This window comes from Mercurialis annua, linkage group LG1-X (genome assembly GCF_937616625.2).
Source record: "Mercurialis annua linkage group LG1-X, ddMerAnnu1.2, whole genome shotgun sequence".
Lineage (NCBI taxonomy): Eukaryota > Viridiplantae > Streptophyta > Magnoliopsida > Malpighiales > Euphorbiaceae > Mercurialis > Mercurialis annua.
Genome location: NC_065570.1, coordinates 68,414,662 through 68,484,178, shown reverse-complemented (window position 1 = coordinate 68,484,178; position 69,517 = coordinate 68,414,662). Strand labels below are relative to the sequence as shown.

Sequence of the window (69,517 nt, the reverse complement as noted above, 5' to 3'; positions counted from 1 at the left end):
CATATCCGTTACTGGTCTCAATCTTCGAAGGCACAACCAGCCATTGCAAAGGATCATATTGTATTTTTTCTTTTTGAATAAATCATATGGTATATTTATATATGTCTTTATAAATTAATTTTATTTTTGAAAAAGAAGAAGTAAACGCACATGTCAAGTGCAGACATTTTGTCAAGAACAATTGACGAAAAGGTTTAAATAAAAAACCTTTATACTTTATCTTGAGTTCAACCAATCAAAACTATAAAATGAAAAAATAAAGGTTTTAAATCTCCTCCGACTCACATAGCCCATCTTTAATTTACGAAATGAAATACTAGTATAAAATGGTATATATCTATTTCATAAAATATAAAACAGCTATATCTTATTTTTTTTAAAGTGTTCACCAAATCATAGATATCAGTTTTATAAAATAACTATTATATAAATTAAAATAAAAAAAACAGTGATTTTAAATGGAATAACTATTTCATTCCGCACATATTTTATAAACCAAACATAGTAGTAGTATTTTAAAACATAGATCGACCAATCAGATCAATAAAATTGACTGTGAAAAAAAATCAAATATGATCGGTACTATTGCCTACAAATTAAAAATATAGTTCAACCGCTTAAAACAAGAAAAGATTGCAGAAATTGATGGACCATTAAACTGATGATTGAATCATAACATCGTCCATTTTTCATAAATTTCAGAATTATTTATTTGTTTTTAACTAAAAAAGTCCACATATAATTTTTACTCATATATTGTATAGCCATTTGTATATATTTAATTCTCTTTAATTATTTTAATTTTTCCTAAAATTGGAAAGAAAATAAAATCGTATAGACGGACCCTACTGAAATTAAGTTTGAATAGATATTCTTAATTTGGATATAAGTGCTGGCTCCACCCTTGCCTGCAAACTACTACCTGCATTTCCCTTTAATCGTCTCAGTAACCTGCCACCACATGTACATAAAATAAAAGTCAAATATGTTATCTTCATTTAACCCATTGAATTAAAGCTCACTGTATTACTATCAAGTATGAATAGGTCCATTGGAAAAATTACATAAAACCATCATTTGTAAAGATTAAATGATACTACCAAAAATAAACATATTTTTTCTATAGCAACTAAGCACACACGTAAGGGTGGACCTAAAAAGAAATTATGGTGGACAATTATCCATTTTAATTATTTTATTATTTTTTAAAAATATATAAATAATCCGTTTTAAAATTTATAGCATTACCAACCTTAAATCTATGTTTTGTCAATTTTGCATATTTTATAAACTTTAAGTATAATTTTATCTATTTTATAAAAAAAAATTATAGGTCCGCCACTGCACATACGATCCCGTCTTAAAGATGACATATAAATTAAATTTGTGAGATAAAAGAATCTAATGAATACAAAATTTTAAAAAACAGCCACATAGAAAGAAAAAAAAAGTACAGAAGCTTCAAGATTGGATTGTCCTAAAAAAAATATAACCCCTCCGTTCCTAAACAATTGTAAATTTTACCAATTTCACACAGTTAGAAAAACACAATGAATATTCTAAATTTTGCAAATGTGTCTTCATTTTTTATAAAATGCTCTAATTAAAGACAATTATTTATTATAACACCCCATAATTTCAAATAATTAAAATGTGTCACGAGGTCAAATTGGAGTAATTAAAATATTAAAAATAATATTTTGAGAGTTCGAATATTAAAAAAAACTATTCAAAAAACTAAGTTTAATACTCAAAGGTTAGTACTCAGATTTGACTATTTAAGGTTATTAAATTAAATTACGGGAAATGATTCAATAAACCGGGAGTACGTACAATAAATTTCAACGTAAATTTAATCTATACATATCTTTAAAAGTAAATTACAATAATAGGAGTTTAAAATTTAAATTGGAAATTTAAATTTCAATAAACGAGTGTGAACGTGACTAATAAATTTAAGAATATACTCTTTAGCGGCGTTTAAATAAATATATTAATAATTAATATATCAATATATGTCTCTAAATAGAGAGTTTATTGTTTGAAAAACTTTAAAATTAAAATGTCGAAACTCGAAAGTTTCGATGTTAAATTAAAGAATATAAGTTAATATATATATATTAAAAGGAAAAAGAAAAAATAAACAAATAAGGCGGTGGAGGAGTGGAGAGAAAGAAAGAAAAAGAGTATTTTTTTAATTAGTTTCAATTTTTAACAAATAAATATTATTAGTTAGTTTAAATTAAACAAAAATAATTTATAAGTCCCGCGTAAATAATTTTAGTGTCAATATTTGCGAAAAAATTTGATGAAGCTACCATCAAATTCTTATGAAATTTGGACATAATAATTTTAGTCAAGTGAGACTGATTTGAACTTAATAAATCTTCCAAAATTTATTAAAAATAAAATATAAGTCGAATTCGAATAATTTATTTGTTTATATTTTATTGGATTTTTGGATAAAGTTTCATAAAATTTGGAATTAGTCTTTGTTTGCATTACAGACGACTAATTAAAATCAGAGTTAAAGTGCATGATTGAGCTGGGAAAAAAGATCAGTTATACCCCCAAAATTTGGCGCGAGGATCAAATAAGTCCTCAACGTATGAAAAGATTCAAATATGCCTCTAACATCTTAAAACGTGAACAACGAGGCCCCAATGTCTCGTTTATGAGTGAAAATCGGGGTATGTTTATTCACTTTTTAAGACGTTAGAGGTATATTTGAATTGTTAATTTGATTCAAGTTATAAATTGGATTTTATTCTTTGGATATTATTTCGATGGAACCGACCCAGCTATATAAAAACACGACGCTGGTTTTGCCCATAAATTGATTCTGATATACTAATGAGGCCCATGCATATTTGGTTGACAACTTGTGGCCATTGACTTGTTTTACATGACAGTAGTATCCATACTGCTCTTGGAATTATTTATAAAACTAGTCGTAAACCCACACATTTGCGCGGAATTAAATTGATATTTATTTTACATATTAGCCGTATTAAAAAATAATTTTAACAACAAAAAATAATATTTTTTTAAATTTTATAATTTATATAATTTTTATTTCTGATTTGAAATTTTATACTCGACATTTTTTTAATTTTCTTGCAAATTTGTATTTAATTGTTTCTTATAAAGACTTGTGGATTGAGAACCATAATTTTTAATTTAAATATAATGATCAATCAATCAATGAGAGCATTCATTTCACGGATCAACCATATGATGCTCAACCTTTCCGACCACTCTGATATGTCATCTTTCATTTACATTCCCAAAAAAACATGAACTGATCAATATTCGATTAATGCAAATGTCAACCTAACTTGGATTTCTAAAAGCATTGAAAGATTTTCGGTTTAAACTTTGTATCTGTAATTAACAATTAATAGTTAAAACTACAAAAATATATATTCAATTATTCGGCCATCACTCTAAAATTTGATTTTCATTATTGATTGTTAATTAGGTTCCATCTTATTTGTAATTTGTTTACTTACATTACTCTAAAAATTTGGTTCCATCATTGATTATTAATAAGGTTCCATTTTATCTGTAATTTTCTTATTTTTTTTATTCATTATGTTACTGTTTTCATCTCCTGTTCTTTTTTCAATATTTTTGTCCACTTCCATTTTATAATTTTTAAAATTAATTTTTTTTTATATATCCTTATTTAAAAATCCATTATTTATTGTGATTACTCTAAAAAGTGAATAAGTCTAAGTATTTAATAAGCATATAATGAAAAAATAAATAAAAGTAAATTATAAAGATTTAAAATATTAATTATGTAACTTTCTATTGGATCTAAAACTAGCCTTCTCTCTTTTTTTTTAAATAAAAAAATCTTGGCCGTCAAGATTCTTTTTTTCTTTTCGACCGCTCTCAATTGTTTATTTTTACCGTTTACATTAATCATTTTTCTTTATATTGTTTTATTTACATAGAATAAAATAAATAGCTGAAACACATCAATTTCAATATATATGTGAATCAAGAGTCAGAGATAGATCAAAATATTTCAAAAACTGAAGATAAAACTGGTTAGAGGTTATATTAATTTTGTTTTTTAAAATTTTAATATGGTGGTTGTTTTTTTTTTATGAAAATTTTATCTGTCTTTTTTCTATTAAAAATTTATTTGTCACTTTATTGTAAAAATTTACGGGGACAAGCAAATTTACTTAATAATCCTTTTAAATTTATATTAGTAATTGGTTTTATGATCATTATTTATTTCTAATTAAATTAGTAATTAATAAAAAATAAAATACTGTTAAGATAGGGAAATTGTGAATTTGATCTATTTATTACCTACAAATGCTCCTCCAAAAAAGAAGGCTTCGTATCCTCCTTTCTTCAAGATATCAAAAATATGTTCCTCAGCATTAACCAAATACTGTTAGGATACGTTCACTAAATTGCACGTGCAGCAATAAGGCCCTCTTCGGCACAAATAAAATACTAATTGCACCCCATTAAATAGTTATATATAATTATTATTTATAATCATATAAAAAAATTAATTTGCCACTTTCCTTAAAAGATACAGTAGAGTCTTATATGATAGAATTGAATTATTAAAAAAAAAAATTTAAAAACTGTTATTTGCTTATGAAACATTCAAAAAAAAAGTAGTATATTTTATTTGACGTTTAATATTTACATGAATATATAAAGTGGTGTTTTTTTTTTGAATTCGTCAAATTTCATTAAATCGAATATGAAACAGTTACATTTGTAAAAAATTCGAGATAATTTGAAAACGAAATCCGATGACCTGACATGGAACAAACAACATACTGTCTGATTCGCAGATCTTACTTACGAAAACAAAAATAAATTATTAAATGTTTCGCTAATTAAGTACAGTCTTTAATCAATCTTCCATCAAACTTCATCCATCACCCATCACCTGCAAACTCACATCATCCGGTTCAACCACCACTTGATAACTCCTTCATAAAAAAGAGACAACAAACCTTCCACAGAGGAAGGACAACAAACATTTCACAAAGAAAGAATAAAATAAAACATCCAAAAAAACACAATAAAAAATAAATAAACCTAATATAACTCATAAACGATTTCATTTTATTATTGATGATCTTCGATTTATCTTCGCTTTTTGGTAATTGAATTACACTTCGTTGATAATGTAAAAAGAAGAAAGAATAAGGCTGAATTGATGATTTTATTAATACAAGAATGCCTCCTATATATACAGGAGTGATTACAAAAGAATATCAAGATTTGCTACAAATTAGGAACTAATTACTCTCTAAATAAAGTTACAACCAATTTACATATCAATCAACATTAATGATTGATTTATTTCCTAACACTCCCCCTCAAGTTGGAGAGTGGATGTCTTGCACTCCTAACTTGCAAATAATTGGAACAAAAATGTCTTTCCCCAATGGCTTAGTAAACACATCAGCTAGTTGACGAGCTGAGTTAACATGTCTTGTAACGACAGACCCATTTAGAATTTTGTCTCTAATATAGTGGCAATCCATTTCGATGTGTCTAGTTCTCTCATGAAACACGGGATTGGCCGCAATGTGTATAGCTGCCTTATTATCACAAAACAGTAAGGCAGGCTCATGAAAGAACAAATTCAGATCTTTAAACAAATAGGATAACCATGTCAATTCGCAACATGTCCCTGTCATAGCACGATACTCCGCTTCTGCTGAAGACAAAGAAACTGTTTTCTGACGCTTCGACTTCCAGGAAATCAATGAGGGTCCAAGAAAAATACAATAACCAGTGGTGGATCTTCTAGTTATTGGACACCCCGCCCAATCAGAATCACAATACGCTCTTAATTTCAAATCATTATCTGAGGAGAAGAATAAACCTTTTCCGGGAGCACCCTTGAGGTAACGTACAATTCTCAGTGCTGCATCCCAATGAAGCTTCCTTGGTTGATTCATAAATCTGCTCAAAACATGCACTGCATAGGTAATGTCAGGGCGAGAAACGGTTAAATAAATGAGCCTACCAATCAATCTTCTATACTTTCCTGGATCTTTGAGTAAATCACTCTCGTCAGATAGCTTTAAACCTTTTTCCATAGGAGTATCAACGGGGGCAGCTCCTAATAAACCTGTATCTTCAATAATTTCTAGAGCATACTTACGTTGACAAACATATATCCCATGTTTAGAAGAAGATACCTCAATGCCAAGAAAGTATTTCAGATTTCCAAGATCCTTAAGACGAAATTGACTATGTAAGAACTGTTTAATAGAGTCAATAGCCTTAAGATCATTCCCGGTAATCAAAATATCATCAACATAGATTAAAAGTGCAGTAAATGAATTCCCATGCTTTCTAGTGAACAATGAATAATCAGCTTTAGATTGTACATACCCGGCTGATTGAATAGCATCAGAAAATTTCTCAAACCACTGCCTTGAGGCTTGCTTCAAACCGTATAAAGACTTATGTAGTCGACAAAATAGATGCTCCTCCCCCTGTCGCCGAAGACCCGGTGGAGGGGACATATAAATTTCCTCTGATAAATTCCCATGAAGAAAGGCATTGTTCACATCCAATTGGTGCAATACCCATCGTCGAGCTGCTGCCAAAGCTAATAAACACCGTACCGTAGTGATTTTTGCAGTGGGAGAAAATGTCTCTTGATAATCTACCCCTTCCAATTGAGTGAAGCCCTTTGCAACTAACCGTGCTTTATATCTCTCAACAGAACCATCGGCTTTATGTTTCACCTTATAGACCCAACGACAACCAATCGGAATTTTGCCAGCCGGAAGAGATTGTAATGTCCAAGTGCCATTTTCTTGAAGTGCTTGTAATTCAGAATCCATTGCCGCTTTCCATTCAGGATGCGCTGCGGCTTCAGAGTACGAGCGAGGTTCTGAAACTTGTTGAAGCTGAGTCAAAAAGGCTTGATGACGTGGTGTGTACCGATTGTAGGAGAGATAATGAGCCAGAGGATACCGGGTGCCCTTAACTGGACCAGGCAACAAAGAAGACGACCAATTAGAGTTAACATGATTACATTTATAGTCGTTATAACGGATGGGAGGAACGGACTGACGACTGGAGCGACGAATAGGAGGAATTGCGGGGTCTGCGCGTTCAGGTGCGGAATCAGGTATGGTTATAACGGCACGATTAAGTTCAGGTTGGGTATCATGTTGTAGGTTGGGCTGTGATGAAGGTAGTGGATTGGGTCGAGAAGAGGTAAATGAGGGACGGCGAGAGTATGTACGGAAGGAAGGCGGTGGAGGTCTTGATGGTAAGGGAAGTAGAGATGACGTATTTGTATCTGGATGTGAAGAGGAAGTAGAAGGTGTGCTGGAAGTGGGAAACTCTAAAGATAAGTCATTAGGAGTTAGGTACGGAATTGGGCCTGATTGTTGGTCCAATACTTGGCTGGGCTGTTTCGAAGCATAAGGAAAAATATTTTCATGAAATTTGACATCTCGACTAGTAAAAATTTTCCGTGTTGATAAATTGTATAATTTGTAAGCTTTTTGTCCGGTTGGATAACCAATGAAAATGGATTGAATTGCTCGAGTATCAAATTTATGAGTAGGATTTATGTTGGTGGCATAAGCAAGGCACCCAAACACGCGAAGATGAGAAAAAGAAGGTATTTTTAAATGGAGAAGTTCAAATGGCGATTTATAAGAAAGAATTGGGGTAGGTAGGCGATTAATTAGATGAACAGCGGTAAGAACACATTCTCCCCAAAATTGAGTAGGGAGGTGGGCTTGGAATTTTAGAGCACGAGCAACTTGAAGAATATGGCGATGCTTGCGTTCCACAACCCCATTTTGTTGGGGCGTGTAAACACAAGAATGCTGAAAAATAACACCATTGTCGGAAAAAAAAGAGCGGAGTGATATGAATTCGCTTCCATTGTCGCTACGAAAAATTTTAATCCGAGATTCAAATTGGGTGAGAGCATAACTAAAAAAATGTTTTAAAATTGGTTGTGCTTCATTTTTGTGCCGCATTAAAAAAATCCATGTAAAACGGGTATAATCATCGACAATAGTAAGGAAATAGTGTGCTCCCGAAAGGGATGAGTAACGATATCGACCCCATATGTCACAATGAATAAGTTCAAAAGCTCGAGTAGAAGAAATTTTACTAGTATTGAAAGGTAATCTACTCTGTTTTGCCAAAGGACATATATGACAAGCATTATTAGGCTGAATGGAAAAGTTTAAGAAATGTTTTGCTATGAAATGTAAACAAGAAGATGATATATGACCAAGACGATTGTGCCAGAGGTCAGTGGAGCAGCTAATGGTGTGATTGCAAGCAGGTTGTGTGGTGGGTGTAGAAGAGTTGGTGACAGGTCTTTTTGTTGCTAATGTCGTCAAGTAGTACAGTCCGTTCCGTTGTTTACCCAAACCAATCGTCTTCCTCGTTGCAAGATCCTGCAAGATACACCAATAAGGGAAAAAAGTCATTGAACAATTCAAACTTTTTGTCAAACGGCTCACTGATATAAGATCTACTTTAAATTTTGGTACAGACAACACATCATGTAAATAAAAATTGGAATTCAAAGGAAAAGATCCTTTAGCAACAATATCCACTTTATCTCCACTAGGCAATAATACTGGTGACAATGAATAATTTTTAGTGGAATTTAATAAAGATGATGATGATATAATATGATCTGTTGCCCCGCTATCAATGATCCAATTGCGGGAAACGATCTCGGCCAAACCTGGTTTTGTTACTGCATTTGCACTTGGACCTGCATTTTGCCCAGAGTTCTGAATTTTATCACTAAAAAGAGCCATGAACTGGTTAAACTGAGCATCAGAGAGAATGACATTAGACCCACAAGCTTCTTTCAACATCTCAGAGACTTGATTGGCAGAATGAAGATTTGCTTTGTTATGTTGGCTGCCAAAATTCATACCAGAACTTTGTTTTGCTTTGGGATGACCAGATGGGTAACCAACAATTTCATAGCAAGACTGAACCCAGTGTCCTGGTTGTCCACAGTGTGTGCACTCTGGTCTCCCCCGACCTGTACCATTACGACGTTCACCATGACGACGTTCCGGCTCAAAACGTCGAATTTCTTGTGAGCGAAAGTTACGATCAGATCTTGCGGTTCTTTCTCCTCTTCCTGCGTTTGAATTAGACCTGGTGTTATGGCGCACGGCCATGGCTGCACTTGAACTTGATTCAATTGGAGAATGAGAAACACTGAGAAGCCGTTGTTTTTCTTCTTGAGAGACTGCAGAATAGGCTTGACGAATCGTTGGCAAAGGATTCATAAGAAGTATTTGCCCACGAACAGCACTGTAGGTCTCATTCAATCCCATCAAGAATTGCATGAGCTTTTGCTGTTCTAATTGTGGAGTTTCTGAATATGAAGCCAACTCATCCCAGAAACTCTTCAGTTTGGTATAGTAGGCTGAGATTGATAGTTGCTCCTGTCGAAGACAAGCGATTTCTCGTTGGATCTCAAAAATACGTGGGGCATTGCCTTGAGAGAAACGTTCATGAAGATCTTCCCATACCTCATGAGCCGTAGAATAATAGATAATGCTATCTGCAATTTCTGGACTGACAGTGTTGACAATCCAAGAGTGCACCATATCATTACACCGCGACCAAGTCGCATAGCCTTCTGGATCTGTTTCCATCGATGGAGATTTAACTGAACCGTTGACAAAGCATAGCTTATTTTTGGAGTTTAGGGCCAAAGTCATTGCCCTCTTCCAACCAGAATAATTGTCTCCATTCAAAGGTTTGGAAACAAGAACTAGACCTGGGTGGTCTGAGTGATGAACAAAATATGGATTTGAAGAATCGGCATCTGATTTGCCGGATGATTTTTGAAATGAAGAAACACCATCTCCATCCATGGTGATGACTAAAAAGAAGTGCCAAAGAATTCAGCTCAGAGAGTCAGATATAAAACCTGCTCCGATACCATGTAAAAAGAAGAAAGAATAAGGCTGAATTGATGATTTTATTAATACAAGAATGCCTCCTATATATACAGGAGTGATTACAAAAGAATATCAAGATTTGCTACAAATTAGGAACTAATTACTCTCTAAATAAAGTTACAACCAATTTACATATCAATCAACATTAATGATTGATTTATTTCCTAACAGATAAATCTTAATCCTTCAAGAAAAAATGGAAAAGAAACTCAAATTCAAACCATACCACAGAAACAATGCATTATAAAAGACAGAAACAATACATTATAAAAGACCATCACCCTAAAATCCTAGCCGTCTAGAGTTTTTTTCTGTTTTTTCTCTGGCAGCCGTCAATGGTTTGATTTTACTGTTGACGGTACCCATCCCTTTATATATGTTAATTTAATTTCATAAATATAATATAAAGTGGTGTTTAATTTTGAGTTTAATACCTACAAGAAATATAAATGTCCTTTTATGAATAAAAAGTTTAATTTGAAGTCAATTGAAATTTAATTTGAAATTAACCGGGAGTTTAAAGATTTTATAACAAACTTCTGCAATTGTTTTTATGTAAAATTATCTATAAGTATAAAATAATTGGGACTAAATTGGTTTACGGAATTAAAAATTATAATCACTTTTTCTAATTATTCTTTTAAATTTATTATTAATTAATAATCTAATTTAAAATTTAACAGCTATTACTCCGAAGTACTAATTAAGGATAAAATTGAAATTTACTTATTTTATTATCAAAAATAGAATTCTATGTAAATAAGGAATTGAGTTCCAATTGAAAATAAAAGATATCAAAGTTTTATAATTATAATTATTAATTAAGAATAAAATTGAATTATACTTATTTCGTTATTTAAAACATAGTTCTATTTAAGTAAGAAACTGTGTTCTATATGGAAAAAGAAAGTAGAATATTTTGGGAAACTATAAATATCGCTATAATCATAAAGATAATTTATAATTCAAAAAAATTAATAGCTAATTTAATATTAGGTATATGTAAAATATATTGGTACCGTAAATTATAAATAAATATTATTAAAATCAATTAATTTAATAAATTTATTATTAATAAGTATTATTTATTTTTAACAATTATAACTAATGTTGGTTATAAATAAAATAAATTGATATAATTATATTAATTTAATTAATATATAATTAACGAGCCACGTGCGTAGCACGTAATGCAAAACTAGTATTATTAAAGAGTATAATTTTATGGGTGTATTTGATTTAAATAAAATTTACAAAAATATGTTAATTTTTTTAATTTTATTTTAAAAAGCTATGCATATACTCTTTCTTTTAAACTAGAAAAGTTCTACTTTTTTAAATTGATTAAAACTAATAAATTGATAGAATTAATCATATTAATGTATGAAATTTGTTTTAGAATAAACTGGATCACTTAAAATAATAATTCAATTTACAATTTGATAAATGCTATCAAATATTTCGATTTCTCTAGATATAATGGTTGAGATCCATTTCAAATGGAGGAAGTTAGCAAAAAAAAGTAAAATCACAAGCAATGAGATAATTATTATTCATCCAATGAATTTAGATCTGAAATGCTATTGCAATCTGATTCATAATGTTTCTAATTTGTCCTTAATTTTTTTTATTCTGTCGTTTGAAAAAAAATTTAGATCTGAAATGCTACTACTTATAAGACGCTTTAAAAGTCTACTATTTTCTTGAAAAAATTACACCATATCACCCAATTTTTATAGTGTTTATGTTAGTGACTCATGAAAAAAAATTAAGCAAAAATCTCTCATTTTTTAAAATTCATTTATAGAGTGTACCTCATTTTAATTTGTTTCCCTTTTTAACCTTCACTTCCAGAATTACAATTTTGGGAAAGAGATTAGGTTTGATCGGTTTGTAGCGGGACCGCGGTGGTTAGTCGGACCTCCGACGACGATCTTTTCAACATACATCATGTGCGTTTTTTGTATCATCTTTTCCATTTCAGTTTCCTGTTGTTCTATTTCTAAAACCATTGTTACTTTCATTGGTACTGCGATGACTCCTCCGTCAGATACTAATGTGTTAATGCAAAAGAGCTAAACAGTCATTGGTTGTCTTTAAAGGAGAACTTGCTATACGTAGAAAATTTTCAAATTCAGGGATAAGACGCATTCTTTTGTTTTCAGTTTATCATTCTAACTTAATCAATGATGGCAATGTGCATTTTTATACTTTAGAGTTTACTACATTGATACAAGGGTTTATACTGAGTAATAAGTAGGGGTGAGCAAAGTCTTGAAAAAACCGACCAAACCGATCGAACCGGTGAATTTCGGTCGGTTTGGTTCGGTGATAAATTTTCATTCGGTCGGTTCCGTTAAAAAAATATAAATTTTCGGTTATCGGTTAACGGTTCGGTTAAGAATTTAAAATTTACACTTTAACCGAACCGACCGAATACTTAAAAATTTTGAATGCTTATTATGAAAAGTAGGTTGATATCTTTTTTGAATTTAATTTTTGTTATGGTATATTATTTGGATTTGTGAGAAAATGCTTGATTTCTTTCTAATTTTCATAGAATTCAATTATTTGAATTTGTGAAAAAAAATTAATTGATCTTTAAAGCATATGTAATTGAAAAAGCCTATAAAAACCCATAAATAGCCCATTTAACCGAACCGACTGAAAATAAATTCGGTCGAAACAGATTCTTCTTTGTTCGGTCGGTTCGGTCAAAAATATTACAACATTCGGTTTGGTCGATTTGGCCATTTTCTGATCGGTTTTGACCGAATCGACCGAATGCTCACCCCTAGTAATAAGTTACAATTCAATGAGTGAGAGGCGTAAAATTTATATGTGTTTGAAGATGGTAAATACATCATGCTTTAAAAGTTTGTTTAATTAAATGATTAGAAAGACTTGCTGTACTACTAGCACTAGAATCCAAATGAAGAATAAATGAAAATTTTTACTTTGTCTACATTCTAATGGACCTTAAACAACTAGATTTACTATAATATATAAATTAAATATTTTATTTAAGAGAAATGTATTTGACAGTTTATAAAATTGAAAATCAACCAAATATGAATCGAATGTGAACTTATATCAACTAAATTATCTTAATTGAATTTTTAATACAATTTGTCCTCCTGCTCTTTACAATCTTAAATATAATCACAAATTGAATATCTCTTTTAAGTGAAATATATTTGACAGTCTATAAAATCGAAAATCAACCTAATGTGAACCGGATGTGAACCTATATCAACTGAACTATTTTAATTCGATTTTTAATAAAATTTATCTTGCTGATCTTAAATGACATTTTGTCTAGAGAGAATTTTAAAATTTAATATAAATACAAATTGATTATATTTTTTAAATATAATGTATTTGATAGTCTATAAAACCAAAAATTAAACTGACGTTAACCTGATGTGAACCTATATCAACTGAATTATTTTAATTCATTTTTTTTATAAAATTTGTTTTACTGCTATTTATAATCTTAACTCATATTTTATATAGATAAAATTTTGAGATTCAGTGTATTATACAAATTGAATATCTCTTTTAAGTGAAATGTATTTGATAGTTTATAAAAGCAAAAATCGACTTGATGTGAACCTATATCAACCGAACTACCTTAATTTATTCTATTTATAAAATTTGTCTTACTGCTCTTTACAATCTTATCTAATATTTTATATAAAGAGAATTTTAAAATATAATCTATTATAAGAATTGAATAATTGTTTTCAAGTAAAATATAATTGACAGTCTATAAAACTGAAAAACAACCTGATGTGAACGGTATGTGAACCTGAAATAATATACATACTGGATTTTTTGGTACAGTTCTTATGAACATATTGAACCAAATTTAATTTATAATAAATTTAAGTAAACTGAATTTAAATTTTATTTGTCCAACTGGACTCGAGAAAAACAAATAACTCAACTTAAAATAAGAGTACCCATTTGAGTTTACACTTTAAAAGGCTGTGCTAATGGGTGCAATAACAATGGCACATATGATGCTAATTTTTGTGGTGGTCGATGTGAACTTAATGTAAATTTAATATAAAATTAATATCAACTTAATATAAAATTTAAATCAACATAATATAAATTTAATGCAAATTTAAAATAAATTAATCTAAAATATTTTTGTAGTAAACTGATTATAAATGTAAAATTATTTTATGGAATTATATTCATATATTCAAAAATTAATTAAAAAGAAAAACAATGAACCAAAAATTATATTCATATATTTAGAAATTAATTGCTAACAAAAATAATGAACCTAAAAATTATATTTTTATATTCAGAAATTAATTAAAAATAAAAACAATAAATCTAAAGTATTTTTTGTAAACCATTACCATGTAAAGCAAACAACATAACTTTTCAAAGAGGACACATGATAATAACAATGCTCATTCTCACAGTTCATGAAAAGCATTGAGCTCCCCCTTGTTGCCAACTTCTTCCATGTTGTTGTTTATGCTAATTTTTTTGTATTGTCTTTTCTCTTTTTTTTGATCTCACAGCTTGTTGATCCCTAACATTTTTACTACTAAAGAGGGTTCGCTCCTCTTCTTTAATTGAGATTTTAGAAATTTGCTTCTCTAACTCTTCTTAATTAGCCAACAAATTTTCTAATTCATCAAAAATTGGTTCTTTTGATGTAGCCCATGGGTGATGATTCTCTTGATTCGTGTTTCCGTAATTTTATTTTCATGACCCAACTCTGAAGTATCGGCTCACTGTTAAATCTTGTTGTGATACTGATAATAACCCGTTCTCGAGTTGTTGGACATTACCATCCTTTTTCCAAGCGTATATTCCGAAAAGAGTGTCCCACGCCTCTTTGGGTGTTTTTGCGTCCTTGATGTGCTCCAGCAAGTTAAGGTCATCTTTACTTGTCGGAAGTGTTGTTTTGCTCCCTCCAACGATCTCCCATATATCTTGACGGACTAAATAAAATTGCATACGATCGAGTACTCCATATACTATAATTACTAGCATTGAGTTTTTCAAGGGTACTCACCAAAGTTGAAATATCCGCAATTTATTTGGTTATTTCTCCAATTAACCAAAAGTGCCTAGTCCTAGACCAATACTCCGGACAATCCCTGACAGCATTGCTGGCGGCGTTTCAACGTAACACGATCCTGGATATATATATATATGGCTTAATTACTTAAAAAACCTCCGCCTTGTAATATTTTTTCGTTTATACCATGACTTAGGAAAAAGTTCATTTGTACCCTTTTTTTGATTTTTTGTTTTCAACTCTACCCTAAAGCACTAAATTGAACTTTTTTTATCTAGAAAAAGCTTAAAATAATCCTTCATTTTTTAACTTATTTGTATTTTTTCAAATAGAAAAAAGATGATATAACCCTTCTATTTAATTATTTTTAATATTTTCATCCTTTAATTAATTAAATTTTTAAAAAAATAAAATTTTGGGGTACAATTGAAAACGAAAAATTAAAAAGAGGGTACAAATGAACTTTTTACTAGGTCAGGGTATAAACGAAAAATTGTTTTAAGGTGGGGTTTTTTAAGTAATTAGGCCTATATATATATGCATATATATATTTTTTCACGTTTATTCTATCTATTTATTATCTTTTTTAATCACTCATACTAATTTGACATCGGAATGTTGAGGCTCGTTCATCTTTTTAGCTCTAGACCTCGAGAGCTACCTCATGTTTTCTCGTTGATATACCAGTAAATAAAGAAAATAGTAAGGCAATCAATACCTTATATATATATATCATATATACCGTGTTAAACTTACACTCCTCTCTTGCATAGCCCAATCATTCAGCAACTAGGTATTCTTTAAAATCCCAAAATTCATTTCCATTTCCTAAATCAATGGCTTCTTCAAAAGACTCAAAAACAATAACCAAGCCTAGGTCAGCTTCTCAGCCTAGGTTTATCCAGCACAAGAAAGAGGCGTTTTGGTTCTATAGACTCATATCAATAGCCTATGACCATATCTTAAACCCTTGTCACTTTACTGAGAAAATGAGAGAAGAAGCATTAGAGCCGGCTGACCTCAGTGACCGGAATATGATTGTGGTAGACGTCGGAGGTGGTACCGGTTTCACTACTTCAGAAATTGTGAAGCATGTGGATGCTAAGAATGTCACAATTCTTGATCAGTCGCCTGATCAGCTTGCGAAGGCGAAGAAGAAAGCGGCTTTGAAGGAATGCATGATTATTGAAGGTGATGCAGAAGATCTTCCGTTTCCTACTGATTATGCTGATCGATATGTTTCTGCTGGAAGGTAACCTGTTTTTCTTTGGATTATTAATTGTTTATGATTGGTCATTTTTTTATAATTTTAGTAGATTATTTCTGCTAAATTTATTATGGAAAGTCCTGCTATCATGAACGTGATCTTCATATGTTATTGCAAGTTCTACTTTAGTTATTTGGAATATATTATTTATTTCACCTTTTTTTAAAAAAGTATATAATTAACACTTTAGTGAAAAATTATATTAGTAAAACATAACTCATATTTAATAATAAAAGTTATTCTTATAACAATCACATCAAAGAAACTTATATAATTATAAATACTCATACCGTCATCAAATAAATCATATATAAAATACATACATTTATGTTATAATAAATAAAGGTTAGTAATATTTTAAACTCACTTAACTAATTTAATAATATTTTTAATTTTACTTAATTGATCTATTCATCATGTATGAGCTAAATTTCTTTAGTTTAATTATTTATCCAAAATAAAGTTAACAGATTTATTAATTAGACCAAGTAATAAAATAAAATGCAAAATTCAGACTAATAACATTAGATGATATTGTTTAAATAATTAAAATATAGGAATGAACCAGCAGAAGTTGGCTAAAAATATCCTAAAAGTATACAAGTGTGCAATAGTAATGACTAAAGTGGTTATTTAACCAGTATTAAACATATTAATTAACCACTTAATTGGAAAAGAAATGGAACATGTGTGGCAGCCCACGTAGCATATTTTAGGCAGCATGAAAATTTTGTTCTGTTTTGCCTATATGTTTTTGTAAAGACATGTATGTCTCATATATTTCTATCAAGGAAAGTTCTACTATTACAGGAAGAAATCATAACAAAAGACAATTAATGATCTTGACACATTATTGAGTTAATTTGGTTTGTTTTTGTCAGTATTGAGTACTGGCCAGATCCACAACGAGGAATAAAGGAAGCATATAGAGTGTTGAAAGTAGGAGGAAAAGCGTGCATAATCGGTCCAGTTTACCCTTCCAATTGGCTTTCTCGCTTCTTTGCAGATGTTTGGATGCTCTTCCCTAAGGAGGAAGAGTACATTGCTTGGTTCCAAAAGGCCGGCTTTACCGATATTCAACTTAAGCCGATTGGCCCTAAATGGTATCGTGGTGCTCGACATCATGGATTGATCATCGGCTGTTCCGTAACTGGTGTTAAACCCGAATCTGGCGATTCTCATCTACAGGTAATTAATTATCTTTGTCTTGTTCATTCCTCGTTAATCGTTATATCTACAATGTGTAGACGGGAGAGAAAAGAATTGACTAGTAAATAGAAAAGGATGGCGGAATAGGATAATTGAAAAAGGGATTCGGATTCCCTCATATTCGAATGAACATGACTCAGGAAATCTCTATCCTTGAAAAAGATATCAAAAAGAATAGAGAAATAACGGGATACATAATTATTAGCGAACACCTCCCACATGCACCTTCCTCTAGGGTTTTACTAAAACTGAAAATTAAAACTAAATAATTAAATTAGATTCAACTTTATTTGATTCGAACTTGTATAAAAAAAAAATTGGTATTTTAATTCGGTTTGACCTTAAACGTACAAAAGTTTCAGTTAGCTGTCGATGCAACCCAAACTAAACTGAAAAATATCAAATTGAATTAATATTGTCCGGTTTAGCTTGATTTAATTTAATATTTTAAAAGATTTAATTTTATTTTATTTTGAAGAAAAATTAAAATTAGAATTGTTTTCGGTTCATTTGAACATACACATTCGTTTTGGTGGGAACTGATCGACAATATAATTTCGATTCTGAACTTCGCTCTAGTTTGTACATATCAAGAAATCGCCGATTATAATTTCCTCATTTTCTGATAAAAAAATTTAGCTACGGCACTGACACTTGCACACTCACAAACGTATTGACTAGTCTATTCATCAATTAATTGTGACTGTGAGATAACATCTGGAAAGTTATCGGAGACTGAATCAATTATTTATGTTTGGTCTTTATTACAGCTTGGTTCAAAGGATGAGGACGTATCAAAGCAAGTGAACCCATTAGGGTTTGTGGTGCGTTTTATTTTGGGTGTGATGGCATCAATATATTATCTCTTCCTCCCAATCTACATGTGGCTCAAAGATAAAATCGTACCAGAAGGTCGACCTATTTAAAAACACATCACAATCTGAGATTAGGGTTTCCTGTCTGCCTTTAAATAAATTCAGCCTTTAATTATTTTCCTCTAAACTAAGAAAATAAACCATCGTATCGTATGAAATTCAGTTGTTTTATTTTGCAGTTATTGCTTAAGAGGCTTTGTCTAAATAAAAGAAATATTGTTATAAAATTGTTTTAGAATTGCTTGTGAATTTTCTTGGACAATTTTAAAATAAATAAGCATTCACATTCACTACAACAAATCTGACCTCTAAAGGCGGTTTAAATCAGGTGTATGTAGGGAATATTTTAACCACTCCTACAAAGTTCAAAGGCGGTTTTGCCAACCACCTCAAATACGATGTCGTTGATATGCGGATTGTGTGTGTGTGCATGGCTGGGTTATGGGCAATTGGGGATGGTAGGGTATTGTTTTCTTGCTCTCCGTATCTTATCTATGCCGTTTCTACATTTTGAGTGCGGACAAAATTCGCATTTATTAATCGATCAACCATCATACTATTATATTATTCTATTTGACTGGGTACATTGAATACATTTTTATCATCTATAAAGTTGGGGCTGCAAACAAGTCAAGCAGCTCATAAGTGGCTCGTCATTCAGCTTTATTCGTGTTCGTTTGTATTAAAATTTTATGTTCAATTGACGAGTATATAATAGTGTGTTATATTTACAAACAACTCATATATAAGTTCGTATAATAGTTCATGAACGGGCTCGTATATGAGCTTGTTTAAAAGTTCGTAAACTGGTTCGTAGATGATAAAGAATATGTAAACTAGCTCAATTTTCGGGCTAGCTATGTTCGTGTTGATTCGTTTAAATGCTAAATGACATTTGATTCGATCTAATTTAGAAAAGTTAAAATTTTAATGTTATTTGGTTTCGTTTAAACTGAATGAACACCCCTTTATAATTCCATGAACAAAGAGTCAACGCGCTCCCTGAACTTGTGACAGAGGATCAGTTTATATTTTTTCAAACAATTAGCCTAAATTTTTTTTATTTGGGGGCAGATTACCCAATAATTTATCAAGGTGTATAATGAACAAAAATTATCAAGAATTTTTTTTTGTTCGACTTTTTTCAAACTAAACCAAACAGAAAAATTAATCGATATGGTTATGAATTTTAGGTGAATATTCATATCGAGTACCATACAAAACCAAAGAGTTGAAGGGTGGTACGGCTCTGAATCTGATGCTAATTAAAATTTATTTTATTACCAACCTTGAAAAAGCAGGGCTAAACAGTAGTAACATACTTCAAGAGCATAGCTACAACATCTGACTGGACTTTGGAGGCTGATTCCTTCAAATTCTTAATCTTTACTTCAGTTTCTTCATCAAGTCTTTTCACAGTATTCCCAGAATTCCCACTTGTCTATATATGAAAACAAATTAAAAATCAAAGCCAGATCATAATTTTGCATAGCAAGCTACAAGTAATCATATTTTAATGGTGGGTTAAAAGGCCGAGTGGTATCAAATATTTACCCTAGAATTTAATTAGATACCAAAACTTTAATTTGTATCAAAACACTACAACAAAAATCTAATTTTTGGTACAACTCGAAGTATTTTAAATTGCTGATATGAAAATCAATCTATTTGATAATCATTGGTAGCATATTCCAAGAACAATATGCTAAGGTGTCACGTCAAATCACGACTAAAATGTCGACCGGTATGACAACTATTATCGCCTGAAATAAAATTTAAATTTTTGGTATCACTTTAATACGAATCTAATTTTTAGTAGTAATATATTAAAATAGTGCAAAGGTTTAATACGAATCGATACCTCGGAGAGTTTGTTTTGATATTCAGACTCTAAATGGGTTCGATAGTTAGCCATTTCTTTCTCAGCTTCATCTTTAGCTTGCTTTAACCTTGTCATCTTCACTGACACAAATGAAAAATAGAAATTAATGAAACATTTTGAAGTATGAGAATAAATATAAATGTTTTTCTTATTATATTTTCATATACATACAGTTTCTAGCTGCAGAAACTATATGTTGTGCTTCCTGTTCTGCAGTTAGCAGCATCTGAATGCCTCCTTGACCTCTCATTGACTCCATACCAATTATGCAACCTCACCTACAAAGAATGAAAAAAATAATACGTGTAATAAATTTTCATGCATTTAATAATAACTATAAAATTCATACAATTACAGTTCACGAGATATTATGTTCAGATCTTAGAATTTCAGATACAAATTTCTATTTGTCTCATAAGTATTCTCACTTTGTAAGAATTTATGGAGATCGTTTTTGAGTTCGAGTCTCCATACGACCATATTCTTCTATTTAAATGAGAATTTCATCACCCTTATGAATATAAGAGAGCGGGCTATTCTCTATTGTGTAGCTTATACAGATTCCAATGAATTAATAATGATTGCAAGCCTTCATTAGAAGATGGAAATTTATAAGGTGCATTTTAATGCCACAAATAATATCAACGTAAACTTTATGAAAAAATCTATTTGTACCCGATGACATACAATAATTCAAGTTTCATACAAGAACAAGGGCACATTTTGATTCATTTCGTAAATGAATGAGAATGTCAATTTCAGGATCTCGAAAGTTAATAAGAAACTATTTAAATGTAATAAGTGAAATTATTGTGATTTGGATTAAGTAAAAACATAATTAAACAAATACAGTAATTAAATAATAAGTACCTGAAGAAAGGAGAAATTAAACGGAAGGATTGTTTTCCAGGAAATTATTCACCAGAAGAGGAATTAAATTAAGTAAAAGATAAGAATGAAAGAAAGGGAGATGTTAATATTCAGAATTCCACAAATGAAGGGGTCAGTTTAAGGTTAATGTTAATCTCATAGTCATATCAAAGTGGTTTTAATCAATACGTGTAAATGCTAAGCAATTTTCAAGCCGAATTGAAAGGGAAATTTACAAGTATGTAGATTTAGTTTTTCAATATTTGCACAATGCTTTGATTAAGTGGTTGATGCAATTAATAGAGATGGAGAGCGACAATCATTGCAGAGGCTGAGCAACCTGGCTTGCCTGCTATACCTTCCGAGAGAAAAACAAAACAATCGACTACTATTATAAGAAATATCATAATTAAAAAGAAAAATAACAAAGAAGTAAAAAAAAAATATTAACTAGTTGGTAATCGAATGAGGAGGTAAGAGCGGGACATCTTATCTCACCTTTCACCTAGTGAAATACCAAAATTTATCGAACGGGACAAACTACATGGGAAAAATTCTAATCTACGATTTTTTCATACCAATCAGGACGGAACTTATAATTTAATATTTTTTTCTAAAAGAATTGACATCTCCAATCAATTCTGAGTTTCTGACCATAATAGATGTATGGGCCTGCATGTGAGTGGCCCAGCTATTGCTTTCTCCTGCGGTCTGGTAATTCTGACAGGAATTGATGATCAATTTTGAAGTGCAAACTAATCTTAAATTCGACTTTTTAAAAAAGAAAATTATATATACATGAGAAAATTGAGTGAAAAGTGATAAATAATCATTCCACTTCTTCTTCTTTTTTGGCAAATGAGATTAAATTACCACGCATTGCATGATCTGATTGCATATTCCAAACTTCTTGTTAAAAACATTGATTTGCTCTAGAATAGCAAGCTTAACTAACACCACATTAGTTGCTCATATATTATACATTTAAGTTTCATTTTCATTTGCTTGTGCTACGCATGTCATCTGAAGCTCCACATGGAAGTCCAGTTTGGTGCTAATCTAATATTAGACAACAACGAGATGACTCCACGATGAAAAGTACTACTGTCACGGGTAAACATGACTCGAGTCGAACTCTTTTAAATTTCATACTCAGTGAAATAGAAGCTCAAGTTTTTGGCAATGCACTACATTCACAGTTACGCACTACATTCACAGTTATGCACACATTCGTAATTACGCTGAGATTAAAGAATAGAAGGAAGCATAACAAGGAGTTACATGGAGGCTCAAAATTATACAAAGTGACTTGAAAGCTTTTACCCATGAAAGCTAACCTGGCCAGTTTATATGGGGAAAGTAAAAACCAGAATTTACCCCTGTAACTGTAAAATGGAAGTTCAGTTTCTCGAAGGAAAGTCATTGGGGCTAACTTTCTTTTTCTAGTGTGTTAAAGTAGTAGGTTAAGTCCTCTATGTACAAAATTAGAGTACTGTACTGCTTACTTATCGAAGAAAGACCCTCCGTGTAGAAAGGGTTGATTGTGTAACCTTACTTGGGCTGCTGATCTTTCCCTGCTCACAACAAGTTCATCCAAAAATAAGATTGTCAGTAAAGCTATTACAAGACTATCACGACGACAGAAGGCACAGATTATCATCCAGCATTCAATTTGTCAATCTCATGGAAATATCACAAAGAGATGTTTTTCATTTTTATCTTCAATCACTGCAATAAGGGATTACCAGAACCATTTAACATGCCAAAGAAGACCATGTAAATATATCTACCTGCCTTCAAACCAATACTATGATAACAAGGCCAAAAACATAAACCAGATTTCAAAACAAACGAATAAATTATTAAGTTCATATTATGTTACTGTCACATATAAGTTGGACTCCCCAAAATGTAACAATGGCTTTTTAAAAAGCATAAGAGCCACAAAGGGATGATGAAAAAGGAGGAACACATCATTCTAATTTTTCTTATCAGCAACTAGAGGTGTGCATTTGGTTCAAACCACATAGAACTAGTATTATAAGGATCTGAATCTTTTTAAACCGAACCATTCAGCTCAATTGATTTTTCAGTTTGATTTGGTTCGGTTTGTACCAAATTTATCTTAAAGAAAAACTCCATCAAAATTGTACTGAACATAATTTTTCAGTTTTGCACAGCCAATTAGCAGCAATATCATCCCTTTACTTGCTAGTAAATTATCATATGCAGGGATTTAGTCAACGAAACAGAAGTGAAACAACCAACATTCTTCTGAATAAAACCAAGAGTGAGCACATGATATTATTTCAATTTCCTAGGATGCAGTAAGACTAAGGAAACAAACAGAGAATCTAACTCTACAGATGTTACGTCTTAACAAATTTCAATTTGAACCCATCAAACAACCAACATTCTTCTGAATAAAACCAAGAGTGAGCACATGATGTTATTTCAATTTCCTAGGATGCAGTAAGACTAAGGAAACAAACAGAGAATCCAACTCCACAGATGTTACGTCTAAACAAATTTCAATTTGAACCCATCAAACAACCAACATTCTTCTGAATAAAACCAAGAGTGAGCACATGATATTATTTCAATTTCCTAGGATGCAGTAAGACTAAGGAAACAAACAGAGAATCTAACCCTACAGATGTTATGTCTTTAACAAATTTCAATTTGAACCCATCAAGCAACCTAAAACTCGGAAATATTTTCTTATTTGTAGTTGTAAACCAAAGAGTACATTCAACAAAATAGTTTCTAATGTTAAACTGACATCATCATGCACACTACGATTATAAGAAGATTTTCTTAAACCAGGAAATTCCAATTAAATTTTAAAGAATCAAAGACTTGAAGTTCATATTTTATTTTCAGAGTATGCATCATTTTATTCAGAAATAAAAAGACAAACTCGAAATTCAACAGAGACCAGATTCTGTAGTTTGCACTTTTCAGAAAAGAATAAACACAGGAGAATGGAGGCCTCTAAATTGACAGCTAAAATTTGTACCTTTTGATGTCTTGTTCTACCATCCTTCTGTGGCAAATTCAGTTTTGTAGCTCTTTGTCTCCTAGCCATCACTCCATTAGCAATGTCTCGGTTACTCCATTTCTTGTCTATAGGCACTCTTCCAGTTAGATTCTTGTTTATGGGCACTCTTCCAGTTAGATTCTCATTTCCAGCACTAACTATGTAGCTCCGTGCACTCACTATGACCTTCTCTTTAGCTTTAACAGCACCAGTTGATAAGCTTTGTTCATCAACCTTACGTGGCTTTAAAGCTTTGGGATGTAAAGTCTTGCTCTTAACCTGCCAAAACTTTACGCAATTTGAAATCTGTCTTATGATGTTTCATAAATCTTAATAGTTGCTTACTGTTCTAATATTTAGTATATTTCATGAGCAATTTATCTGAAATAGAGATGTCCAAATAATAACTTAAGGGCATAATGCATTTTCCTGAATTCACAGCTTCTCACCTTTGAATTTGCAGCATCTTTTTGTGTTGGCTTTGAGAGAATACTAGTTACTTCTTTTCTAGAATTAATGAATCTGCATTTAACTTGAATATTAGAAGTCGTTGACACATAAGATTCTTTAGTCTTGTTTTTTGTTACTTGAGTCATCCTTTCCTCGATTCTGCTACTTGGAGTCTGGTCTCTTTGCTGCACCAATTCATATGCAGGTCTGCTAACATCATGACCAGGGTTAGAAGATGACCCTACACTAGATTTCCCTGACACAGAGTTGCTGTCTCTCGATAATCTTCCACAGCTGCTGCTATTATTTTTACTACTAACATCAACCCTTGAAGCTGGCCTTGTAGCACGGCTTTTTCTAAGGCTAATTCTCATGGCTGAAACAAGTCTGCTTGAATTTCCAAATGCTGGATTTGATATCTCCATGTTCGTCTGCTGTAGTTTCTGATCATTCTCACTCGTTATATTACTTGTGTTGCTTTCACTTGCCTTGTCCACTCCAGAGCTCATATTGCCTTCAGAAGGTGTTTGATCATTTAGAACTTTAAAATGATCTTTTGTAGTTCTGGGTACCTTCCTATCAACAATCAAACTACTTTTCAACTTTGAGGTTCCTTTGGAATTTATAAAGCTTAGTTTAGGTTTTATGTCCTCACGAAATCCTGAATTCCCCCATGATGTCTTCCCACTTAAGGCCTTAACTGGATGCTTCTTATTCAATGCAAAATCTTGACAGTTCCCACCCGTCTTTCTGCTCGTGTAGTGCTTGCCCCTTGATCTTGAGACTGAGGACGGAAGCTTTGGTGAGGAGGAGGATGCATTGCCTTCACCAGAATGGGCAAATGCAGCTTTTAACTGGAGAGAAGAACACTGGTGGAACCTAAAAATGTCACATTGGTTGAGCATTAACTAGTAAGTATATTATTCAGAAAATACAAAAAGCGATAAGACAAATATAAGACATGGGCAAAAAAGAAAAAAAGAAGCTTACATATGAGTAGTGTGAAACCACCTATCATCACTGCAATATATGGCAAACAATAAACACATATTATATAAAAAATGTAATAAAACAAAATCAATTACATAATAATGAGATACTTACAAATCTTTGTAATTACATTTTACTTCAAGATTAAGATCTGCCCACATTGGTGCTTCAATTTCATCCTATATTTACATATCAAATATCAGGAAACGAACAAGAAATAATTCGTTGTCCAAGGATAAAAAATCACGAAGAACATCGAAAATAGATAACAATCAGATAAAAAAACATAAAAACCAGCATAAATTGAAAAGAAAAACAGCATAACAAACAAAGAATCACAACAGAGAACGATAATCAAGTTTAATTTAGGGTTTTAAGTGGGGCAGGCATTATACATAAACATATAAAAAAGATAAATCAAATGCAGATAAAGAATATATATACATGTAAAAACACATAAATTAACATAAATCAAAGCGATAAAATCTAACAAATAACAAAAAGAATTAAAACCCTAAGGATAATAAACTGATATGAAAAAGAAAATCAGATATTACCAGAAATGCCCAGTGATCTTTGCCAATCTGGAAACACATTTCTTCTGTTTCCATTTTCTCTGCGCTATTCAGTAATCCAAAACCCTAAAAGAATCAAAGAAATTAGTGGCAATCTCTGTGTCTTATTGATTAGTTCTTTGGGATTGGAACTCATAACTATCATCCATTTCCATTTTACTGTTATTGTAATTGTTCATTTGTTTGTTTGTTTGGCTCATCTTCTATGCTGTAGTCAAAACAGGTTGCAGCAGAGGCAAAACAAATATTTACTCAACGGCAGCGTTTCAGTGTCATGTACTGCAGCTACCTATAAATTTGACCGTTGCTACATTTTGAATATATAATACTCCGTTTTATGTTTTTTGTTTGAAATTACTCTTAGGTACCTATATATACCATAATTCACAATTTGATGTCTCTTGTTTGAAATATCTACTTAATGACCTTTGGCTTCAATTCCGTTAACAATTAGCGGCTTTTGTTAATTCCATTAATGACTTAGTACTCACTAAAAAAACGATTGATATTTCACTTTTCAACTCCGTTAACAATTTAGTAAACCTCATTTTCAATTCGGTTAATTATTCGGTATAAAAAATTAACAAAAGCCTTTAATTGTTTGCCTAATTAAAAATAGGAGGCATTAAATAAGATTTTAAAACAAAAATATTAAGATTTGAAATATATATATATATATATATATATATATATATATATATAATTTGCTCTATTATTTATGCAATACATGCTGATATTTTTCAATAATAGTAGTATGTTTTTGTGCTTGTCATATATTCATGGGTCTCTCAATAAAGATAAAAAAATTGTACATAAATTATTTAATATACAAGAAAATCCAGTTAATATATAGTCAATAAATTGTAGTGAAAATTCACCATCATGTGATAGTATTAAATAAATTTAACTAAAATATTTTGATAAATTGTATTTAATTAATAGTAATCGCTAAATAAAAATGAATTCTTTTCTATTTTATACAACATCTAAAATGATTTTTTTATCTTTTTGAATCACAAAATAATATTTAATTATCAAGTTTTATGCCTTTCCTAAATTATTCATGAGAATTTTTATCCATCCAAATATTATACGTATAATGGCTTAATCCATCCTCAAATCCCTGTACTTTTTACTTTTTATTTACTTGATCCCTGATTTACTTTACTTCTTTAATTAGTCCTTATATTTTTTATTTTTTGTGTACTTGGTCGGTCCCTCTACAATCAAATTTCACAATGATTTGATCCTTATAAAGTAGATTAGGGACGTAGTAAACAAAAAATGAAACTTTTAAAAGATCTAAGTAAATAACAAATTTATTAAAAAAAGTTAGACGAAAACAGAAGTGTAGGAACGAAGTAAACAAAAAATGAAACTCTTAAGAGAACTAAGTAAATAGTAAATTTATAAAGAAATTAGACAAAAATAAAAGTATAAGGACGAAGTAAATAAAAAAAGAAAATTACAGGAAACTAAAAAAGTAAGATAGACCAAAGATCATGTAAACAAGTGAAAAATGCGAGGAGCTGATAATTTCTTATGTCATGTATAATACATATATATGAGAATTTTTTTTAAAAAAAATATAAATGTGGAATAAGCAAAAAAATATATGAAAACTTATATTTTACAAATTTACCAAAATAAATTATATTTTACAAAAATACAACAAACACCAATAAATTATATCAACATGTCATATCAGAGTGTTCGTTAGAAATACAATCAGATACATGTCAGGCTGCTATATCTGTAATATATTTCAAAAAAGTTCTGATGTATTTTCCAAAAAAAAAATAGAGTTTCGAGAGTTACTATATTTTTAAAATATACATATATTACATTCATCTCCATCGTCACATCGATGAATAATTTTTTATACATGATATAATATATAAAAAGATGAATCATTAGCAATATCATCTTTTCATTGCCATTATTGATGGAAAAACAAAATATACAGTCTAAGTGAAATTTGTACATATTTGAAAATATATAAAATAAGATAAATATTTATACAATATTTTTCTATATAAATAATCGTATTTTAAAAACAGTTCAGATAAAATTTGAAAATATTTTAGTTACAGCCTAAAAACATGTCAGATACATCTCTCGTAAATCTTAAAAATATCTCTCATACATTTCAAAAATAGCTCACACATTTTCCAAGAAAAAGTTGCATTTGAACTCTAAAATATAACATACATAATACACAAATTGATACATGATAATACATACAAGATACACAAATAACACGTCTCTTAAACTGTATCAATACATATTAGATTTCAGATAGATATATAAAGAATGAATATTATATATAAATTTAAGAGCAAATTAGTGGAGATCTTTAAGATTTACCATAATTGACAATTTGATATTTTTAATTTCAAATGCCTGGTCTTTCAGTTTTAATTCTGTTAATTTAGAGACTCTTATGTTTATTTGGGGACCAAATCATTTAACGGAATTGAAACTGAAATACCAAATTGTTTAAAAGTTAGGTACCAAATTGTTTAATAAAATTAAAAGTGAAGGAGCAAATCGTTCCTGAAATTAAAAGTGGAATACCAAATTGATTGAAAGTAAGTGTCGAAATTAACGAAGGGCCTAATAGCTAACGGAATTGAAACTGAGAGACCATTAAATAGATTTTTAAAATAAGAGGTATCAAACTGTTAATTATGATATATTTAAGGGACTTCCGCTAATTTGCTCCAATTTACAAATAAAAAACACATAAAATTGACATGGAAAATATTAAAATATAAAAATGCATTTAATAAAGGCTTAAATGCACCAAAAATTACCGACTTTCGCGTGTTTTTGATATTTTACATAATCTTTTAATTTTGGCAAAAAAAATATATGAACTTTCAAATTTTTGCAATTAAGAGCACGTGTGTGTTTCCGTTGAAAAATAGTGCAATTTTACATCCAAAACGGCGCCGTTTTAATCTAAAACGATGTCGTTTTACATCCAAAATAGAGTCCGTATCTTTAATTGCAGAATTTTAAAAGTTCATGTACTTTTTTATCGAACTCAAACTAAAATAAAGATAATTAGTATTAATAGTATGATTTTTGGGTGATTGAGAAATAGACTTTTGACGTATGCAAACCATACACTTTCATGCCAGCAAATTTGTGTAACGTGGCATGACTAATGACGAGCTCCCTCAGTTGTAACAAGTTAGAAAAAGTGAAATTGATTTTGTTAGGGATGAATTAATTAAAAAGGGTATAATATAGGCCCCAATATGAATTTAGCCGAGATTCAATAAGCTGGTCCTGTCGTTTAGCAGTCTTTTTACTAACTTTTATGTGTTCCTTTGTGGATGGGTGCATCGGTGGTCGCCTCTCCTTGAATTTGCCACAAAAAGCCAACCATTTGTAAAGGTACAACCCCCCAAATGGAAACCCCCCTCCTTTCACCACTCTCTCTTTACCACGCGCTTCATTATTCTCCATTACCACCCCACTCTTATCCTCTTCCATTGGTCCGTGAGCAACACGCTCCAGACACTACCTTCTGACTTTTGAAGGTTTTAACTGCCAAGTATACAGTAAACAAATCTAGAAAACGGTGACGTTGCGTCTCTATAAGGCTTACACGAGCCACTTCACCTTTACAGCACCCTTGTTTTTATCTCTAATGATGTGGACCTTATCCTCACTCGCTCATCCACCGTTCATTAAAATCAATCATACGGAGCTTCTAGTTTTATCTATATCCAACGGTTTATATTTGGACATGATTAAAACCTTTCATTGCAGTCGTTTTTTGTTAAGTTGCAACACAAAGAACAAACAAAAAAAGGAAAGATTCTGTTTTTGTTTATGTTGGTGTTCTAAATTGCAACAAAAAGCTCCTGAAAGTAGTTGAGACTATTGCAAATGCAACCTACATCGTCCGGAAGCGGCGGCGGCGGTGGTGAAGTGAACCGAGTTGGGTTGGCTAGGTTCAGGTCAGCACCGCCAACATGGTTAGAAACACTACTTGAAGAAGAAGAAGCAGTAATAGAAGAAGAAGAGGACCCATTAAAGCCAAACCAAACGTTAACACAATTATTAGAAGCAAATACTAGAAATTTTCTGCCTTTTGTGGTTTCTGGTTCTGCGGTGGAACCGGGTGGTACTAGCAGTAGTAATGATTTGTATGATTTGGGTGGTGCGGGTGCTGGTTTACAAAGGCAAAATAGTTCACCAGCTGATTTTCTAGGGAGTTCAGGGATTGGAAATGATGGGTATTTTTCTACTAGCTTTGGAATTGCACCAAATTATGAATATAGCTCACCAAATATGGAAATTGCTTCTCCTTCTGGTAAAATGGCTTTAGATGTTCACTTGCAGCACTCTTCTCTCTTGGTAAGCATATATATAGACTGCAATTTTTAATTGTCTGATCACTGAGTAAAATGTTAGGTTTTATTTGTTTGTGATTGATGGTTTCTGTAGAAAGCAGAGCAAATTTGTCAAGTTCCTATTAGCGGCGTAGGGATGTCTAGTTTGATGGAAATGGAAATGGAGAAGCTTTTGCAGGATTCCGTTCCGTGTCGGATTCGCGCCAAGCGAGGTTGTGCCACGCATCCTAGGAGTATTGCAGAGAGGGTAAGTAATTGTGTTGAATCATATTGCTTATATGAAATTATACGGCTAATGTGTTTATTGTTAGTCCTAAATGGATTTTTAACTGTCCTTTCTTTTATTTAGGTTCGAAGAACTCGAATTAGTGACCGAATAAGGAAGCTTCAGGAACTGGTTCCTAACATGGATAAGGTAACAAAACTATTCTTGAAAATTTTATCAGGTCGAGATTAGGTGGTTCTTATAATTAAGTAGTACAGATATGTGTATTATTCAGAGATTGCATACTGCAAGATCAAATTCTTTTAGTTTATATATATATATATATATATATATATATATATATATATATATATATATATATATATATATATATATATATATATATATATATATATATATATCATTTTATGTGAGAATTTATAGCACTAATATAATAAATTAGTGACATTAAACTGTGTTTCTGCTAATTACTCTGTTTGGATTCATGCCTACTTAGGGTAGTAAACCGCATCTGAAGTTATCAAACTTTACACTTATGCTAATTGTCACTAGAAAAGTTATAGCTGTTTTTGTTTTGGGATCAAATTTAATTTGTAGTTTGCTTAATTTCAGTGACAGAGTCACCTCTACTATTTGGCCTTGAAAGGTTTAACCATTTCACCCCTTCCTCAGTTGAAACCATGTCAATTTTTTGTTGGTCATCACCTGAATCAAGTTAATTGAAACAAAATTAAAATTTGAAGATGTCGATGATTGCTTCAATTTATAATCCATGCCTATTATCTGTATTTCTGTAGGGCCTTAAATTGATCTGTGGATGAAATAATGGCATTCTAATGCACGTATGTAGACGTAGTTTAGAAAATGATTTGGAGTTGAATAATGTTTTGGCATACTATTAGGAGATTCTCTCTATGCACCTTATTTTAAGTTGTCAAGTTACTTTTTTGCTAAAATTTCACTTATCTCCCCTTCAATTTGCAGCAGATTTTTTGTGATTAGACCCTAATGTGTGTTGTGTGAAGTCATAGTAGCAAGCCGTACTAACCAAATTACAGCTTGTGGAAAATGTTTCTAAATTTCATGGCAACCAAATCAAGAAGTTCCATTGAAAGTATTCACAGTCTACTAAATTTCTACCGAAGTCTAGTAATGTAATTTTTGAGGTAGTGATTATTACAACCCTATGTTTTCCATCCCTCCCAAATGATTTCTCTTCAGAACTATATATTTTACTTCCTCTACCATTCAAATCGTTATGTTTGCATTGTAGGAAACTTTGGCCCTTTCTGAATAGATTTCTTATTCTTGTCTTCATATATAAAATTGTAGTTCTGCAAGACATTCGGATTTTAGCAATCATTCAAACCAATTTGTTTTATGCTAGGTACAAAGTCTCTCAGTCTCCAATGTGACAATGCCTTTGTGATAGGGGTGATAGCGACAAAATAAATGTCACGCAAGAAACTTCCACATAATCCATAAATTGGGAATAACTGTATGCTCAGTTTTGAACTAAGTCAATGTGAACAAGTTGATGGGGATTCTTACTAAGGTAACATATGAACTGGTAGCTAGTTTTATCAAATTTTAGATTAGCTATTATTAAGTGGAAAGAAGATAATTAAAAAGTTACTCATGTGTCAGTCTTATGAGCCTCTTGTTTGGGGTGCGTGTATCGATGAGAGGGAAAGCGGGAGATGAGAGAATTAGTAGTTATATTTTCTTGAGGGTATGAAGCACATTATGATAATATGTTAGCTTGTAGATGCATGTATTTATGTTGCACTCACTTTGATATATAGATTGCCTATTGATGCTAAGATTTCATTGTTTATACAAAAAATGTTTAAAATTAAACTATTTAAGACATTAAATTTTAGTTACTGTAGGTATGATTCTATGGTCAGTTGAGTATGCATTTGGAATAGCAGGTATAGAGGTTAATATTGCTTCTAGAGCATGACCAATTTGTTAGAGAGGTGGCACCTCATAAGCGACATCTGGTTTTTGCTCAATTGCTGACATTTTAGCCTACCTTCCAACCATTTTAGTTTGCCAATTCATCCGGATCTTATTATGCATATTAGGGGTGTAAATGAACCGAGCCGAGCCGAGCTTTGGAGTGTTCATGTTCGGCTCGTTTAGCGAACAAGGTGTTCATGTTCGGTTCATGTTCAGTCGAGCTTTGAACAGAGTGTTCATGTTCGGTTCGTTTAAATTTTATAGTGTTCATGTTCGGTTCGTGTTCAGCTCGTGTTCGTTCGTTTAGCCGCTAAACGAACAAGTTCGCGAACGAGCTCACGAACGAGCTCGATAAGTACTAAACGAGCTCGTTCACGAATAAACTCACGAACGAACTCGATAAGTACTAAACGAGCTCGTTCGTGACCCCGCTCGTTTAGCGGATAAACGAACGAACACGAACTTTTAAACGAACAAACACTAAAATAAGCTGAATAAATTAAAAACAATCTAATCGAAGTCGTTCGCGAATATGAGTTGAATAAATTAGAAACATATTATACAAATTAATCTAAATATGAATTAGTTCGCGAACACCTAATCGTATTTCTAAACGAACTTGTTCGTGAACTATATACGAGCTCGTTCACGAACTCTTAATCGAGCTCGTAACGAGCTTGTTCATGAACTCTTATTCGAGCTTTTCGCGAACACAAACGAGCCGAACACCACTGTGTTCATGTTCGGCTCGTTTATATTAACGAACATAAAATCAAGTTCGAGCTCGGTTCGTTTAGAATACGAACGAACATGAACCGAGCTCTTATCGAGCCGAACACCGAGCTACTCGTGAACGGCTCGGTTCATTTACACCCCTATGCATATGCCTTCTGACATTTCTTTTCCCTGCTATTGCATACAATTTATATCATTTATGAAGAATAGGATTGATGTGATAACTCATTCTATGAAATTTGGAGTCAATTGCAGTTACGTATAAATTTCCCGTGGGCACTTAGACTTACCTGAATAGAACCGAAGTTTCTCTGAATGGCATTTGTTACATGTGTCTTTATCAATACAACACCATCAACATTTTTTCCTTTCCAACATAGGACAAATCATATCATTCTCAACTTCTTCCATGCTCTTAGATTGAAAAAACTGGTAGCAAAAAAATGATCATAACTTAAGTTCGAGCAAAAATTTCCATGAATATCATTTTACTCGTCTTTAATTCTAATAATACTATTCTTTATGAAACCACAAAATCAATCATTCTTTATGATTACTTTGAAGAACCTTCATATTTTCGTAATTTAAATTTGTCATTTGTGGAGTGAATATCAGTGTGTCACATGCGCGGATAGGAGGTCAAATTTTCATGATAGATTAGCATATGTGGTTATATCATATGCCTCATAAGGCTTCTTTTCTGGCCTATGTTCTTTTATTATGGCACAACCTCACAATTTGGAATGGCTAGCCCACATATTATCAGCCTTAATTATAAACACACCCAATCTTACTATACGTTACTGTATATCAAAGTTGTGCACACTACAGTTGTGATTCAAGATAGATGCTGATTTTTGTTTAGTGATAAATAGATACAACATGTTAATGCCAATGTCCATAATGAATTCATGGAGTTTGATTTAAACCCAGTTTTGTCTTCTAATCACGTGTTACTTGCAAACCCTCTTTATTAAGCTATATTCCTACGAGTTTGATTTGGGATTATCATGTATGTTGCGTGCAGCAAACGAACACTGCAGATATGTTAGATGAGGCAGTGGAGTATGTGAAGTTTCTTCAAAAGAAAATTCAGGTATTTGCTATGCTGAGCTTGTGTAGATTCTTCATTTTATTGTAAGGTGCTGATGGGGCAATCAACTATTAGAATCTCAATTCTTTTTATGAAACGTCGCAAGATTCTTTTTCATTTTCTTTAATGTTAACACGGGAAATGAAGTGTAAGTGAACTAATTACATGCAAAACTTCCAACTGTTGAAACATATTAAATATGACAGGAACTCACGGAACAACAGAGGAAATGCACATGCTTGACCAGACAATAAATGGAAGAAGGTAATGCATACATACTGTTTCCGACAATTATCAAGTTTATTAAATTTTCTACTGTTTTGAATTCTAAAGAACTGTCATGTTAATATTAGATTTCCCGTCTTTCAGATCATAGTTTCTGCGACATGTAGATGAAAGCCTGTCGAAAGAGTTACATATATCTTGAGTTCACGTCGGCATACCTCATCAACTTGGAAAAATTCCTCCCTGAAGTTGACTTGGTATGGCTGTAGCTGTAACATATTGTATACTATAATATATTCTTCAAGGTAGTAGTATTACTATAGATTATGTATTCATTTTGTTTCATCGTTAAGTTATATATATTACAAATCTGTATTCTGTTAAAAAAACTCTATTTATATATCAGGAAAGCAGACGCTATTTTTGTCAATAATAGTTATTTGGTCAATGATTCAAACAAATATTTTCCAGCTTAGAAATGCTCATGATGCTCACTCTTTCATTTATATCGCAATTTTCTCACAACAGAATGAAAATCTCAGGTGCAAAAATCCACAATCTAGTCAATGGTTTATTGCTCAATAGACGGCAAATTTTATTTCCTCTGTTGTCTCGGCATATATGTTCAGTTTAGACTTTATTGTATGGCATGCGTTTGATATATTTATACCGTCAAAGAAACCAGATGGTTCATCATGGCTAGCTAATTTTTTAAAAGGAATTTTTTTTCATTCGCGATTAAGATAGTGCTTTATCTGGTAGATGAATGTAAGTCAATTGGTCCAAGCGACCCGGCCTGAGCACTTGAGCAGTGCTGGGTCAATAATGTCTGGTCTGATGGTTTCTCAAATGACGAAAACTGTCTCTTTGGCTGTCATTCCAACCATCTATGCAACTAACTGATTCAAGAGACTAGCTGCAGCCCCGCGAGAGTCTCTTACATATCTGCCACGCTGAGTTGCGTCGAAGATGAGTACGCAAGGAGCAGATCGTCGTGCTTTGTCAATATTTGGTACACTTTACCTTCGCTTTGTCCAAACGACATAGTAAGTAGCTCAGGAAAGAATTACCGAGTTTGCCCGACAAGGAACATCTGACCACAGCCAGGAGGTCCATAAAACGGAACACCTCTAGAATGCGACATTCCAAATTTCTCCAACTTCTCAGGATGTTCCACGGGAAACTAAACAGTTTCTTCAAGTTCTGCAGTTCTGCTTTAATATCCTCAAGCCCCCAATATCTTTCTGTGAGACATTAGGAACCTCGACGACTGTTAGGCTCATACGTCACAGCCATTGAATTTAATACCGCAGAAGCTGCGACGCTATTTATCTCTCCACTTCACCATTAGTCTTTTTTTTTTCTCGATCAATAGAGTTTATCTGAGCGTTCCTTTCAGCCATGTTCGACATAATGTGAGGGCCATTAATCTTAAAGAAGAATGCACCAGCCATAGCTCTCGCAAGACTCGGGCTGTCCGAGCAAGATACCTTTTTGAGGCTTCACGCCGACCGATCAGAAAGTTGGGGGTCATTTCCTTCCTAATTATGCCAGCCCCATTTAATCTCTCCTTATTTTGCGCTTGATTGGCTCATTTGAGCACAGAAATTCAGCCTGTCGCAACAACAGAATATTCTCCAGGTTCTGTCTCAAGGCGGAACGAGGGGGGGTCGAGAAGGGCCGGGCGACCCTCTTCGTCGGCGAGGTGTGAAGGACCAGTGCACAAATCCTCTGCCGTCAACCCTCTAATTTGCAACCTCTTCGGTAAATAGTTATGCCTCCATCGTTGGTGCTGCAACTTTTAAAGTAGGGTTTGGAACTTTGTTAATATGCTATGGGCTTATGCTTCATATTTTAGGGCCCATTTTACTTTTATCCTTCAATGTGTTATAAGCTGTGGGCCAAATGTCGTAAAAATGTCAAACCTTTCATAAAAATTTCACAAAAGTCCTGACCTTTTAATTTTGTCGATTTTGGCCAAAAACATATTATTTGGTTTCAATTGTGGCCAACTCTCAATTTGATTTCAACTTTACCTATGTGACGCCTACGTGGCATGCACATATATTGAAATATCAGGACTTTTGTGAAATCAAATCTATTTTTGGCCAAAATCGACAAAATTGAAAGGTCATGACTTTTGTAAAACTTTTGTGAAAGGTTTGGCCTTTTTATAACATTTGGCCTGACCTGTGTACTAACATTTTGGATTCAATTTTTATTGGTTACTTCTAATTGAGTGTTACAACTTTTTCAAAGAAAAAATTTAGTTTTCATTAATATATTTAATTAAAAATTTACATAAGAATGAAAGTAAATTTTTTATAATAATTTAGTTATTTATTTTTATTATTTAATTAATATTTAATAAATTAAATCATTTTATTAATTGATATGTAATATAATAAAGGCTAAACCTATTTTAAAGTCCCTGGACTAAACGTTTTTAGTTCATTACTCAACTTTTATTTGATTTTCTCAAATCCCTAAACTTTTATATTTTTTATTTTATAAGGTCCCTCAACTTTTATTTGGCTTTCTCAGATCCCTAAATTTTTATTTTTTGGTTCCTTAGGTCCTTAAATTTTTGTTTTTTACTTCATTAAATCCTTAAATGGATCTCCCTTTAATGACCCAATGAACCAAAAAACAAAAGTTTAGGGATCTGAGGAAGCCAAATAGAAGTTGAGGGATCTGATGAACCATAAAATGAAAGTTTAGGAATTTGAGGAAGCCAAATAGAAGTTGAGAGATCTGATCAACTAAAAATATATAGTTTAGGGAACTCAAAATGGGTTTAGCCTATAATAAATTGATCCATGGGTAATTTTTTTTCCAAAATAGATGATAGATTGTTTAACTTAAAAATATGTAAAATAGCCAATAATATTCACTTACCCTTTAAAATTATGAAAAAAAATCAAAAAAAAGATGTCCTATTAAAAAAAATCCCGACCCCCTAAATGATAAGTTCTGGTTCCGCCCCTGGACTCTCAATCATCTTAATTCAACACTCCGCATACCGCCTCTGACCAATAAAATGTTGCCTTTTCTCACCGGCCGGTAGGAGTCCAGTCCATAAATTATGGTTTCAGATAGACATCAAAAGATTCCTATCAGCACCTTCTAATGGTGTCTTCAATCAAAAAGATGTGAACTTTTGTACCGTACTTTACAGTAGGACAATGATTAGCTCTGTCGATATTGTTTCATCAGAAACAACCACCTAAATTGTATCTTAGAGTTTCTAATGGTGGGTGTAGACGGCAGAGATGATGGCAGTGACGGTGGGTTTCGACGGCAGAATTGGTGGTGGCTGAAATAAAAAGGTTTCTTCTAGAATTCTTTTAGGGGTATTTCAGGTCTTTTGGATTTTTAAAGTTCTATGATAATGTGTCAGATGAGGTGGAGCTAATTTGTATTTTATTTAATTTTTTAATTTTTTAAATGCCACGTCAGCATGTGTTAATGGCGTGAATAAAATAATAGACGGAATGAGTTTGCTGGCTTCTAAACAGAAACTCGAGAGGTTTCCACGCTACAATTGATATTTAAGAATGTTAGTGATGAAAAAATCGAAAATCAGGGACGATAGATAAATTTAAGCTTTCATGCGCTAATGCAGGATTTTTTTCCAGTAAATAAAATGTTAAACATGAATCTTTACTAGATAACAATAAATTTTTTCTAAAATTGACCGTAAAATATATATATTCATGCAGCTTTTTTAAAAAAAAAATATAATGAGAGAAAAGGCTTTATGATATCGATATGCTAATGCAGTGATACTCATATAATAAATAGACGTTGATTTCTACAGATAATTTTTTTTTTGCAAAAAAATCGTGTTTTCATCATAAAATTATTTTTATGCAGATTTTTATATCTGGAACTGAAAAAATTCAAAAGTAATTAATTTACATTTGAAAGTTAAAATAAATTATAATAATCACCATGAGTTAAGAAAAAATCGCTTATAATTAATAAAAAAACGGCAGAGCGATGAAGGAATGACGAAAAAGAAGAGAATAAAAATGAAAAATAAAAAAAATAGAGAAGAAGAGACAAAATGGAGAGAGAGAGAGAGAGAGAGAGAGTAAAAAAATATGTTTATATTAAAAAAATAATATAGTTATAATATAAACATGTCTTCGAGTAAAAAATAAAACTATTAAAAGGATAAAGTATTTTTCAACTTTTTCTTTATTGAGGTACATATTTTCTTTTTAAAAGTATTTATCCTGATTTTTTCTTATAATAAAGGGAATATCCAACCTAGATTTGATCATAAAAAATTCATAAACATATCCAATCAAATCTTAAAAATTCTAGCATGAGTTTTCCATCTTTTTATAATTTTCTCCCTTTTCTGTCTTTTTTTTAACATCTGATAATATAGATTTGTAAAATTTTCATGAACTGGATTTAGATAAAAAAATTCCTATTGTAAGTGTAATATATATGTAAGACAAAACAAGCAAACAAAAGTACAATTATTTTGTTTTTTTAATTAAATAGGGTCGGATTCCTTCACGTTCACTTAAACATGAGAGATTATATTTAGTTATTCGTTTGCAAATAAAAAGTATAGAATAAAACAATCTAAATTAGTTAAAATTAATTACCCTTCATTTATAATGACTAATGCAGAAGATGACTGAACATAAGAGGATCTTTATCCAAACACATTCAGCTTATAGTTACGAAAATAGACAAATAAAGGTACTCATAACATATTGGCTACGTAGAGATTATTGTAAAGATGAGGTTTTTTTCAGTGAAATTAGACAAAAATAATATTCAATGTACAATGTTTTGGATTTAATATAGATTTAATTAAGAAAAATTAAACTAGCACATGAAAACATAGAACTATACGAGATCGGGTTAAGACTGAACATTTTTTTAAAAAATAAATGTTTAAATCCGGACCAAGTGAAGCAAACCGGACATAATCGGTCCATTGAAGAGCTCTAACCACCTCATGCACTAGATGAAAATGTCTTACCCTTGCAAAAAAAAAAAAAAAATGAAGACAAGAGACCCCATTTATGTGAGCCTAAAAAGAAATAGTAAGTTGTGGGTTAGCTCTTTAAAACTGGTAAAAGGTGTTTAATAATGTGTTTTTGTGAAGCCATCAATTATACAAACATCTTAATGAAATTTGGCAACAAAACATATTCTACACCATTATATTGTTTGAATGCTGCTTTATTTTGACCAAACATCAATTAACATTCAAATTCCTCAAATGGGTCAAATTTGCACTAATGCTGTCAACCAAATTCGAAGGAGTGTGAAAGAAGTCAAGAACTACTTTGCCTCCTTATTTACATTTCTAGTTAATGACAACGTAATAGCCAGCTTGTAAGAAAATGACACGATTATGCTGCCCATGGACAACTTTCTTAGGAAAGGACTGTTTAGAATAAAAAGATGCATTTTCCAGCAATTTTAGTGATTTAATCTTTTTTTTTTGTTATTTAAAAGTAAATATACTTTTATCTAATCTTATGCTAAATTTTGCTTTAAATATATAAGAGTTGGAGTAATAAAACATTTTTAAAGAGTTATAGATTGTACTGTTAAAACTCAAATTTGATTTATACCAGCTCGTTCTACAAATTTAGAAGACCGAAATTACCCTGTATGTTTAATTTATGAGTCAATAACATGAAGCAGCCGGTGAAAAGATAATAAATCCTTGATCACTGATTTTTTGCAGTGACCAGTGAGAGTCAGAAGTTGGGTGGCCTAGTGATAGGGAATGGCCCTCTCTACTCTCGTTATGTGAAGAATCCTGCAACTCTGGTCCCAATTACAGTTTGTCACATTTCATAATCAACTAGTAATTAACTAATTTTCATCTTTATGGTTGGCCAATGGGAGATCCAACGTAGTTAAATAGCCATTTAACATCTAAATATTAACACCTTTAGTCGTTTTTCATGAACTTCATTTAACAACTACAAAGAGATAGTATTAGACAGACACACAGCTCAGAGTTTTCCACTTCATTCCTTGAATGCATAGTTCTTACTTCTATGTTACTAAACAATGTATGGTAATAAGCATCAAATTAACCTTCAAAGAAGATAAATTAGAAAAATAAACAAGTACTATTAAACTGAAGTTACTAAATGTATAGTATAGCCTAATGATGTATTATTCAGACATGATCCCTCGGTCGCATTAGAATAAAAGGAACGGTCTTGTAAATCTTGATATGTGAAAAATACTTTATTAGATGCTCTATTTTAATTTCTCATGGAGACCGGGCGTGCTTAGAAATAGTTATTCTTATGTAAATAAGAAATGCATAGATTCTCAAAAGGAGAGGAGCTATCCAAATCTCAGGCGTTAATGAGCACATTGGACAATGCTTCCAATAGCCTCTCCATTTAATGAAAAACAATATACTTAGAATTTCAAAAGGAAATAGCTCCATTAGCATTGAAGTTAAGTTATCTCCAACACTTTGAGGTCTTGAATTAAGATCTCATTGGGTAATCAATTACAAAGTTAAGTATGAAGAAGAAAAATACAACGACACTAGCAATGTGAACAACTCAACGACATAGCCAGAAAATATTATCAAGTACTAGGGAGAAATTAAGAATCATAACTTTTTTTAGAAAGAAGTTTACATCTCCGGTCAACTCCGACCAGGACGGGTGCACGGGTCCGCTTGTGAGTAGCTCCGCCACTGGAGCTAGCCAATGAGGCATAAATTACTTGAGCAAGAGATAAAAAGTAGAAAGTTTCCACATAAATTACTGCTTTCCCTAGGCAAAATCAATATACAAAGGTGCGAAAAGAGGAAGAATTGCTTTAAGCTTTTAGCTACACTAAACTACATATACTACAAACTTATAAAATTCAATCAGCTTTTTGTACTGTAGTTTTGAACAAGAGAACATACAACTTTTGATCCATTGAGAAATACAGAAACCCTCCTACTGAATGTGTCACAAATGATCCAAAACTTGTCCCTACTATGCAATGCCATGCTGGCCCATATACCCCATCAAATTCCTGAGAAAAATTACACAAAATCATTTACGGAACACCAAACACCGAAACGGAAATGCTGAAACGAGAAACGCTGAAACGAGAAATGATACACAATAAAAATGTTCATGGCCAAACTATATTTTCTATATTCATAAAAATAATAGAATTTAAATGATTAACTATAGAGGTTTCTAATTTTGACAAGCTTTAAGGATATGAAAATATCGAAATGTAAAACTCGACAAGTTTCCGTGCTATATAGTTTTGAGTAGTAGAAAATCAACATATAAACATTAATAATACCATCAATAGCAGTAAAAAAAACTCAACAAATAAATATTAAAAGTATGAATGAAGAGAGTAATTAATTACCTTCTTAAGTGTGAGCGCAAGTGTCTTAGAGGTGAATTTTTCAAGACTATCATGAGTCTTTCTAGCAAAATCAACAGCATGGATCTGCATAAAGGGTGGCATATCAACAGACACAATTTTAGCACCATTATTGGCCAAAAAATCACCTAATTCAACTTGAGAACCACCAAAAGACCGCCGTCTACCGCCGGATACCGTCATCCTCTTAATATCAAGACCTTCAATTAGATCCTTCATCACTTCCTTATCATTACAATTAATATCCTTCTTCTTCTCCAAATCTTGATTATCACCAGACGACAGCTTCTTGATCTTGTCTTTACAAGTTCTCCGTTCATTTCTTTTCAACTGCTTGGATTTGTTGATTGAATCAAAATCCGCTGAAAGAGTTGTAGCTTTAGCTTGCAAGTGGGTGTCTACATAACCTTCCGGCGGCGGATGATAAATTTTGTTAGGTTTTTGATGAAGTGGGTTTAGTTTAGATAAAGGATTTGACATGTAGAAGGGTTTAGAAGGAACTGGATGATGTGGGTTTTTGTTAGTATTGGTAGGTTTTGTGTTGTTGCTGAGAGTGGGATCCATGGAAGAAGATGGATTAGGATTAGATGAAGGAGGAGATGGTGGTGAGTTAGTAGTCTTCTTCAAACGATGCTAACATGCGCCTGTAGGTTGTGCTGTGTGCCATGTGTTGTTTATTTGCATATGGGGATAAAGAAATGAGTTTAAATATATGAAATGTAGAAAAAAATTTAAATATAACAGCAATGGAGTACAACAGCAATGGAGTACAACAGCAATGGAGGAATTGTTGATTTCAGACATCGTCGTCAAGAATGCTGGAATAGTTTTAGTTGATATTTATAACCTAATTTTTTGATTTTTGAAAATTAGATTTTAATTAGATGGCCCATTCGGTGGCTAAAAAGCCCTTATAAACGACTGCTTTGCAGTTCTCATCATTTTATTTTGGAATGACTTACTCATTAGTATTAAGAAGTTATTTTCTATTTGTATATATATATATATCTTTCTTCTTTTAATGAAGTTCAATCTTTGACAAAAAAAAGAGAAACGATTCAATATTATTTTTAAAAATTTAAAATAAGAAAAATTCTAGTTGATTGAAGTTGCTGGGAAAATTACTTATTTTTTATAAGTTTAGAGGCTGAAATAACTTTTTATTCCGTATTAATGTGAATAATTATTACTCTATCCGTCACACAAAGATAAATAAAATAGAGTTTGTATAATAATTAAAAATAGAAGTTAAAGTAATTATTTTTTATTGCCTTCCAATAATATTCTCAACTTAATTAGTATATAAATATTTTAAATTTTATTAATTTATATTATGAAAAAATTAAATTCTTTTGGAATTGTAATAAAATGTGATAAAATTTAATTTTTTTATTATTTTTTATATTGGATAAGTGATGATTTATAGAATATAATAAAAATTGTTGAAATTAATAAAGAATAAAATTAGTATCTCAAGTAATTAATATAGTAATTTTGTGTATATTTTGAGATAATCAATATAAAAATTGTGTCTATATTTATGGGACGGATGAAATAATTTAATGGGGTCTTATTTTTATGTGAATTTTTTTTTTTTTTTTTTTTAGAGATATTTGATGTTAAGTTTTTGGGTTGAGTAAATGTGGGGGAGTTATGGGAGGGGGTAGGGTTTGATTGGATGCGTGGTTAGATTAGATCTGTTGTTGTCTTTTACTAACATGCGCTTGAACTGGGAGGTGAGGAGGCTGGGAAGGTTGTTGATTGTTTGTTGACCGTTGACTAAGATCTAGGCAGGAACGGAATTCTTTTTAAATTTAATCCACACGGGACTCATTGCATAATTATCCCACCCAAAAACAAAATGACAGTTTTCTATTTTGAAATAGATATATTATTTTAATTTAAATAGTAAATTTAAAATTTTAGTCTTACTTTTTGTTGATTTTAATCATTTATCTTAAATTTTTTAATCATCATAAATTAAAATTATTATTTTATTCAATATAAAATTAATAATTTAATTTAATTTTTTAAAACCTAGTTTTAATTTAAAAAAAAGAATTGATATTTTTAAAATAAATAATTACTAATATTTTACATATCTATATAATTAAACTACTGGTATAATGAAAAATGGATAAAAGATCACTTTATCCTCACAATTTATGTCAATTAAAAAAATTTAAAGTAGAAAAATCATATCACTTATACCCTGAATTTGTAAACCGGGTCAAACAATCTTTTTTGCTGACGTGACACCTAAATTAAAAAGAGAGTATCATAAAATTCATAATTTACTCTAATTTATTATAATTAAATATTAATTAATCATAATTAAATACAAATTAATCGTAATTAAACCCTAATTAAAACAAAATAAATTCATTTGTATTTCAGACTGCTCCTCCTCATCTCGGACGAGGAGCAACGAGGAGCAGATCTGCTCCTCGTTGCTCCTATGAAAAACGAGGAGTTGCTGCTCCGAGGAGGAGGAGCTTGTCCTCGCTGAAAACGAACAAAATTAAAAGATATTGACTTTTTTTGTAAAAAATTAAAAGATATTGATTTTTTTTGTAAAAATACAATAAAGTCCTTTATAATTTTAATTAATAATAATTTGATATATAAATTTTTAAAATTAAAATGATTAAATTATTTTTTTAATGATTATTTGTTAAAAAAAAGTTAAGAAATATTTATAATCATTTTAAACCTTTTACCATTAAAAACCACTTTGCCAAAAAAACCACCTTCAGAAACTGGAAAGTGTGCCTCACTGTCGGAGGGGTGAGTGGAGAGGAGGAGTTTTAACCAAATTTACGCAAATTTAAAATATAAATTGATCAAAGTTTTCAGTTTTGAATTTTTTTAATACTTTGATGCAAGTTCAGGGGATAAGTTATCCTTTGTTCAACGAAAAATTAATAAGAATATGATTAACTTAGTTTTTATATAATTTAGTTTGTCTATTTTTAGAGAACAAAATAAATATTTTTTTTTTCTATTTTTAAACATTAAAAAAGGTTGTGAAAGAAAATGAATTCGTAAATGAATAATATATTACAAATGCCTTATGATATATTATTTTAGTTTAAATAGTTATTTTTTATTTTGGTTCATGAAATTATTATTTCATAATTTTACGAAATTAGCAATCTTTTAAAAGAATAAAAAGAAGCTATTTCATTCTATATTCAATAACTATTTTAATATGTTATTACTATTGTTGTCAAATACGAACCAGACCGACCGATTCACCTAGAAATATCGGGAACTGATCAGGTCACCGGTTTGAATTGCCCTAATAACCCTTATATATCAAAAAACCGATGTTTTTTTATCAAACTGGCTAGATAACCATTGATTTTCAACGGCTAAATCGGTAAACCCAAATTGTACCCGGCCGGTTCGACCAAATAATCAAAGTGCTATATACATGTTTAATAGAAAAACAATAGTGCCAAGGCCTGGGGTCTGATCCCAGCTATGGAAATGGAATACAACATGTAACATCACTAAACTAACAACTTGTATATGTTTAGATTTTATTTGTGTTACTTATATTTAAAACTAGTTGGTTTTCTCTTTTTTTTTTACATTTTTTATTACATACAATTATATAAATAATTATTAGATGTATTATTATTTTTATCTCTGGTTGAATCCCGATTTAACTTCGGTTGAACCTCTAACCTTTCATCCTCTGTTCTTACCGGTACAATGGCCGAGTCGGTTTTGACAACATTGATTATACATTACATAAACCAAATATTGACCTATGTTGTATATTATGTCAAAATATTTCATTCCTCCGCACCGGCGGATCTTCTTGAGGATATTAATGGCCCTTCCAGTAACACCGTTCAAAACTACTAGATAGTAGTTTGATCTCCTCAAAAAATAGAAAATAAAATTAGTAAATACGAATTTCGTCCTCTTAAAAATTGTCTGTATTCATAATTTTTTTTAATTTTTTTTAATGTTTAAAAATAATGCTATATAATTCATCTATTTTAACTCATTTTTTTGTATCACCTGACGTGTCAATTAAATAGTGGATGTCATGAATTCTGTTTTTTGAGATATACACTTTTAGAAGGTAATTGGACGAATGAAACATTATATAAAGAGAGTTATCACAAGTGAGGTAAATAAGTGGATTATAAAATATTTTTCAATGTTTAAGCTATAATTTTTTTAAAATTTAATTTTATGTATATTTATAAATTTAAAAAGACTAATTTATGTTTACGCTAATGTAAACTTTATAAAAAAAAAACGAGCCATATAGCTCAATTTTCTCGAGTGATAACTCATGTAAGTTTGGGACTATGGTTAGGGTCAATTTGGAGTAATAATTCTCCTCGTTTCTTTTTTTTTTTTTCATTCTCCTCGTTTGCAAAACTAATTTGCTTTGTAACAGGTGCTCTAAATAGATTTAACTAGGTGCCCGTTTGGTTGAGCTGTTGGATGCAGCTGTTGGCTGTTGCTTTTCGAAAAGCTGCAATTACCTGTTTGGTGAGGAATTAGAAACAGCTGCTGTTAGCTGTTTGAGATGTCCAACAGCTGCTTTTCAAAAAGCACTATTTTGTAGCTTTTTCTCAGCTGTTTCCTTTTTAAATTTTGTTTGACAATATTATCCTCATCCTATATAAAAGAGAATACCTAAACAAATTGGCTTCTTAAATTTTTCAATCGCTCATCTATAAAATTTATGTGTTCTATCAACAGAACTCAATTAAGAAACCAAGACAGAAGAATTATTAATTTACTCCTGTAAGTTATTTATTGATTGTTTTTGTCAATTCTTTTAATGTTTAATCAATTTATGTTAATTGCTCACAGTTAGGTATAATATTTAGGTTAGATTCTGGCAAATAAATTTTATCAACAAATTATAACTCTTGGATTTCTTTATTTGATTGCAATATTGTTAATTCATATGAATAGTTGTGGCTGGGTATACTCTTCATGCTGTTATTACTCCAGCATCCAAACTTTTGATTACTAATATGGGAAAATTAGTATTATATTTTACGAATTCAATTTCACGTCAACTTTTAGCTTCTTATCAGCTAAATTGGTTTGCGTATTTTTTGTTTATTTTTAAACTTCGAATAATAATATTTTTCTGTGAAAAGAGAATTGGCAATATTTTGAACATTAGGAAATCTTATATTTTTGCTGTTATATAAATTTTTAACAAGAATATCTTTTTTGTTATCAGATTTTCTATTATATATCTTATTAAAATATTTTAAACAATTTAATATCTATTAATTTGAAAATATCTTCACAACAAAAAGATATTTCTGTGGGAAGAGATTTGGTGAATTTACTAACAGAAAATACACGTATATTGTTGTGTAATTTTTTATATTTTACTTGAAAGTTACGTAGCCCATATCTTGCTAACAACTTCTACCTTTCTCTTGTGATTTTCTTCAAAAAATTAAAATATATAGGACGGATAAAAGTTACCCAGCCAATGTTCATCTTTTAAGCCAACTTACAACATTGCAAAGCTGAGCTGTGCTGCAGGTTTGTTTTTTTTTTCTTTTTGTTCTTTTTACAAATTCCATACGTGCTCTTAGACATATCAAGTCTAATTAGTTAGACATAATGTGCCAATATAAAATATATAAGTGCATACAAATTGAATTACCTTTTCATATAAGTCTTCTACTGTATATATTATGATAGTGCAGAATTATCTTAAGTTCTATTATCTGCTTATATAAACTCGTGGTATAACATAACATGCATTTTTTTCTAGAATTACGGATAGAATTATTCATTGGGTTCATTATATTAATTATTACAATTAATTTTTATGATAGATTTAAGTATGTCTCGGAAGCATAAGAATAGCGGAAGAGTCATTTGGACAAATGAACAATTTACTTCATTTGTTGATATTTGTGTTAGAGGAACTAATATTGGTCAGAGGAGTGGAGGTGGATGGGGTGACAAAGGATGGATTTGGGTAGAAAATGAGATGAAACTAATTGGTTTAATATTTACAAAAGAGCAATTAAAGCATAAATGGGATTGGATGAAAGAACAGTGGAAAATTTGGAAAGATCTGAAAGGGAAATCAACTGGATTAGGGTGGAATCCTATTACTGGCACAATCGTTGCGTCTAATGAATGGTGGGATGAAAAAATTCAAGTAAGTTTTAATTAAATCTACATAATTTTTTAGTTATATAAATGGGTTAATAATAAATTATTAATTTATTTTTTTGTGTTTTAGGAAAACCCCAGTTTTGCTAAATTCCGTGAAAAAGGAATCGGTAAAGAGCTTTATGAAAAATATGAAATTATCTTTTTAAGTACTGTGGCTACTGGAGATTATGCATATGCTCCATCTTCCGGAGTTTTACCTAGTGACCTTGAAGAAATTACGCATGATGATGTGCTTTCTACACAGCAAAGTGGTCATACAGAAAATACTTTTAATGATTACCTAAACGACATGACTAGTGGAGGGTTAAACAACGAGTCATCATTTACCGATCTTCTTTTCGGAACAGTAAATTTGGAAAATATTGGAAGTAATGCTAGTCAACCGAGTAGTAAAAAGCAAAAGAGGACAAATTCTCAAACTAGTGAGGAAAAAGATAGGAAAAAAACGAATAAAGGAAAGAAGATGTCGGGTACTGAACAAGTAACCAATATAGTTAGAGAATTAAATGAGGGTATGCAAGAAAGTATGAAAAATAAAACTACTGCTTTATGTGGAGTTTTAGGAGATCGCCCAGGATGTTCCATTGAAGAAGTTATGAATGACGTTCTTCGTTTACCACAAATGCAAGAGGCTAGCGATATTCATTTTTTTAGTACTTTATTGTTGGACCAGAAATCGAAAAGAGAGATGTATAGTACTCTAAAAGACGCTGAAACAAAATGGAAATGGCTTGACTATCATCACTCTCTGTGGGTGAAAGGCTTATGGAAACCGAATAACTAGATTTTTTATCTAGTTAGCTTTTAGATTTAATAGTTTAGTAGTTATTTTTAGAAATAGTTTAGTAGTTTGATTTGTGTTTAAATTTTTTTCAGATGTTTCCTAATTATAGTTGAATATTTTATTTTATTTTTCAGCCACCAGCTATCAGCCAGCAGCTACCAGCCACCAGCTACCAGCCACCAGCTACCAGCTGCATCAAACAGCTGAAACAAACAGAGCCTAGGACAAAAGCAATTATATCCTCTCCAAAAATGTATTGATAAAAAAATTATTGTAATTTTTATATAATTAATTTTATAAAAATTGCTCTTTAATTAGTATATAAATCTTTCATATTTTCTTTTTTAAAATTAAACTCTACTTTAATGAATTTATATTTCAATATTAAAATTAGCTTTCTATTTAGCTTTATATTTTTTTACTGAAATGAATTTTCTTTTATTGTTATTTAACATTTATAATATTCATAAAAAACATTTATAAAATAAATCTTATTAAGACAATTATTATAAGTTGACTTGTCTCCCTTTCCACTTATAGATATATTATAGATGGATACATGCATGCAATATGCCAATTTCAACTACCAATTATTTATCATGATAATTTGGCTTCATGAATTAAATTTATCCTAACAGTTGAATTTTAATAGCAGTAGTAGAAATAATTAGCTATAAAAATTCAAACAGAACAGAATGGGGAATCAGATAACAGATAGTTAGCGTATATCTAAGCTAATCTCCATCACAATACTGTCCTAATTTTTAACTATGACTACTTGCCAAAAATCAGAACAGCGTTAAAAGCAAACGAAAGAGAAAAACAAAAGTTCATAATTTCAATGGCAAACCGCCGTGCTGCTTCAGTTTCAATCTTGTCGGTTTTCTTATGCACAGCATTCTGTGCTGCTGAAGCATTTCCATGGGCGTCATGTGATTGTGGAACTTGTCCTTCCGGCTGCCGACCGGAGAAACGCTATTACGGCGGCGAATATTCAAGATCTTGCCGATGCACTTGCAACTGTAACCCTTCTTCTTCATCTTTTTCTTTTCCACCAAACTACTTTAAACCTTCTTTTCCTTATTATAGTTTTCCACGTCCATGGCAGTCTTATTACACAACTCCAAACAACCCTACGCCAATACCCACACCACCAGCATTGCAGCAACCCACTAACCCAACTATTAGCCTGCCGCCACCAAAATCACCGCAGCCACCGTCTTTCTGGTATCCAAGGCAACCCCAGCCGCCGCCGAGCAATAACGATGAGAATTTTGGGGGGAGTGATGTGTTTGGCTGCGCCAATATTGCGGTACCTTTTGGAAGGTGTATGACCGAAATTGGAAGCTTTTATAGTGGGTCGAGGAGTGTGAATGAAGAGTGTTGTGCTACTTTTCTTATGTTTTCTAAATCTTGTGCTGGGGGAGATTACGCTCTTCCTCCTGGAGTTTTGCAATATTGTGGAGCTCATTGAGTTTTATTTTTAGGGTTTTTTGTTTTTGTTTGAACAATTGTTCTAGTGCTTGATTACGTACCAGAAATTTTTGTATGTCATGTTTTACAATATGCTGGATAATTGATACGAGGATACTCAAATTATCAGTTTATAAAGGGTAATTTTAGTTTGAAATAAGAAATATGTATCCGGAAATAAATTTATATTGGGGGTAGGATATATTTATTTCAATCGGGTTCCAATATTTTTTGAACCGTGACCTGGCGGTTCCGGTGGCGGTTCCGGTTACGAACCGTGGTCACCTCTATTTTGCCTAAAATAATTTTATATGTTTGCATTTCTTATCAAAACTAAAATTACCCTTTATAATCTTTTAAAATTTTGTATTACAATATGACCCGTAAATCCAAATTATTGAATTAATCGAGCTGGTCTAGTGAACCAAATTTCAAACACGACATGGTTTTGGTACAAGTGCGCCAAACATGACCTTGGACTCCATTGCCTATACAAAACTAGTACAACTCTCTTTGAAATGTGGGTCATTAATCCATGGCAAACTTGCTCATTCCCACATCATAAAAACTGCTTTCAACCCATGCCTCTTCCTGCTCAATAATCTTCTCAACATGTACAGTAAGTTTGGAGAGATGGATACTGCTCACAAACTGTTTGATAAAATGCCTGAACGAAGTGTCATTTCTTATAATCTTTTGATTTCTGGGTATAGCGAGATGGGTTTTCATCATAAGGCGTTTGAGCTGTTTCGTGAAGCTAGAATGGCTTGTTTAAAGCTTGATAAGTTTAGTTATGCTGGTGTGCTAAGTGCTTGTGGTCAAATAAATGATCTTGGATTAGGTAAACTAATTCATGGTTTGGCTATTGTTTGTGGGTTGGGAAAGCAAGTTTTTTTGACCAATTTGCTTATTGATATGTATTGTAAGTGTGGGAGGGTTGATCAGGCTAGGGTTTTGTTTGACTGTTCTCATGAACTGGATAATGTTTCTTGGAATTCTTTGATTGCTGGGTATGTTAGAATTGGTGCTTATGAGGAGATGTTGAACGTTTTAGCGAACATGCATCGTAGTGGATTAAAATTGACTACGTTTACGATTGGGAGTGCTTTAAAGACATGTTATGTAAATGCTGATAATATGATAGAATATGGTAAAACACTTCATGGATACACTGTTAAACTTGGATTGGATTTGGATGGTGTTGTTGGGACTGCATTGCTTGATATGTATGCAAAAACTGGGTATCTAGGTGATGCAATTCAACTTTTCATGACAAGTCCTAATCAGAATGTTGTAATGTATAATGCTATGATCGCTGGGTTCATCCAAATTGAGGATATAGATGAACAGGGCGCTTATGAAGCATTTGACCTTTTCTCTCAGATGCTAAGGAAGGGTATAAAACCCTCAAATTTCACATTCTCAAGCATTGTCAAAATTTGTAACAGTATTCAAGCGATTGAGTTTGGAAAACAAATTCATACCCATATCTGTAAGAACAACGTCCAATCTGATGAATTCATTGGGAGTGCACTTATTGAGCTGTACTCCTTGTTGGGTTCCACTGAGGATCAGTTTAAGTGCTTCAGTTTGACTCCCAAGTTGGATATTGTCTCATGGACTTCCATGATTGCTGGTTATGCTAAAAATGGGCAATTTGAAAGTGCGGTGGCTCTGTTTGATGAATTTATGGCATCTGGGAAGAAGCCAGATGAGTTCATACTATCAGTTATGTTGAGTACTTGTGCAGATTTAGCTGCAGAAAGATCTGGAGAGCAGGTCCAGGGATATGCTATGAAGACTGGCAGTGGGATATTCACTGCTGTTCAGAACTCACAGATTCTTATGTATGCAAAGTCTGGCAATATAGGTTCTGCTAAAAGAACATTTGAGGAGATAAAGAATCCTGATACAGTGTCCTGGTCTGTGATGATCTACAGCAATGCACTGCATGGATGCGCAAACGATGCCTTGAACCTCTTTGAGTTGATGAAGAGTCGCGGAGTTTACCCAAACCAAATTACATTCCTTGGAGTTCTTACTGCTTGTAGCCATGGAGGGCTTGTTGAGGAAGGACTAAGGTGCGACGAGAGACAACTTTTCTTTTTCCTTTTTTTTTCTTGGGCAAGGACAAGCACGCCTCTGATAACTATGTGAACAATAGTCCTCCGAGTTAAGTAGATAAGACTGCTACTTAGAAGTTAAGAATTTTTTTTGCAATTTTGAGAGAAAAATATCACTAATTATAGACTTATAGTGAAATTAATAGGCATCTCATTAGTCTTTAGATTTGGCATATGCACATTTATCACATTCATAAATTTTGAAAGTTGAACCCATTTGCCACCATTACATTGTCAAATTTTAATATGTCATTGCTTACTAGCTAGCTTCAAGCCATTTAATTGTATTTGAACCATAGAAAACTAAGAATTGTAGAATGTTTTTTCAGAGTCACTTGGGATTTAGAAAAAAACATTAGAATTTTTTGAACTTCCATTTTTTTTGCCAGGAAGTTCGATCATGTTTCTTATATTTGAAGACATAACCTAAGTGGACTTTTAGACATGTCTTTATGTTCCTAAATTTGTGATCTGAATGGTTTATTTCTTTTTGGTGATGACAGATACTACGAAAGCATGAAGAATAACTATGACATGAAAATTAATTTAGAGCACTGCGTCTGTGTTGTTGACCTCCTTAGTCGTGCCGGAAGACTGGTGGATGCTGAAAATTATATTTTGAACTCAAGTTTTGGAGATGACCCAGTGATATGGAGAACACTGGTGAGTGCTTGCAGGCTTTATAAGGACGCTGTTACAGGGAAACGTGTAGCGGAGAAACTAATTGAGCTTGACCCGCAGGAATCTTCATCATATGTTCTTCTTTACAACATTTACACAGATGCTGGAATTGATGTCTTGGCCATGAACATTAGGGAAATAATGAAAGATCGAAGAGTGAAGAAGGAACCTGGCCAGAGTTGGATTGAGGTGGGAAGTGAGGTGCATTACTTTGTGGCGGGCGGTATTTCTCACCCAATGAGTCGAGAAATTTATGAAAAATCTGAAAATATTTCACACAAAATAAGGGAATCAGAAGTATTGGAACAATGTTTATGATATCTCTGTATAGGAAATAAAGGGCCTTGGGGCTGAACTTCTGTGGGGAATAGCTAGCTGTGAGTTTTCTAACCATCAGCTCCTGTGAAGATGATGGAAAATTAAAGGATCTACTATAACTGTCATACAACAATGAAGCCCATCTCAAATGTGGAAAAAGAAAATAGTTCTTAGAGATCCACTCGGTTTCCAATTTTAAAGAGTGATATTGTTCTTGTGAACAGGAAGGTAATGTAATTAGCAACCACACTCAATTTATTCCATAACATTTCAGTCTGCCACAAAATGATGAGTAAATTGAAAGAATCCTCCAATTGGCGAATTATTATTGGTAGTGCTGACGTGGGGCCTGTGCTGAAGCAGAATCTGGAAGTGGGGAAGTGATGGAAAAGAAAAAACTATTAAAACTCTGAACGACTAGTAGAAATCAGAAGTGGCTTCTGCAACATCTTACCATTTTTGTGCCACTTGTAAAATCCAATTTGGATGTTGAATTATTATCGGTGAGAAATGTACGATTCTTCACTGCCCCACTTGAACAAAATCAAATTATTTTCTTATTGACGCTGCATTGATATAGGTATATTATAAACCTTAATTGTTCAAGTACTTTCCTGAATATTGGCAAGAAATGTTTGAAGTGCTGTTGCTGAATGGTAATTGTTGCATTGGAACAGTTACAGTCCCTTAGCTTTTGGAAAATGCATCTGGTGAGGAATGTTATGAACTTCAAAGACTATGTTTTCTACTCATACTGGGTAAGATAATAACATCAATTTGACTTAATTTTTATTTATTGTACCCTGCCCCTTTTAAATAGTAAGAATTAGTTTTTGCTCCCAAATATCTGCTAAAAGCATTCTGTAGTTTTTAATCATTTTCTTCAGTTGTTTGTGACTAGGTAGTATGCACTGAACCAGAGACAGCTATGTTTCCCTTCAGCTTTATGCTTTTGATTGTTGTTGACTGTTGTTTTTCAAAATTCTTTTTGTTACAGATAATCAGCACAAGTGTATAGCAACATTGAATTTTAACTCTCAAATTCAGGATCCTGCATGAGAGTTTGAAGCTGTTTAACTTCTTTTCCTACTGATGAGAGCTACTGGTTGCATTTTCTATGCAGATGTTTGAGTATAATGCTGGAAGTTGGAAAGGCGAACTGGAAAACAATTTTAAGAGATCTTTCCTGTCCTCCGACAGTAAGCTGGATGGCTACCAATTTTCAGGAGAACCAGTAAGTCAAGAAAGCTTGCTAGTCAATAAAACTAGATTTCCCTTGGAGATACCTGAAGTTCTGACTTAATTCGCTATAGGTAAATTTGATAAGTTTCTATTTTTACACCATGTGAATGTTTTTCCTTGGTAGAGCTGGTACTGAGAATGAAAGACGCAAATTTATTTTAAAGAAATCATTACAGGATAGGTGTTGTTTAGGAAACTCCACATCAGGAAACAATTACCAAAAACTCATTTTGATTTTTAAAACGTTCAAATCTGAAGCAATTTAAACAATAAAAGAAGATAGATTTTCATTCAAATTATTGCTGAAGTTATCTCTAGGATGAGTTCAGGAGTTAGCCGCTGGAGTGCAAAATAGACGCAAAATGCATTGAAACTAATATAGTCAGCTGCGCTGTAAGATAGACTAGCACGTGTCACCTCATTTAGAAATCTGTTTTCCTAAATTAGATAAGTTTATTAAGCATATTAATTCATGAAAAATATTCTTTACATGTCAGGTCTCTTCATATACCAAAGTATAAGTTGATAATTATGTCAATCTTTTTCTCGTTGTTGACGCGTTATCATTATATAGTTACCGAAACTAGCAAATTATGAGTCTTTAATTACCATATTTTCTCATCTCTACATAGAAATTTGTTCATGGAGTAGTAATGAGTTGTTTGCCTTATAAATTGCTATATGATACCATATCACCATATGTTCATATTGTTTTTTATTTTTGATAATTATATGTTCATATTGTTATTGCTTGTAAATCTCTCTAGATCGTCACAAACCTTGCAAGTGTTTTTTCAAAGGTTACTTCATCTCTTCTTCTGCAGGATTATGGCGGTGAGAAATTTGAAATACGAACTCATCACCAATGCATCTGCTCGAAAACTGACCTTTGGCAAAAGGAAGGCCGGGTTGTTAAAGAAGCTGAAGGAACTCACGACTCTATGCGGAATTCTTGCGTGTGCGGTCATTTTCAGCGCTTATGAATCCTGTCCAGATGTTTGGCCTTCCGCTGCAGAAGCATTTATCGTACTGGAAAAGCTGAAGAATTTGCCACCGAGAAAACAAGGCAAGTACATCATGAATGAGAAATCTTTCCTCACAATAAATATAACCAAGTTGAATGTGAAATTGGAGAAACAAAAGAAGAAGAACCGCAAAGCCAAATTAGATCTTGCATTTGCAGAGTGCTTCAGTGGTGAGAATATACAGTATGTGCGGTCTTGCAGTACTATGACTGAAATTAGTAATTTGTTGACAGAAAAATTTGAATTCATTGAGCGTAGGATTGAGTGTGCCAAGGATAAGATTAAGGAGTAGCACTTTACAATTCAGAGAAGGGCATTGTTGCAAGAAATAACATCTGAGTGATTGTTTTTAAGTTTCTTCATGAAAGCGTACGTATATGAATGTTTGATTTGATTAATGTCATTGTGCTGGCCTTAGTTTCAATAATTGCATTACTCTTTTTCGCAAATCAATGTGTTCTATATGCAATGATCTTAGCAAGTCTCTCCTGCATTTCTCTGTTATTAGCAGTCGTGATTATATCAAAACCACCAAACCGAATACTTAGACTCAAAAAATCGCTAGTTGAATCTAATATAATCAACCAATTTACTTCTAATGCTTGAAACATATTTGTATTTACATTAGCAGATGACCACAGCAATGACTGCAATAAAGAATTCTAGTCGGTCTTCGAAGCTTAGAAGAGAGTTAAAATATTGGTTCCTAAAATCCATTGCACTGCAAAATAAATTGTGTAGTTCACTATACAGGCATAAAATAATTACGTAAAAGTAAACTCCTACTTTCGTTTCTTTGTTACACCAGCTGTTAATTTTTTTTCCGACTTAAAAACCAAATCCCACGCAAATACATACACACTGAGACCAACTTCTGCATAAAATAGCACCAGATTACAGCTTCATCAGGTCCCGTGGAGGCGCTGCCCCAGGTAGACTAAGTGGCAAGTAAGAGCCATCAGGGTCGCTACATTCAAAAACGATGAATACGAATTCAACCTCTTGAGCTTTTCATTCATTCTCGCCATCTTGGACCTGCTTTCTTGTTGCTCTCGACTCTCTGCCTCTGCTGTTGCGGCTACTGGGACGTCTGCGCGTAGAGTAGTTTGCTCCGCTTCGGCTCTGCTTGGTTTGGCACTTGAGCTCTCTCCCCTGCCTTCTTCCTTTTCAATCTTGAGTTTCTCAAACATCACCTACATTTACACAAATCGCAAATACATACATAACACATGGGGTAGTTCCGAATTTTGCAAATAATTTGTAGATCAACAGTGCTGATGTTTGATCAATAGCAATATACGTCAATACTATGCTCGTACTAAATACCAATCAAAAATTGGCGTTCATGAGTATAGGAACTTGTCTATGACCCCTCAAATACATCAACGAGTAGCTCATCCCCCTCGCACCATCTGGTGAGGTTGAAGCAGGCGCGGGATTCTATAAGTTCAAAATTTTATCGAAGTGTATCATTCTATAAGTTTCTGTACGACGTAAGCTTTATGTCCTATCTCAGACATGATTTTATAATCGATACTCCAGCAAATCCTTGAACCTCAAGTCCATGATTGTGCATGACGAAATAGCATTAGCAAGTGTATGTAAGTGATAAACTATAAATATGATTATTGATTAAGCAATTGAAAAAACAAGTAATTAAGCAAAGGCAATGATAAACTACCTTAGTTGCCAAAGGCTCCAAATAGAAGGCATTCATCAATACAACTGAAATTGCCGCCAGAAGATTAACAACTTGAAACATCTCAGCCGTTCTATTAAAAACCAACTTTCTCTGCCCAACTAAATGCCCCAACAGAGCCACCCCAATGCAATAAGCCATGGCCCTGAAATAAACCGGATATATCTTACTCTGCACCAATCCAAACTGGTTCCTCGTCAAAGCAGTCGCCAAAACATGGCTCGAAATGAAAGTCACCCACACACACATCCCGTAAGCCGCAGAAAACCCCAGCAAATTGGTCACACTCATTAAAGAATTAACTCCTTGCGTCGAAGCCAAAAACCTAATCCCATGGCTCAAAGATTTCCCCATTCTTTTTCCTGCTTTCTCAACTTGCTCTGATACATTTGCTGCTGCGTCGTGGCGGATTGTTTTGGCTAAATCTTTGGCCGATTTGGCTGCATCTTTAGCTTTTTGAAACGATTCTTTTGCTGATTCTTTAACATCTTCCCCTTTCTCGGAAGCAATTTCTTTAGCTTTCTCATAAGCATCGTGAGCTTTCTGTGACGCTTTATCCTTTGCTTTCTCATAAGCTTCTTCTACTTTATCTATAGCTTCAACCCCTATTTCTTTCTTTATATGAACCACTTCTTTAGCCGCTTCTTTAATCTCATGACCTGCCTCCTGTGTCTTTCCGCAAACTTGATCTTTCGCTTTACCAATCACACTCGCAAGCTTATGCGTACATTTCCCAAATGCATCGCAAATAAGCTCTCCAGGTCCAGGTCCGTTGTTGTCACCGCCGCCTTTTTCTTGATTCCGATGAAAGGCTGAAGAAATGCCTTGCCCTATATTTGGAAGAACCTGCGCTGCTTGTTTCATATTATTTTTAGCATTATCAACAAAGCCAGATGGAAATTTCTCATTTCCATCGCCGGCGATAGGATCCAGCGGTGGAGAGATTGAAACTTTGGTGTTATGCTGGCCGTGATCGTCGAAAGTTTCAACGACTATAACTCTATGACCTTCTTTAACAATGACATCGTCTTTCTGGCCGGTGGATGATGGATTTGGAGAGTAAACTTGTGCTGTTAATAGAGAAATTAAGACAAGAGATAAAGCCAACAGATTAATCATTTTTTGTGTTACGAAAGTTTTTTTAGTTACCAGGTGTTATGGAAGTGGATTTACAATAGTTTTTGTAAGAGAAAATAAAGGAAGCGGTTTCGCAAAGTATATTTGAATATGAGGAAGAAGAACACGTAGCAGAGTGGCGGTTTTTGTAGGAGATGAACTCTGCATGTTGGATTGCCACGTCGTCTCTTACGTGTTTGATCTGTATCTCTGCTAACCCAAAGGCTTCATGTTCTGGTCTATTCTATTATGTTCTAGATTTTTGGACAAAAGAGGAATTCTTCTGTTTAAGTGAAATCTGGGATTTAAAGTAGTGATTACAAAATCGGATCGGACCAGCCGGTTCAACGCTAAATACTTGTGTGAATTTAAATACATGACATGTGGTGTAATTAAATGTTATAACTAATCAATATATATAACATTAATTATTGATCTTTTAATTAGAACTAAATGCTATTTATTAATTAATTATGGTATTTACTTATGTCACGTGTCATGTATTTAATGGATGATTTATAATTTTATGTGGTAGATTAGATTCACACAAGTATTTTTCTGATTGAACAGGTTGAACAAAGCCTAGCCAACTAACCATACAAACTTAAAATTTTGTTCAACCAAATTTGACCAAATTGAGCAGGTTGGTTCGAATTGTGCCCACCGATTGAACATGTAATTGATTTAATTGAACCACTGACTGAACATATCTGATTAGACTATATATTATGTTTAAAATTTATTTATTTTTTATATTTTATTATGGTAATTTCTTACGATACATGTTTTGCTAACTTATTTACTCTTTACCTGTCAGTTTTTGATATTTTTTTAATTTTTTTATTTATGAAAAATAATTTTTTTTAAATTTCAAAAATAATTTTTTTAAGTTTTAATAATTTTTTTTATAATTTTTTTTCTGATTTTTTTCTGATTTTTTATAGTGTAACAATAATGTATATATTGTATTTATAGTGTTTTTATAATGTAAAAATAGTGTATATATAATTTATTTATAGTATTTTTAAGTGTTTTTGTGGTGTATACTATAAAAACACTGCTAATACACCATAAATATACTAAAAACGGCAGAAATATACAAAAAATATAGATATTCTAAAAAAATACCAAACATACACTATAAATACATAAAAAATACACTATAGTGTAAATATATTATAAAATTACTATAAATATACCATTAAAATTTATTTGTGTATTGTGTAATTTTTTTTTTTAATATAATACATGAGATATATATGAACCTTATTTTAAAAAAATAATAAGAAGACTGTTTTGGTGTTCCGCAATGAAAGAAGTGCTGATCCTGACTGACATATTCCACCGCCGCACACTACTCGTCAGAACAACATGCAAAGTCAGTCATCTCGTGTCATCTGGGTCCCTCCTCTCGGTGCCAATGACTCAGCTCAGAATCAGATATTTAAGCATTACTCATACACACAGATTCAGTTTTTTTCAGCTTTTGCACCAAACGTCACCGTAAAACAACAACAGGTACCCTTCATCTTCTTCTTCAGTAACCTTCGTTTTGTTTTTGTTTGTGATGGATTATTGCTATTCTATTCTGCTTCTTGGTTGTTTGTTTGCTGAGAAAACCATTTGAGATGAGGGAGGAAATTAATTGGAGATTTCTGCTCTAATAGGATTTTCTTGTTTCTTGGTGGAATTTTTGTGTAAAGACTTAAGTTGGAATTAATGACTTAATTACACTATAACAACATTTCTAAATGTATTTGATTTTTTAGGTAAATTAATGTTCGTATATATTTAGCTTAAAATTGCCGTTTTTGGTGATTGTCATCATTTGGTTACAAGGAATAAGAATTTTGAATACATTGTTTTCTTAATTTTGTAATTATGGAAATTCGCAACTAGTATTGTATCATCATTGATGAATCAAGTTTTTTCCCTTGTTATTTTCTATGCAGCTCAGTTATACAATCAAGTTGTTTCCCTTGGTTGTCCTTTTTGTTTTGCTTGGAAGCTGATGGTTAGAGAAGGGTTTCAATAGGAAATTCAACTCCTTATTTTACCCAATACTGCGATGGATTTTTCTCATTAGATTTAAAGCAGCAACTTAAGGTTATGAACATGCTTGAGATCTGATTAAGGATCATTATTTTGCTGTGTCATGTTACCCATTTTATTGTCAGTAATTAGGTGGCATGTTATTTGAGATTTTTCGGTTTGCAATTCTTCATTTCTTGCATTGTAATCACTTTTAGGAAAATTTCAAGGTTATTCATGTGTGTATATGCATGCAATATCTTTTTCCTATCTACCATTTTAACATATGAAGAGATGAATTGAAATCGACACACAAATTGATTCATGTTTTTCTGTTATTATGTATATAAGCTAGTCTGTCCGACCTTGATCTGTACAATTATTCTCTGCTCTTTTTTATTGATTTGATATATTTTTATTGAAGTACTTGTAAAGGGCTTTCCAATTTAGTTACTAATGCCAAAGAAGATATTATGATGTTGGTAAACTTGCCAGAAAGTGGATTTTATTCTGTAGGTAACATTATCTGCATTCTTTCTTAGCTAATCAATCACTAAATCCCACCAGTGGTGCAACCTATAAGTGGAGATGTGTTCTAGTTTATACTGATCGATAATTGACTTTTGTCAGGCTCAACAGTTCAGTGCTATCATTTGGTTCATTTTTCTGATAAATTTATCTCATGCCTTCAGGGAAAGACGAGAGTAAAGTGATAATTGACCTGATAATGAAGGAATCACGGAGACTTTAAGGTGTAGAAGAATTTAGCTGCATCTTGCTTTGTCTTTCTGATATTATGACCTGAAATTGGTTATGCAAGCCTGTTTGTTGTTATTGATGTATTTTTTTTTTAACTCTCCACATAATTGGTTTTTTCCAGGAGACAGTGAATTTCCCCTTGCTCCTTTTTTTTGTTATTTCTCTGTTATCATGATCATGTGATTCATGTTGCTTACATTTAGATTTCTGGTAAGCCTTTGGTTGAGGAGTTTGTTCGGCATTGCTTCATTGGTGGAACAAAAGTGCTTTTTGGAACTATTTCCCTTTTTCTTGTTAACTTGACGTTTTGATCGTTTGTATTCCAAAAGTTGAACCGCAACTAATGCGTAATGGATATTTTAATTGTTGCAGGAAACATGAAAGTGCTCGACTGACTGATTGATTTATTTTGATTTGGAAAAGTCAGGCTCTAGAGTTGCATTCTCTTTCAGTAATTAATGAACTTGCTGATGTCGGTCTGTGAAGGTGGTCTATGGTGCAACATCACTTACTTTCATATGTGAGTTATCCTATGATTCTGCTTGTCAGTTTTTGTGTTTTGTCATGCAGCTTAACTGCTCAAGACTTTTCATTCCGGTAGATGTTCTGTGTTGTACAATCAGCATGTCATTGGCCAAAAGGAGTTTTAGCTATTTTCATCTGCCTTAAAGGTACTTTGGGCTAATGGAAAAGATTTAAAAGCAAGTAAGATGGCCAATAATTTTAGGCCTATCACCCTGAAGAACTATATCATCTAGGGAAGGCGAAGTGCTCGTCTAATTCTCATAGAACATTTGCTGATGCAGGTACGGGATTGGATATAAAGAAAATGGTTCTAATTCTTACGATGAAATAATAGCTGAGAGTCTGTCCAGTCAACAGAAATGAAAAAAACGTTTTAAAATTGTACTCATATTTCTTCTGTTTGTTAGGATGCACGGAAACTTTATGTAGGGTGAGTTTCCCCGTTTCGGAAACGTTTCCGTTTCCGAAACTCTCAGAAACTCTTCGGAAACGTTTCGGGCTCGTTTCTGTAAATACTAAAAGTTGGAAACTCGTTTCCTAAAAAGAAACCCGTTGCCTATATAAAAACAATGCTTAAATAGTTAAAGAAAACCCTAAAAAAGGTTAAGTATCTAATCAATTATCCATAGACTTTATAATTATGGAATATTGATATGTTATAGGAGTATTTGTTATATATTCAAATCATAGACTTTTTTATTATGGAATTTAATGTTGTGTTATTTATTCTAATAATTTATCTTATCAACTGTTATAATAATTTATTTATATAAAAATAAATTATATATATATATATTACATAATTTTATAACTTTTAATATTTATAAATATACCTCTATATTTTTTACTATTTACACGTTTCCCCCACGTTTCCGTTTCCTATATTTTGGAAAAATCTGTTTCGCCGTTTCCGTTTCCGTGCAACTTAGGTTACAAGGAAGGAAAAGTTGATGACTCACAATTATCTTCTCTTATTATTTCTCTTTCAGATTTAGAACTCAAGAAAGGAATCATGTGGAAGGGACTTGCAATTTAGTTCCAGCCGATCAAATTCTTTGTTCCGACATTTTTCCCAAGGAGTACTAGTTCTGCAGAGAGTCTTTCCGTAAAAAGCGATGTCAGCTCAGAGGGCAGAGAATCCATTTGCAAAGAGAGAAATGATATAGCAATTGAAAGAATGAATGAGCACTGGATAGATGTAAATGAAGATGGTTCAAAGTCTATGATGCCGGGAATATTTTCCAGTAAGCAACTTAAGATCCAGTCCTCCTCCTTCAACTTAACATGTATTATTCTGCCATCTTCTTCAAATGATAGCTGTCAGAAGACTACAGCGGATGCTATCTCATGTGAGCTTAACAGGCATAGTGGTATCAATACATTCACATCTACCAGCTTAAGGTGCTGTCTAGAGGATCTTGTTGTAAAAGACTCGGTTCTTGATACAGCTGCTCAAACGTCTGCTAGAGATAGCATGTATCATACAGGCTGTTCACCTAGAACCCAAGGCTCAATATGTAGTCGTTCCGGAAGAAGAGACTGTGTTAAGCATGCAGGTGGTAATGCTATGGTCTTGGAGAAAAAGGTTCAGAAATCTGACATGCGAAGATGCATGCAGTGATTTTCGCCATTCAGCATATGCACGGGGAATCTCTGCATTCGGAGGCAGAATGTTTGGTGATTCTGCAGTTACTTTCTTGCAAAATGAAAGCCAGCCGAAATCTAATTGTGTAAAATCTTTGTTCCAGGCAGATTTAAGTCCGCAGAACTTCAGCAGTCGCAGTAAGCCCCAACATTTCCTGGTGTTTACACCAACTATGCAGCGAAGGCCAAATTACCCATCACTTCAATCCCCGTCATTGGTGCCGCCTCATGCATTGTTATACAATAATGCACCCTGTTTTGACCCCAACATTCCATTATTCTCGAGTCTCAATGCTCCTGGTGTCATTTCACACGACATGACAAATCCACAAATATGTGCTTCATTTCCTTATCTCTCCACTTTTTCTGGTGCACCACATTTGACTCTAGGTCAAGGTGGACCTGGTTCCTATGAAGTTGCTAACTTACGGTTCGGTTTTGATCTGAATGGAGGGATAACTTCATTAGAAAGTAGAAACTGGATAGAAAATGGCGGACAACAGTCTGTTCCTGTAAATATCGCAACAACAGATGATCAAAAAAGGTCTTTGCAACATTTTGCTTTATCTGCTGCTTCCATGAAAAGGAGCCAACCAGAAGGCGGATGGGATTCTCACCAGTTTAGCTTCAGACAAATGGCTTCAAGGAAGTAGGTATGTAAGACTCTCGACATCTAACTGCACATTTTAGCTGGTATAAAGTTTGTTATTTTACCTGGAATTTAATTATTTTGCTGCTGTGGTTTAGTTATACAACATGATCATAGTTTGGCTTCCATGAGTATGAGTTGACAACAATACATGTTTTGTTTTAGGCTTAATTACTTAAAAAACCTCCACCTTGTAATATTTTTTCGTTTATACCATGACTTAGAAAAAAGTTCATTTGTACCCTTTTTTTGAGTTTTTGTTTTCAACTCTACCCTAAAGCACTAAATTGAACTTTTTTTTATCTAGAAAAAGCTTAAAATAATCCTTCATTTTTTAACTTATTTGTATTTTTTCAAATAGAAAAAAGATGATATAACCCTCCTATTTAATTATTTTTAATATTTTCATCCTTTAATTAATTAAATTGTCAAAAAATAAAATTTTGGGGTACAATTGAAAACGAAAAATCAAAAAAAGGGTACAAATGAACTTTTTCCTAGGTCAGGGTATAAACGGAAAATTGTTCCAAAGTGGGGGTTTTTTAAGTAATTAGGCCTTTGTTTTATGATTTAATGCTTTTTCATTTAAATGGTGTTTCTTATAGTGAACCTGAATTTTTCCGGAAAGGAGTTTTGTACATGTCACATTTGATTTTTGACCGACATCTAACTTCAGTAATAGATCAATTTGTCTAGTTTAAACGAGATATTTTTATGCTGAAAATTTGTAATTATCTTAAGTTGATATCAGAAAATAATAATAGCATAGAACACTATTCAGAAATGATGATTACTGCATTATAAGCTTCTTCAAAATTTGTGAAAGAACCAAATGAGTCATCATAAACTTTGAGTGGCTACTCTCATGGATTAATCATTTCTAAATAGAGGGTATTTATTAACATAGAATCCAATTAATGTATTATCATCCTAGGTAGCACAGACAAGGACACGGACACGGATACGGGGAAACGGGACACTTGGACACAGCGAAACGGTATAATTTTAAAGTTTCCTATGTAAAAAATGAGGTTTCGTGTCCGAAACGTTTCCGAAATGGGAAACGTCGATTGAATGAAGTGTCCGTGCTACCTAGTTATCATCCATCATGATCAATTGTTTATATCTATCTGATGTACAGTTGTATTTTATAAATAAATTTTTCTCACTTCGTTCTTTAACTTTAATTGGATATAAGGGTGTAATCGATATGAATCAAATCAAAATATTATTAAATTTGAATTCAACCCGACTCTAAAACTTAAAATTTATTTTAGATGCTTGAACTCGGAAAATGGTTAAGAATCGAGTTTGATTGGGTTCGATTATGTGCACAAAAATATAAAAATTAAATAATGATGTAAAAATTAAATTATTATCGTAAATATGTATAATTATATAAAATAAACTTGTTAAATTTTAATTAGATTTGCAAGCATGTTCAATCAAGTATTTTGATATCCAAATTTTATCTAGCAGTCGGATTCAAGTAGCTCAAATTCAATGATTTTTTTTTTGTAGTTTACTTCGAGTAATATGAGTTAACTTGATTCAATTACACCTCTAATTCAACAAAAAATTGTATCAAATAAAAGAGGCTATATGCAATAAAATAGACTAAAATATTATTAAATTCAATTTCAACTCGGCTCGACTTCAATATCTAATTTTGAAATTGAATTGAATTTTATTTTAGAAATTTAACTTATTTTTGATAGAATAATTGAGAATCGAGTTCGAATTTACTTCACTCAATAATCAGTATTAAATGTTAGAAGTTAAATTTTTAATGTAAAAATATTATTATAAACTTGTATAAATAGAATTTTAATTATGTTTTCAAGTTTGCCAAGTTGAATATTTTAATATTCAATTTTTTTTCCACATATTCAAATTTGATTCAATAGTTAATTTGAGCATTTTAATTTCGAGCTCGATTAAATATTAATATCAAATTAATTTTGAATATTTTTAGAATTGATTCATGACAATTTATGAGTTGATTCAATTTGGTTAGAGAAAGTTGTACTAAAAAAATATTAAATGTGCAGTAACATACACCAACAAGGACCAATGACCTATAGTTCAAATGGTATAAGCGCTAAACTGCTAGATCGTGGGTTCAATTCCTTCCACAAGAGCTTCTCCTACCCAATTATATAAAAAAAAAAACATACACCAACAAGGTAAGTGTTAGATATTTTTGGAGTATAGAGTGGGAAGCAAGCCCATGTGCACAACCAAAATTGTCAATAATAAATCAGCAACAACCCTTTTCATTTAGTGTTCGCTTAACTTTTTGTAATTAATTAAAGGACAATACTATCTGTTTTATTTATTTAATTATTTTTTCAGATGGGAAGTTCCTAAGACATTCTAATAGAAAACAGCAAAGAAAGACCTTAATGTATAGTCAAGTTAATTATAAATTTTGTTCTGTCAATCAATAGCATATTCCTTTTTTTCAATGGCATATGAGGTGTTTTAGATGAGTTTCAACTATAAAATAACATATTCAAGCTTTCTATATTTTAATTAATCCTTATTAAGTCCAGTAGTCGGAGGTAAAACTTAACCCTAAATTTAGATGGCCGCGTATATGAGTAAGGTTTGAATCACGACCTCATTTAAAACGAAAAAATATCTTATCAACTAAAATGCGCCTTAAAATTGATAACACATTTCTTTATTTTGAAATGTTTAAATAATTTGAAATTTATTTTATTTATCTTTCAATAATTTATTATACTATACACAGTGGTATAGCTAGGTGGATAATAAGAGGGGCACTAACCCCTCTTAAGTTAATATAAATTAATTGATAGTTTTAAGTAGTTGCTCCTCTTTAATAATAAATTTTAACTTTCACATGAATATTCACTATAATAAAATTGATTTTTTAATAATGCAGATGTCGTTATGAAAATTTAAAATATAATTGTTAAAAAAAAATTAACGATAAACATGGTTGTGCATGTTGGTGTAATGTAACTTTTTTTTCATAATGACTTTTGGACAATTTTTTTTTTCAAAAAAAACTCTAAGGTACCTACGTTCATAAGGTCCCTTTTTTATGTCTATTAAGATAGATTAGACACTTTGAAAAAAATTGTTTAGAAGAAAAGTTAATAATTTTCCTTACGGTTGTCCCATACTGAATTTGTTTTTAGATATTTTAGAATTATACATTCAAATATTTGTATAGTCGACCCTCTAATAATTAATATACATGGTGGATTATAAATTTATTAATTATTAAAATTATTAATTTATTAATATTTTTTGTATGAATATTTATTGAATACTTTGTAAGACCTAATTTTGAAATTGGTTCCCTGAAATTTTATTAATTATTAGATTTATTAATTTATTGAATATTAATTATTAGAGGTTTCTTGTATTTCCAAATTCTAATAAACTAACATTAACTATATTTAAAATAAAAATAAAAATTGAGTAACAGAAATGATGTACTGTATATGTCAATGATTGGATTAAACTAAAGTTGTTATTCAATGATTAACAATTCAAGTGCATACGAACACCTAAGCATCACATGAGAATCTCTCTATCTGTTTTTTTTTTCTTCAATTTCTTTTATAATCTAAACCAGAACCAAGTAAGCCGTACAGAGTCCTTGTAGAGACTCAGACATACTAATTTTAGCAATTGTATTTACACATAATTATTTAGTACAAAGTTACTTAATTAAGCTATTAATTAATTAATGAACACTAAAACAAGCTAATAATTAGTGATTGTTTACAAGTTTGAGACATTGAGGTTATTTTTGCACTCTAATGGCAACATGAAGGTCATTTTTGTACTTGTTCCCTTAGATTAACATGTTCATTTAACCTGTCAAACCTCTCCAATCAGTCGGTTTTAAGTTTAAGAGTTAGCTAGACATCCCTCTCTCTCTCAAATAGAAAACTCTAGCCGTCAAGCGTTTCTCTTTTGTTTTACGCTTCGGCTGCCGTCAATGATTTATTTTTGCCGTTGGCGGTGGCCATTTTTTTTTATTACTTTAGAATAAAATAAATGACCGACTCCTTTTCATCTTTTTTATTTTGGTTGGTAAATCTATCGACGAGGTGCATCAATTTCAATATATATACAAATAAAAAATCAGAGATGGATCAACACCTTTTAAGATTGAAGATGAAATCGTTATAGGTTATATTAGTTTTTTTTATAACTATTTTACAGCGATTATCTTTCTTTTTTGAAAGTTTTGCTGTTCTTTCTATATGAAAGATTTGTTGTTGTTTTATGAAGAGTTTGTGAGTCTTATGTTAGACAGAAAAGGATTGGATCTTATTGTGTTAGAGCAGTTATGTAATTTTGATTTTATTTTGTAAGGCGATCTGCGAATCAAGGTTTATATCTCGTTCCATGTCAGGTCATTAGAAACGGTTATATCCTTTCTGAATTCTTACACCTGTAACTGCTCTTTATTATTAATGAAAGATTATTCGATTGTCAAAAAAAAAAACCTCCCCAACCAGTCGCTCTTTTGCTCCGATTTCTCCAAACCGGTCCGATCTAGATCTCTCAAAAACATGAAGGTCATTTTACGTGTTCCCTTAGTTTAACGTGTTCATTTAACCTCTTCTAGCAAAAGGGCATGAATTTTAATTTTGATAACGTCAGGATCATTTTTGTACTTGTTCTTTTATTTTAACGTGTTCAGTACTTAACATGTCTAATAGAGGGGCATAAATCTTAAATTTTGAGGGATAATGTTATAAAATTTATAGATTAATATTTGTTTTTTCAATTTAATCACGAACTTTAAAACGTCTCAATTGAATGCAGGAAGTTTCATTTGTCTTAATTTGATACACAAGGTCATAATATGATGATGTGACTGCCAAAGATGATGTTCATATCAGCAAAATCACACTAATGAACGAGTGTCACTTCACTATATGCATTAAATTGAGAAAAAATAGAACTTCGTGCATACAATTTAGACGTTTTAAAGTTCGTGATTAAATTGAGAAAATAAGTACTCCCTCTGTCCCATTCTAATTGAGAAAATTTCCATTGCACA

General features: G+C 31.9%; 10 protein-coding genes across 32 annotated transcripts; 6 read left to right on the top strand and 4 right to left on the bottom strand.

The window, feature by feature from the left end:
* The first annotated feature begins 15,620 nt into the window (after window positions 1-15,620).
* On the top strand, window positions 15,621-18,627 carry LOC126671211 (2-methyl-6-phytyl-1,4-hydroquinone methyltransferase, chloroplastic-like). Its single transcript, XM_050364952.2, has 3 exons — window positions 15,621-16,279; window positions 17,176-17,482; window positions 18,274-18,627. The coding sequence occupies exons 1-3, from the start codon at window positions 15,864-15,866 to the stop codon at window positions 18,427-18,429; spliced, it is 879 nt and encodes a 292-aa protein (XP_050220909.1). The 5' UTR covers window positions 15,621-15,863; the 3' UTR covers window positions 18,430-18,627.
* Window positions 18,628-19,539: 912 nt separating this feature from the next.
* On the bottom strand, window positions 19,540-21,484 carry LOC126664883 (V-type proton ATPase subunit G-like). Of its 2 annotated transcripts, none has more exons than XM_050357493.2 (4): window positions 21,131-21,484; window positions 20,432-20,538; window positions 20,240-20,340; window positions 19,540-19,819 (listed from the first exon to the last, which is right to left on the bottom strand). In XM_050357493.2, the coding sequence occupies exons 2-4, from the start codon at window positions 20,517-20,519 to the stop codon at window positions 19,682-19,684; spliced, it is 327 nt and encodes a 108-aa protein (XP_050213450.1). In that variant the 5' UTR covers window positions 20,520-20,538; window positions 21,131-21,484; the 3' UTR covers window positions 19,540-19,681. The 2 variants fall into 2 exon arrangements, with proteins under 2 accessions (XP_050213450.1, XP_050213451.1); XM_050357494.2 differs by lacking the exon at window positions 21,131-21,484 and adding an exon at window positions 20,689-20,712.
* Window positions 21,485-22,235: 751 nt separating this feature from the next.
* Window positions 22,236-26,478, bottom strand: LOC126666131 (uncharacterized). Its single transcript, XM_050359084.2, has 6 exons — window positions 26,168-26,478; window positions 25,725-25,789; window positions 25,611-25,640; window positions 24,620-25,499; window positions 24,150-24,449; window positions 22,236-22,704 (listed from the first exon to the last, which is right to left on the bottom strand). Exons 1-6 carry the CDS (start codon window positions 26,219-26,221, stop codon window positions 22,636-22,638), a joined length of 1,398 nt encoding a protein of 465 aa, XP_050215041.1. The 5' UTR covers window positions 26,222-26,478; the 3' UTR covers window positions 22,236-22,635.
* Window positions 26,479-29,966: 3,488 nt separating this feature from the next.
* Window positions 29,967-35,260, top strand: LOC126666291 (transcription factor bHLH80). Of its 2 annotated transcripts, none has more exons than XR_007637893.2 (6): window positions 29,967-30,559; window positions 30,650-30,802; window positions 30,905-30,970; window positions 32,169-32,336; window positions 34,509-34,577; window positions 34,781-34,843. XR_007637893.2 is itself a non-coding variant. In XM_050359339.2 (6 exons), the coding sequence occupies exons 1-5, from the start codon at window positions 30,089-30,091 to the stop codon at window positions 34,826-34,828; spliced, it is 807 nt and encodes a 268-aa protein (XP_050215296.1). In that variant the 5' UTR covers window positions 29,970-30,088; the 3' UTR covers window positions 34,829-34,838; window positions 34,944-35,260. The 2 variants fall into 2 exon arrangements, 1 of the variants encoding a protein (XP_050215296.1); XM_050359339.2 differs by lacking the exon at window positions 32,169-32,336 and adding an exon at window positions 34,944-35,260 and having other exon boundaries at window positions 29,970-30,559; window positions 34,781-34,838.
* Window positions 35,261-41,377: 6,117 nt separating this feature from the next.
* Window positions 41,378-43,007, bottom strand: LOC126675299 (uncharacterized). Its single transcript, XM_050369922.2, has 3 exons — window positions 42,975-43,007; window positions 42,186-42,836; window positions 41,378-41,834 (listed from the first exon to the last, which is right to left on the bottom strand). The coding sequence occupies exons 1-3, from the start codon at window positions 43,005-43,007 to the stop codon at window positions 41,679-41,681; spliced, it is 840 nt and encodes a 279-aa protein (XP_050225879.1). The 3' UTR covers window positions 41,378-41,678.
* A 4,477-nt stretch (window positions 43,008-47,484) lies between these two features.
* On the top strand, window positions 47,485-49,240 carry LOC126665380 (L10-interacting MYB domain-containing protein-like). 2 transcript variants are annotated; one of them, XM_050358161.2, is made up of 3 exons: window positions 47,485-47,744; window positions 48,044-48,375; window positions 48,460-49,240. In XM_050358161.2, exons 2-3 carry the CDS (start codon window positions 48,052-48,054, stop codon window positions 49,174-49,176), a joined length of 1,041 nt encoding a protein of 346 aa, XP_050214118.1. In that variant the 5' UTR covers window positions 47,485-47,744; window positions 48,044-48,051; the 3' UTR covers window positions 49,177-49,240. The 2 variants fall into 2 exon arrangements, with proteins under 2 accessions (XP_050214118.1, XP_050214117.1); XM_050358160.2 differs by lacking the exon at window positions 47,485-47,744 and having other exon boundaries at window positions 48,006-48,375.
* A 777-nt stretch (window positions 49,241-50,017) lies between these two features.
* LOC126675291 (4-O-methyl-glucuronoyl methylesterase 1-like) lies at window positions 50,018-50,650 on the top strand. Its single transcript, XM_050369909.1, has one exon. It carries the CDS (start codon window positions 50,018-50,020, stop codon window positions 50,648-50,650), a length of 633 nt encoding a protein of 210 aa, XP_050225866.1.
* Window positions 50,651-50,904: 254 nt separating this feature from the next.
* LOC126662311 (pentatricopeptide repeat-containing protein At3g13880) lies at window positions 50,905-55,931 on the top strand. Of its 3 annotated transcripts, none has more exons than XM_056104354.1 (4): window positions 50,905-52,730; window positions 53,276-54,274; window positions 54,352-54,529; window positions 54,769-55,931. In XM_056104354.1, the coding sequence occupies exons 1-2, from the start codon at window positions 51,118-51,120 to the stop codon at window positions 53,769-53,771; spliced, it is 2,109 nt and encodes a 702-aa protein (XP_055960329.1). In that variant the 5' UTR covers window positions 50,905-51,117; the 3' UTR covers window positions 53,772-54,274; window positions 54,352-54,529; window positions 54,769-55,931. The 3 variants fall into 3 exon arrangements, with proteins under 3 accessions (XP_055960329.1, XP_055960330.1, XP_055960328.1); XM_056104355.1 differs by having other exon boundaries at window positions 53,276-54,283; XM_056104353.1 differs by having other exon boundaries at window positions 53,276-54,529.
* Window positions 55,932-56,737: 806 nt separating this feature from the next.
* On the bottom strand, window positions 56,738-59,065 carry LOC126679812 (uncharacterized). The gene is made up of 2 exons (XM_050374807.2): window positions 57,720-59,065; window positions 56,738-57,231 (listed from the first exon to the last, which is right to left on the bottom strand). Exons 1-2 carry the CDS (start codon window positions 58,854-58,856, stop codon window positions 56,944-56,946), a joined length of 1,425 nt encoding a protein of 474 aa, XP_050230764.1. The 5' UTR covers window positions 58,857-59,065; the 3' UTR covers window positions 56,738-56,943.
* A 1,063-nt stretch (window positions 59,066-60,128) lies between these two features.
* LOC126665467 (uncharacterized) lies at window positions 60,129-66,904 on the top strand. 18 transcript variants are annotated; one of them, XR_008790001.1, is made up of 7 exons: window positions 60,130-60,371; window positions 60,806-61,400; window positions 61,577-61,636; window positions 62,016-62,163; window positions 62,245-62,449; window positions 63,158-64,465; window positions 65,396-65,642. XR_008790001.1 is itself a non-coding variant. In XM_056104351.1 (4 exons), the coding sequence occupies exon 4, from the start codon at window positions 63,719-63,721 to the stop codon at window positions 64,463-64,465; it is 747 nt and encodes a 248-aa protein (XP_055960326.1). In that variant the 5' UTR covers window positions 60,132-60,371; window positions 60,806-62,163; window positions 62,245-62,449; window positions 63,158-63,718; the 3' UTR covers window positions 64,466-64,587. The 18 variants fall into 18 exon arrangements, 2 of the variants coding, with proteins under 2 accessions (XP_055960326.1, XP_055960327.1); XR_008790002.1 differs by having other exon boundaries at window positions 60,131-60,371; window positions 60,806-60,959; XR_008790000.1 differs by having other exon boundaries at window positions 60,806-60,959; window positions 61,577-62,163.
* Window positions 66,905-69,517: the final 2,613 nt, after the last annotated feature.

Bases quoted from the DNA above. Each gene is read 5' to 3' on its own strand.
- LOC126671211 (XM_050364952.2), top strand. From the start codon at position 15,864: ATGGCTTCTTCAAAAGACTCAAAAACAATAACCAAGCCTAGGTCAGCT. The intron at 16,280-17,175 runs GTAACCTGTTTT...TGTTTTTGTCAG, and splicing joins CGATATGTTTCTGCTGGAAG to TATTGAGTACTGGCCAGATC. The intron at 17,483-18,273 runs GTAATTAATTAT...TCTTTATTACAG, and splicing joins CTGGCGATTCTCATCTACAG to CTTGGTTCAAAGGATGAGGA.
- LOC126664883 (XM_050357493.2), bottom strand. From the start codon at position 20,519: ATGGAGTCAATGAGAGGTCAAGGAGGCATTCAGATGCTGCTAACTGCA. The intron at 20,341-20,431 runs GTATGTATATGA...CATTTGTGTCAG, and splicing joins AGTTTCTGCAGCTAGAAACT to TGAAGATGACAAGGTTAAAG. The intron at 19,820-20,239 runs GTATCGATTCGT...TTTCATATATAG, and splicing joins ATCAAAACAAACTCTCCGAG to ACAAGTGGGAATTCTGGGAA.
- LOC126666131 (XM_050359084.2), bottom strand. From the start codon at position 26,221: ATGGAAACAGAAGAAATGTGTTTCCAGATTGGCAAAGATCACTGGGCA. The intron at 24,450-24,619 runs GTGAGAAGCTGT...AAGTTTTGGCAG, and splicing joins AAGATGCTGCAAATTCAAAG to GTTAAGAGCAAGACTTTACA. The intron at 22,705-24,149 runs GTACAAATTTTA...TGTTGTGAGCAG, and splicing joins GTAGAACAAGACATCAAAAG to GGAAAGATCAGCAGCCCAAG.
- LOC126666291 (XM_050359339.2), top strand. From the start codon at position 30,089: ATGCAACCTACATCGTCCGGAAGCGGCGGCGGCGGTGGTGAAGTGAAC. The intron at 30,971-34,508 runs GTAACAAAACTA...TGTTGCGTGCAG, and splicing joins TGGTTCCTAACATGGATAAG to CAAACGAACACTGCAGATAT. The intron at 34,578-34,780 runs GTATTTGCTATG...TAAATATGACAG, and splicing joins TTCTTCAAAAGAAAATTCAG to GAACTCACGGAACAACAGAG.
- LOC126675299 (XM_050369922.2), bottom strand. From the start codon at position 43,007: ATGTCTGAAATCAACAATTCCTCCATTGCTGTT. The intron at 42,837-42,974 runs GTACTCCATTGC...GGCGCATGTTAG, and splicing joins ACAATTCCTCCATTGCTGTT to CATCGTTTGAAGAAGACTAC. The intron at 41,835-42,185 runs GTAATTAATTAC...AATTTTTCTCAG, and splicing joins TTGCGCTCACACTTAAGAAG to GAATTTGATGGGGTATATGG.
- LOC126665380 (XM_050358160.2), top strand. From the start codon at position 48,037: ATGATAGATTTAAGTATGTCTCGGAAGCATAAGAATAGCGGAAGAGTC. The intron at 48,376-48,459 runs GTAAGTTTTAAT...TTTGTGTTTTAG, and splicing joins GGTGGGATGAAAAAATTCAA to GAAAACCCCAGTTTTGCTAA.
- LOC126675291 (XM_050369909.1), top strand. From the start codon at position 50,018: ATGGCAAACCGCCGTGCTGCTTCAGTTTCAATCTTGTCGGTTTTCTTA.
- LOC126662311 (XM_056104354.1), top strand. From the start codon at position 51,118: ATGACCTTGGACTCCATTGCCTATACAAAACTAGTACAACTCTCTTTG. The intron at 52,731-53,275 runs GTGCGACGAGAG...TGGTGATGACAG, and splicing joins CTTGTTGAGGAAGGACTAAG to ATACTACGAAAGCATGAAGA.
- LOC126679812 (XM_050374807.2), bottom strand. From the start codon at position 58,856: ATGATTAATCTGTTGGCTTTATCTCTTGTCTTAATTTCTCTATTAACA. The intron at 57,232-57,719 runs GTAGTTTATCAT...GTGTAAATGTAG, and splicing joins TGGAGCCTTTGGCAACTAAG to GTGATGTTTGAGAAACTCAA.
- LOC126665467 (XM_056104352.1), top strand. From the start codon at position 63,719: ATGCAGGTGGTAATGCTATGGTCTTGGAGAAAAAGGTTCAGAAATCTG.